Below are 72,089 nucleotides of genomic sequence, written 5' to 3'. Positions count from 1 at the left end.
TACAGAGAATAGGATTTGTTTCAAAAATTATTTAGCATACTCTAAGTAAATTATATCTATAATTTATAAGCATGTATATTTCAGCAAATACTAGCATGAAAGTTCAAGCAAAGTAATTTGAGAAATCTTATTCACTTTACTTATAGTTAGCAGTAGGAAAATCAAATGGCTATGTTTCTGATGAAAATAACTGCTTTACATTTTCAATAAAATAAAAACTATGACAGAATCAACAAAACTATTATTTTTGAAATAGTAAGTTGTAAAAAATAAAACTTGTCATTCCTTGTTTTTCTTTAAAAAAAAAAAAAGAACAGTTGATATTATCTGGATATGCTATTTTTGATTCTCTGGCCCCTACCAACATGAAATGTTCCTCATTTTTAATGCTGTCCTGGGCTTGGCAAGCTTTTGTTAGCCTGTATCTGTGTGGCTTTAGGTAAGTGCCTGGTCTCTCTGACCCTCAGAGTTTGTCTTAACTGGATTGAGAATACTATAATTCACCTTCACCCTGTGGCCCTCGTGCCCTCTCAGAACAAGGACAACCATGTGCAAAAGTCCATGCTGGACTTATTATCGTTTCTATTCAGTGGAGAGGCCAACTTGCTTTACAGGGGTGTCAAATGACATAATGAATATGAAAACTTTATGGGAAAAAAGAAAGATAAGGACTGCACAAATGTAGGACATTATTAATATTAATTACTTGCAAGCGATATGCATAATGCCTAGAATCAGTGTATTTTAGAGCTGGGAAGGAACTTTCTATAATCACTCAGTCTAATCCATCATCTCTCTGCCAGAGCCTAAAGATTTCAGCCTGCAAAGAGAGCTCCTTAAACTGGATCAAAGAGAAAGTGACATTTCTTCACCTAATCCCCCCAAAATGACCACTGTTTTCTGAGGCTGATTCAGATAACAGAGACCTTTCATTTATTTATGTGTTTTTACTTCAGAATACTGTGAGCTGATAAGTGTTTAAAAACTGGCTTTCCCCTCCTCCCACTCCATTAAAAACCCTGATTTACATGGTTTGCCTATTTTTGTGGTGTAAATACGCCACTGTGGCCTAATTTCAAATTATCAACATGAAGCTACTAAATGTGAACTAGGGAAGACAGACACACAAGTGGCTCTTGTAATCAGATATGAGCCAGCTCCAGCAACCCACACTGCCTTTGATGAATTTAAAATTACTGAGTCCCTGACCTCAAGGGATTTCATGAGCAGCTACAGAGATAGATTTGTGAACAGATTACTTAACACGTAAGGTGATCAGAGCAGTAGTAGAGAAAGTGAATTGAAGATGCTGTTGGAGACCAGAGAACAGAGCAATTAATTACAGAGCAGCTACCAGAAGGAGGGGGTTTTTGAGATGGGGTTTAAAGAATGAATAGGAATGTGCCAGGTGAGTAAGGTGATAATACAGGTAATAAGAAAGAACTCCAGAGAGAGAACATGGCACAAGCCAAGGCAGAGAGGTATAGATGATTGTTTTGGGAACATGATAAGCAGTTCGATGTAGTTGAAAGTTTTATACTAAAGCAGCCTAGTCCAGAAGTTGATGACATGCTGAAGAAGGCTCCCTCCAAACGTCTTTCTCTATTTCATAAAATATGTCCTTTCTACTGAAAAAAGGCAAACACTCTAACTAAGCACTGATAGAAATATAATGCAACCACATATGGGCTTCTATATTTTCCAGCAGCCACATCAAAACAAGCAAAAATAAAGCTGTAAAATTATTTTTAAATATTTAATTTCTCTTAATATGTTAAATATATTATCATTTTACTATGTGGCATTAGCCATGTTTCAAGTGCTGGGTAGACACGTGGCTAAAGACTCCTGTATCGGACAACACAGCTCTGAGATGGCATAATCCCTCTGCGAGGACCCCTCCCTCCCCAGGGCATGCTTGCCAGAGGAGCTATCTGTTTAGAAGAACTCGGCTTTGTCTGATCTCATTGGCATTGCTTCTGATAACACTCGATTACAACCCACAACAAGCAGCATCAGTCAGTAAAAAAAGAACAAAAGTTTTCCACTCAATAACCCCATTAAATTTACCCTGGGACATGAGTGTTCCAACTTTTATTCCTTCATATGAGCAGAGAAACTCCTGGAGAAATAGAGACTGCATCAATAACCTGCCTGTCTACTCCCTTCCTCCATTCTCTCCAGGCAGAATACAGCAGAATACCCACCTTTAGGTTGGATGTGAACGTTGAAACGAGTTAGTTCATCTGAAAAAAAGCACTTAGAAGTGTGCCAGGCTAACAGTAGGTAGAAATAATTCTTTGCTATCTTTATTGTTATGCATAGCATGCATTCTACCTGACACAACACATGCTCAATGAGTGTTTGTTGCCCTTGTGGTTATACAGATGGTGATGCTGAGTAAACTCAACTTCACCTTTATCCCACCCCTCAGCCAGATGGTCTTTCTCCACAGGAAGTCCCTGAAATTGCTCTTACTCAGACCACCTGGTTTTTCCAGCCCCAGACGACCCTTGGCCCTATTTATAGAGGATCAAGTCATACCCATCTGACCCCTTCCTCTGCTATGAACCCCTATCAAGTTTACAGAGGCCCTCACTTCTCTATATTTGAATTCATATAAGATACTATCCTGTTCTGTAAAATCTGACCCTTGGTCATGTTCAGTGGGCACTGACTATCTAAATTTTCTATGTGGACACCTTGCCTGTCAGTCCTGATGCGTTGAATTACAGGGTATTAGTGGATATGTACACTGTGTATCAGATATTCTTAGGGCCCCTGAGGGTGCAGAAGTGATCAGGACTTGTTCCTTTCCTTTGAGAGCATCCCAGTATAAAAGTTCCTTCAGAACAGGAAATATATCCCCACTTTTCAAATCATCTATAAAAGCACCACACAAAAGCTGCTCTAATACCTTCTGATGGGTGGGCGTCGGGGAGCAAGTGCTCATGTCTCCCAAAAGACGCATACATCACACACCATCCTAGACCAAATCACAGAAAACCATAGCCCCTCATCCTATCCCTCCATGAAAACCCTTATGCCCCAGAATCAGAAAACCGCTCATTGTATGGACACTGCAATGTTTAAAACTTTGATTTAATATTTTCTCTTACTTCTGAAATTCTCCCAGGTTTGAGGATGCTAGAGGATTTCTAGTCAGTGATAGCATTACCATATGATTCCCTTTAATCCCTAAATACTGGAAATAGCACAGTATTTAGCAGAAGTCTGGCTTCTTAATACGGTAGGTATTAGGATAGGCATTAGGTGTATCAGATAGCAGGAAAATCTTATATCCTTTTCCTACCCTACACATTTTTTTTCTTTAACAAAAGTTTCTTCTCAAAGTTTCACTTTATATATAAAATATGTCCTTGTGGAAGCTGTTACAAATGTCACCACTTTAACCAGCCCAAATTTATGGTGGCATTGAATTTTAATGGAGCCATAAATGTCTGATGTAATGGTGATATATGCATTGCAATAAATTGTTATAGAGAAATATAAAAATAAGTGTAAGATAAAAGATTGTGTATAAAATATGTTTTTACATCTCCTTTAATGATTAAAAATCATACAAACTTGATATTCTAAATCACTCGGAATTGCCATTGTAGCTCAGAGAACATTTTCTCCCCTGAAAGTCTTTCCCAGGCTGAGTTGATGATTCTGTGGTCAGAAATTACATCCGCTTTAATGAGGACATTTAAGATGATTTTTATGTTGACGTGGGAAAAAAAGTAATTAGCATTAAAGAAGATGGAGATGATGATATTAGTGACCCTTTGCCTTGGGAATGGTTCTCTGAAACTGACAGGATTGATGGGCCTGTGGCCTCGTGACAACTCCTGCTGTCTTCAGGTCAACCCTAATGCTTGCCCGGGTGTCTTGGAGTGACTTGGCAGCTCCAAGGACGGATCAGGAAAGAGGGAGGGGACAGGAGCATGCAGCAGGAGGTGAGGTGCTGGCTGTGGGGAGAGAGGGACTGAGAATGGCCACAGATGAGGCTAACTACTATTGCAGCTCCACCACTGACTTGCTTGGACAAGTGCCTCTACCTCTCCAAGCCTCAGTTTCCCCACCTATAAAACACAGGTGATGATAGCACCGAGATATGGACATTTTCATTTTTTACCTCCTGTCACCATTTGTCTATTTTCAGCACCATCCCTAATGCTCATTTGAGCATCCAGTCCAATTCATTATGATACAGTGTCCACCCCTCACTTCTGAGTTGAAGGTGCATGCAGACATGTCCCTTCAACCACAGTAATGTTTTCGAGGACGGGCTCGTGATCCCCAGCTGGGTCAATGAGAAGCCATGAGACTTTCCAGATCTTCAGGGATGGGAAAAAATACTTTAATTCCTTCTGGACTTCATCTTGAAAGACTGTGGGCTTGAGTAGATGCAGCCTGTTTGCACCATGACAACCTGTCTGAGGATGGTACCAAGACATAGGAAGCAGTGTCAAGAGAGTAGGAGAAAGACTGGAACATATAACACTGTTTAAGTCCCTGGATCCAGTGGTGCCTGAGGCCAGATACTCCTGGATTTTTCACTGTGTGAGTTGACATATTCCCTTTCTGCTTCTCATCATTTCAGGTTTGTTTTTGATCACCTGTTGCCAAATGAGTCATAATTCACAGAATGATTCATGGTTTTGCTATGATGATGAGTAAAATAATCCACGTGGTTTTTTTTGTTTGTTTGTTTTGTTTTTCTTTCTTTTTTTTTTTTTGTTTGTGTGTGTGCAGTATCCAACAAGCAAGTCCTCAATAAGTGCTGGCTAATGCTGTTATCATTGTGATAATGATCATCTGTGGCCAGCTGCTGTGTCTTAGGGACTGTGCTGTGCGTATGTTTGGCAGAGCCCCCTTCTGGATCTCCAGGAACCGTGCCACTTCGGTGACCTGTTCTGCTCTTCTCTCACTTCCCATGATTGATTACCGGAGCACCTGGTGAATATTAACACTGGCCCTGGCTCTCCTGGGAGCCCTCAGACTGTGAAGCCCTGAAAATCTGCCTCCTCCTCATGTGTTTGCTTCCTCCCAGCCTGGCTCCCCACAGCCAGACACTCTGCCCTCTCTACCCCCGGGATATGTCTCCACTGCCAACAAGCTTTGGGCTTCTGTTTGCTGTGGAAAAATACCAAGTTCAAAGAGAGCAGCTGGGCAGGAGCAACCCCTCCCACGGCTGGCCACAAGGTCTCTCGCCTTCCCAGAACATGATCAGCTCAGCCTCATCCTGCCTCCTCTGTCTCTAGCTGTGGTTTGTACCCATTCTTTTTTATCCTCACCTGGGGACTTTTTTTAATTGGTTACTTTAGAGAGAGAGGAAGGGTGAGAGAAAGAAACATAATGTGAGAGAGAAGCATTGATCTGTTGCCTCCCGTATGCACCCTGACCAGGGATTGAACCCACAACCCAGGTATGTATTCTGACCAGAAATCAAACCCACTACCTTTTGGGGTATGGGATGACACTCCAACCAACTGAGCAACCTGGTCAGGGCCGCACCCACTTGTTTTTCTTACCCTTTTTCCCTTTTTAATATGCCAAGGCTTATGCCTTCAGAACTGAAATGGAGTGCTAAAATGGGCTCCAACTTAGACCCTAGTTACCCATCTCAGATTCTCTGTTCCTACAGCAAGAAGGCAGTTTGTCCAGTCCCACCCATCTCCCTTTTTGCTCCTGGAATTCCCTGCTTAAAGTAAGGTTGCATGGAAAACACCAAAACATGACAATTACATCTGTCTCTTTCCTGTGCAAAGCTCTCCAGTTTTCTCTCCCTCTACATTAAGCTTCCATTTCCCTACAGATGTGTCCAATAAAGACCAAGGAACAGTATTTAACAAATGATCACACACTCCTCACCAGCACTCCCCCCACCCACTTCTTTCTCCATACCATTTGTCACTTTCTAACAAACCACACGGTTTACTGACTTATTTTGATCATTTGCTTCTTTCCCCTGCTAGAATGCAAGCCCCATGATGCCATGGATTCTTGTCTGTTTTGTCACTGCTGGATCCCCAGTGCCTGGAACAGTGAACACATATAACATTGTACACATGTGTGCAACAAACTGTCTTGGATGTTGAATGTTTGATTGGGATCAGCTGGATCAGTTTAATGTCCAGATTGGACACTGAGTCTTCCTTATCCATTTATTTATTCATCTCTTCTTTCCCTCCTTTCTTTTACCTCCCTTTCCCTAAACAATTATTTCCTACCTACTATATGCAAAACAGACCTAATTCCCATATCTGAGAAGCATACAGTCCAATGGAGAAGACATAAACTTAAACCAAGAAGGACAAAGCAGCATGACAAATGTTAGGAAAATTTCAGGGCATGTGGGGAGCACAGCAAAAAAGGATTTTTCTCTAAACTTGGGGTTCAGGCAAAGTCTTCAGGAGGGAAGCCCTGGGGGAAAGTTGGAATTAGCCTGTCTTCATCAAAGAGAAGAAATCCCACAGAGAGCAGAACCTACTATGAGTTCATCCATCTTCCCTTGTTTTCTGCTTTAGCACTGACATTCATGAGACCCCTCTAGCCAAGTTTTAGATTAGCTGACTGATTTCAGCTGAAGTTAATGCTTGGTATTTCACTGTGATGCATTTATACAGAGTCATAAATAAATTCTTGTTCATGTGCCATGTGTCTTCCCACCTCCCAAATTCAGATGTCCCAATGGAAAAAAAAATCTAAAGCTGAGCTGAAAACAATGGAACGTGTTTTATACCTTCTTTAGGCTCATGTTTTTAAAAAGCTTTATTGAAATATAATTCACATACCGTAACTGTCACCCAAAGTATACAAGTCAATGGTTTTTAGTTTATTCACAGAGCTCTACAGCCATCATCACAAACTTGAGCTCATATAACAGAAAATTTTGATAGAAAGGAAAACCTCAAGTGCCCTTTGCTTAGTGAGAAACATAGATTTACTGACATACTAGAAATAGGATAACGAGTTCGCCAACTAGGGGTGGGATAATGTGGAAATTGTAGAGCATGGGTGGGACTCAGCAATGTGAAGCCAAAATGTTTCTTCCAGAGTCATTCTTTTTAAAGATACAGATCTCTTATGATGATGCTGCTTACTGAAAAGAGGGCCAATTTTGGAGCTCAGGTAAATGCAAGGATCCCACAGCTGTGAGCCCTGTTTTACCAGGGAAGTGCATAAGAAAGGGAGAGAAGGAGACTAAAACAGAGTCTGAGAGAGAAATATGGGGAGAAAGAGAAATTGAGGAGGAGACAGAAGACAGTAGGGTGGGACTGGGGAGAAAGAGGAAGACATATTCACAGACACACAAACAGATGGAGAGAAAAGCAGAGATACAAAGAGACAGACACATGCAGATGGAGAGAGGGGAGGAGGCAGAAAGAGGCAGAAAGAGACGGAGACAGACTGTCAGAGAAACACTGCTACAGGAAAATGCAGAGAGATACATAGTGTTTAAAAATAAATTGAGAAAATATTTTTCTTCAGTCTCTACTGCCTTTATCCTGAACTTTTCACAGAGGGTTCAAATGCTCCCTCCAGGGCATCTAGGAAACAGGGTGCCAGAGTCCTCTCACTGAGAAGCAGGGAGGGGTGTGGGAAAGGAGATAGCAGAAGCTGAGACAAGAAGCGGCCCCATATGGCCATGGGTGGCTGAATCACACTTCCCCCCGTTGCTACTCTGGTGCACTTTCAGGAAAGTGGAAAGGATTGCAGAAAGTGTCACTATAAATAGTGATGTGTCTTATCCTGAAACAAAAGAGATAGCTGAGAATTTCAAAGCCACATAGCCCTAACTTCCCCAAACATAGGTCCCAGCATCTCTCCAGGATACTAAGTTCACTTCCTCCCTGAATGACATGCATGGCAGGGAACTAGGTGACCAGTTTGCAGCAATGGGGTGAAGAGCCACTCCACTGAATAATAGGTACCCACATGGCCCATCCTTATCATCATAGCTGGTAATTAAGGGAAATGGATGAGATCGCAATGTCAGAATCCCTCTGCAGACAATAAGGCTGAGCACACTGTTGTCATTGTACCCTCCGCACACAGAAACATCACCATAACATCCCAGCTTTAGAGAGCACACACACGAACACCCATACTTTCATCCACCAGGTGCACATGTATGACACAAATGTGAACATAGTTTCCTGAACAAGGTTCATGCATATTCCCATTGAGCTCACAACTAAGTCCTCCTTGACTCAAGTAGCAGACACTAATGTGCTTAGTAATCAGAGCTGGAGAGGAATTAAAGCTGAGAAGAGAGAAGAAAATCATGAAAGGGCAGGCAGAAAATATGTCCTTGGGTAGTCCAGGAGGGAGAAAGATGCTTAAGGAGAAAACAGATGCTTCTCTAATACCAAGGCCAAAAGGCACCTCTGCTCTGGAGAGAGTTGAGATGTGACTGAGAGGAATGGAGCTAGGGAATAGTCTTGCTTTGCTCTGCAGAGTTTCAGGACTAACTTTGTCTGGGTTTGCACAACAGCTATAGGAACCATGAAATGTAGAGAGGTTTGAAGGCATCTCCTTGATACCCGTGGACTGTCCTTACCCTTTTCTTTGGTTAAAGTGAGATAGAGATGCGAGTAAAAGATGACCCCTTAATATTTTCTCTGGCAAAGATAAGGCAAAGCCAATATCTCTTTGACTACAGAAGTGTCAGACTTGAAACCAAAGAACTAAGGACAACTGGGCAAACCCTACTATAGCAAGGAATGGCCACCACCATTTCTACCACTGTGGACTGCTTGCTTCTAATGGTCTATCTTCTTTAGAGATGTCTTCTTTCTCTTTCCTCATTCTTTGCTGTTGGTTTGGTTTCCCCAAGTTCAATTTCACATTTATTACATACCAAATGCTATCCTAAGACCTGGGGCTGCAGGAGTAGTGCATTGTCCTTGCCTTGCACAAGGTCACTGTCCTAGGGGCAACTACAATATAAAATCATCCCATCACTGTCACATGTGAGTTTGGACACTGGGCCCCAAAGAGGAAAATGTTAGCACGTGCATGGTGGGTCTCATTTACCTGGTTCTGAGCTCAATGGACTTAAGCAAGATCATCAATTCAGCTGAAAAACAAAAGCTTGATGCTACCTCATTTCCTCATCAAGGGTTTCTTTTGTAGTGGCAAGACTCCATGCAGCTCAGTGGAAGTCAGGCTTCAGTGGGGACTAAAGCAGATGCTCTTTGACTTGAGAAGTCACCAACCAGACAAGGAGGACATTAAATCAGGCAGGGGTTGAGGAAGCAGGAGTTCCTCCCAGCTATAAACAGCTTCCCAGAGGAAGTGCCAGGAGGAGATTAGTGCAGATAGAGTTGGGAAGGAAGAGTAATACTGGGAAAGAGGGGAAAGGAGGTGATTAAAGACTGAAAAGGAGGATGGGAAGGGGGAAGAAGAAAACAGGAAGAAGGGCATCTGAGAGAAGTCTGTGCTGGATGACAAGGCTAACATCATGAGAGATGACCTCGGCATTAAGGGACCTGCTGAGTTCAAACACCTTCTGGTCATTGAAGCCTGAGATCTTTAACCTGGCCATGGGGAGGCAGATGAACTAGGCAAGACCACTGCCACCTGGCTGCAGCTATTCCAGGGCTGCTGCTTCTGTTTGGAAAGATATTTTAGAGCTGAGGACATTCATGCATTGGGGTTGATTTCTGGATTAGATGAAGATGTGAGTAATTATGACAAATGGCTCCCCCAGTGGCCTTTCTTATCCCCCGATGGCCAACAGACCAGGGCCAGGCCATTCCCACTGGAAACATAGAGTTTCTGAGCTCTCTCAGTGACAGTGGAAGAGTTTGCATATTTTCACATGCCAAAGCGCGAGGTTAGAAACCCTATGTTAGTCCTGATCATCTGTTTCAAATTCTGAATTCCTGTTTAGTGAAATCTATATGTCTAGCAACTACTACAGTAGGTCACACTGCCTGTTTAAATCCTAAAGGGAGCATTTTTTGCTTGTTTGTTTTAAAAGTCAGGTTTATCGAGCTGTAACTTATGTGCAGTACAATGTAGTCCTTTTTAAGCATATGGTTTAATGAGTTTTGACAAACGCATATGGTCATATATATCATCAAAATCAAAACATGGAATATCATCATCACCCCAAAAAGTTCCCCCAGTTCAACTTGGTAGGTAGTAATTGCAGGCAGGCATTCCCCTCACACAGGGAGAATGGTTCAATTTGTTTCTTCTCCTTTCTGGGCTTTTACATTCATTCAGCATCAGTAACGACATCATTGAAGACCTCAAACCCCATCTTTTGTGAATAATATCCATGAGGTCAGAAAATAAGCCTGGCTTTGCTCCCCACTGTACACCCCAAATCCAAACCCAGTGTCTGCCACAAAGGTGACTTGCAGTAAACTGTTAAATGAATGTATGAGTGATATATAGATTTGATCTTAGATTAATATAAAGATTAAATATAAAGTAGTTATTTGTTGCTAAAAAGGACATCGTTTTGTTTTTCAATTTACCAGCACAAAAATAAAGGTTCAGAGTAGCCATGATCTGTCTGACCCCAAAGCCTGTGACTTTTACTCTGTGACTTGCTGCCATCTCCCATTTCTGCAAATTTTGACAAGCACCCCACAGCCAGTTAACTCCTGTTCTGCAGGATTAAGTCTCCTAGAAAATCACATTACCAAGAAGCTTTCTAGCTCCTGAGTTGCTCTGAGCCCTCCTAGGCCGAAAGCATTCGGTCCACATCCATTGTAATTTCTATAATCTTAATGAAGGAGGGCCGCTTCCCCTTGGCTCCAGGTCTTTAAACTCCTGAATTTTAATAACCAACTCCACTGATGATTTACACATTTCAAGGCAGGAATTAGCAGAAAATTCCATATTTCATAGATACTGAATTGGGCTATTATCTCCAGGCACCAGGTGCCAATTTCCTATCAAATGGTGAAATGCTGTAATTATCAGTAGAATTCTATTCAAATTCTAAAAGTAGATAAATAACCAATGGGAATATCATTTATTTATTAGAATATGAAGAAAGGGGAAAATATTACCCTGTTCACGGCTGCAACGAAGCTGCCTTGCAATGCAATACCCAGCTCACTGATGCAGACTGCAGGATTCCAGGTTCACTGAGCTCCCAGGTCAGCAAGAGGGAGAAGCTTCCACTAAACACATGAACAGATGAGATAATGGGCCACTGATCAAGAGGCTAATATGTAAGATGTGGTGATGCCTTCTTATTCTTCTTGTGATGAATAGAAAGACACATACAGGCATACCTTGGAGATATTGCAGATTCAGTTCCAGACCACTGCAATAAAGAGAATATTGCAATAGCATGTCATAATCTTTTTGCTGGGGGATAGGCCTGCCTTCACCTTGTAAAAAATGCAACATCTGTGAAACACAGTAAAATGAGGCCTGTCTATATTAGAAATCACTGAGAAATTGCCAAAGACTTACTACTTCCTATTCTATATGCATCTCCAAAGAAGGTACTAGTATTCCTAACAAACTGAAGCTCAGAAGGCCTAAGCCACTTGTTCAAGGACACACAGCTTGCAAGTGACAGATTTAGGTCGGCCAGTCTCCAAAGTCTATGTTCATTTAATTACAGTTCTCAGTCACAGTGCACTTTGTTTTAAAATTTCAGCTTTAGAGAGTCAAGATGGCGGAGCAGTGAGTGGAAGTCACATTGACCTCCTCCCAGGACCAACCTGGAATTTACAACTAAATTAGGGAGAAATCACCTGGAACAAACAACTGAACAATAGTGAGAGAGGAGCCTTGTAACTTTGGCTTTAGCGCAATCTAACTGGTAAGGAGTGCGGTAGAGACTTGAGAAGGTGGGCGGGGAGCCCACGGGTGGCAGCACCAGAAGGATATTGAAAGGGCCAGTTGGATCCCCCTGAGAAGAATGAGGTCTAAACAAAAAGTGGGAATCTCTAGCCCACAGCACCAGAGCCCAAAAAGTACACAGAAAACAGCCAGCTGCGAAAAGCAGCAGGGTTGCTCTCTGCCAGAGACAGGTGGCTGGAGACACAAAGAACTGTTTAAAGGGCCAACACATACATTTTTATTTGTAGCCACTGACCCTGGTCTCTGGCAAAGGCAGGGCAGAGTGGGCTAGAGACACCTGAGGAGACACTGGGGAAGGAGGCTTTGGGGAGAGAACTGAGAGAGCAACCAGTGGGATCTCAGTGCTGACTCATCCCCCATCTACCAGCAGTCATTTTGGTCAAGCAAAGACCACTCCCCTTGAGTGGCACCAGTGTCAAAGGACCCAGTAACCCCGCTCCCAGGTTGGATTCCACCCCACCCTGTGCTAAGCTGCCTGCTGAGTGCAGAATGGCAACGACAGACAGTAGATCCCTGACTAAAGGGGGCACAGAGAGGTCTGTCGACCTTTGAGGAGAGACTCAGGATGGAGGGTTTGGGGAGAGAACTGAGAGAGTAGCTGGCGGGATCCCAGTGTGGACTCTTCTCCCATACGCAGCAGCCTGAGAGGACCCAATAACCCTGCCCCGAGTAGGGACTCTGCCCCGCCCTGAGATGTCTAAGGCACCCTGCTGAGTGCAGAGTGACTAGATTAACAACTGAAGGAGACAGCCACAAACAGTAGATTACTGGAAATCTCGAACAGACTGCCGAAGATCAGACAGGGATGACATCTGACATCACCAGGGGCAGATCCAGAAAGTAAATACAGTGGTCTCCAACCATAGAAGTTCACACCACAGAGCCAGGAAATCAAGACAAATCAACTTAAAAAAGAAACAAAAGAGAAGAGTCTCACAAATAATGGGAAGACAAAGAAATACACCCCACTCGAAGGGAAAGGAGGAATCCCCACAAAGACAACTAAATGAAATAGAGGCAAGTAAACTATCAGATACTGAGTTCCAAACAATAATTCTAAGGAAGCTCAATAAACTCAGTGAGCTCAGAGAGAATTACAAAAAACTACAGAGAAGCTACAGGAACTTACCACAAACTATATTACCATGAAAAAAGACATAGAAGCTATCGATAAGAGCCAAGACAAAATGAAGAATGCAATTTCTGAATTGAAGAACACAGTACAAGGAATCAAAAGCAGGCTAGATGAAGCTGAGGACTAAATCAGCAAGCTGGAGGACAAGGTAGAAAAAAGCTCCCAGAAAGAGCAAGAAAATGAAAAAAGACTCAAAGAGAATGAAGAAACATTGAAGGAAATGCAGGACAACCTGAAATATAATAATATCCGTATAATAGGGATATCAGGAGGAGAAGAGGATGAGGAAGAGATAGAGAACATTTTTGAAAAAGGTTTGAAAAAGTCATGATGGAAAACTTCCCTAATTTGAGGAGAGAAAAAGTCACACAAGTCCAGGAAGCACAGAGGGCCCCATTCAAGAGGAACCCATTGAGGCCCATGAGAAGACACATCATCAGTAAAATGGTAAATATCGAAGACAAAGAGAAGATCCTAAAGCAAGCAAGGGAGAGAGTGGTAGTAACATATAAGGAAGCCCCAATACAACTAGCATCTGACTTCTCAACAGAAACACTGCAAGCCAGAGGGGAATGGGAAGAAATATTCTAAGTAATGAAAAGCAAAGGCCTGCAACCAAGACTGTTCTACCCAGCAAGGCTCTCAATTAAAATGGAAGGTGAAATAAGGAGTTTCCCAGACAAAAGCAGGCTAAAGGAATACACCTCCACCAAACCAGCACTGCAAAATATGCTAAAGGGACTGCTTTAAGATTCAGAAAAAGTTTCTATGAATACCCAGTTCCTTTCAGAGTTGCCAATACTTGATATTACCAATATTTTTAATACTCATTAATCTGATTGTGACAATGATGTTATTTTAATTGTTTCTTTACTATTTGTTGAAGCTAAATCTGTTTTAGTATATTTCTTGCCTATTTCTATTACTTTAAAAAAAAGTTTAAAATGACTTTTTGGTATTCTTTACCCATTTATTGATTAAATGTTTGTAGAACTTTCTTCTCTAAAAAACAGACAAACAAAAACAACCTATTAACCATGTTTTAAATGTGTTGCAAATACTTTTCTATTCTATTCCTTGTCTTTTAACTCTTTTTATATGTATATTACTATATAGTTAAATGTTTAATATAGTCATATTGTCAATATTTACTTTATAGCTTCTGGGGTTGAATATTTTACTTCAGGTCATGAAAAATAATAGTTCTATTTTCTTCTAACATTCCTTAGATTCTACACATTGATTTTTAACTCACCTGAATATTTCTTGTATAATGTGTGAAATAGGGTTCTGTATTTATTTCAAGTAATAGTGATCCATGCACCTTATTTGTTGAATAAGCCTTATTTTACCCATTGATTTGAAATATCAACTTAATCATATATTACATTGTTAGACAGATATATACATTTGTCTCTAGAATGCCCATTATATTTCATTGATATAATTGATTATTTCCGTGCTGGTGTCATGTTGGTTTAATTGCTGAGACTTTATAATGGTTTTAAATTTTTTTAATATTTTATAATTAAGTTTGACATTTAGAAAAATAAATAAAATCAATCTTCATTTAAGAAATAAAGAACAAAAGAAAAAAAAGAGAGGAATGGAACTCCTACCTTTTGCAAAAACATGGATGGAACTGGAGAAAATTAAGCTAAGTGAAATAAGCCAGTTGATGAAAGACAAATACTGTATGATCTCACCTATAAGTGGACCCTATTCAACAAAATAAACTAATGAACAAAATAAACCACAGGCATGGAGACATGGAGCAAACTGAAAGTGACCAGAGGGGATGGGGAAAGAAGACAATGGTGGAAAAAAGGAGAAGGGACTAGACAAAGAACATATATGAATGACCCATGGACATGGATGACAAGGAGGGAATTGACTCTGGGAGTTGGGGGTGGGGGTGGAGTGGGTGGAGGGGAGTGATGGGGTAAAAACTTAAAAAACTAATAAAATAAACATGATCTATAAGTTAAAAAAAGATAAAGAAATTACAAAGGGCACAAAGGAACTCTGAGGGTGATGGATATTTAAGCTATCTTGATTGTGGTAATGATTTCATGGGTATATACATGTGTCAAAACATCAAAATTGTACACTTCAATCACCTGTTATTATTGTAAATCAAATAAAAATTAAAATTAAAAAATATTTCAGCTTTATTGAGCTGTAACTTACTTATGGTATAATGTACCCTTCTTTAAGCACATGATTTGATGAATTTTGACAAACATATAAAGTCATAAAAATCATCCTCACAATCAAAACATGGAATATTTCCATCTCCCCGAAAAGTTCCCCCAATTCAACTTTGTAGGTGCTAATTGCAGGCAGGCATTCCCCTCACAGAGGAAGAATGGTTCAATTTGGGTTTTTTTTCCATTCTAGGCCTTTATGTCATTTCCTTCTGTTCCTTTGCCCTCCAGCTGGATCCTGAAAGTCCTGGGATGATCTCAGGGTTCTCACCCTTCAGTTTAAGGGGAAAGATGGTTTTGTGTTCTGCCAGGAAGGGGTACATCAGGTACAGACTTTTGGCTGGGATGGACAGACTGAAGGTGATCTTGGAATTCCACCCAGCACGAAGGCCTTCCCTTGGGCTAAGGTGCCAATGAACCCCTTCAAATATGCAGATATCCCCATGGAGGTTCCATCAGGATCACAGAAGTTTCCACTTTGGAACCTCAAAAGTAAGATCTCCTCAGCTGTATAAGTAAAGAACCAAAATCAGTTTTCATGTCTAGGTTTGAATTCAAAGCCAGGTATGAATTCCCACTCATGTGCCCTTGGGAAAGTTATAAAACCTTTCTGAAAAAGGAAAAGAACTCACGGACATGGACAATAATGTGGTGATAGCAGGGGGGAAGAGGTAGGTGGAGGTGGAAGAGGGTATAAGGGGGATAAATGGTAATGGAAAGAATACAATAAAAGTAAACTATTAAAAAAAAAAACCTTTCTGAGCCTCAGGTTCCTTACCATATCAACAATAAAAATAGTAGTGGGTTACTGGCAGAAGTAAGTGACTTGGTGCCTGGATTATTGGGAAAAGTAAGTAAAACCTGCATGTTTAGCAGGTGCCTAGAACACATAAAAGGATGAACTATCTCTTGTCTTCATGACTATTGTTTGCTATTGTTGCTACTGTTGTTACAGATGTACCTGAGTCACAAAGGTGATGGGGTTTGAAAGAGTCAGTACATAAAAGGACATAGCATATTGGCATAGCACGTGCTATTGTTACTATTGCTGGTAATATTTAAATATTTGTAATAATTGTGTGTCACAATATGAGCATTGATCATATTATTATGATCATATATTATTGATCGTAATATCTATAGTTAATAGTATTGTTAATAATATACTATAGTTATAAGCTTTCTTATAATATGGTAATGCTAGTGTGCAGGTCAAGAGCAAAGCAGACAGGGAGGTATGACATGGCAGAGTACTTGCTCTGGACCTCTATTCTCTGGGCTTCAGGGTGTGGAAGAGGATTTACCCTTGGCTGACCTCAAGGCATGGGGCTGGCCTGACAAGCAGGGCCACTTGCAGAGTGGAGGACAGTGAGTAAAAGCCAGTCAAGATCCTTGCATGCTGGTGGCTTCCTTAGCAACAGAAAGGTTGTTGTCTAAGGCAGGAGGGAGGACGATATCCAAGGCCCCATTTGGGGAGAGGCTCCTCAGCAGTATTTAATTTAGAAAGGGCCAGTCATAGCATAGTTCATGAAAAGAAGGTCAGGCCTGACAAATCTGTTTGAATTCTCTGAATACATCCAAGTATTGAGAGACAATGGTTCCATAATGGGCAATTTATCTGCATTTCAGGGAGGCATCTGATCGGGTATGACAAAACTGATTGATTCGCAAAGGCCAATACGGCATGTTAGGGAAGGAAAATTAAACTGGGACAGAAGGAGTTTAAATCAGAAAAATTTATCCCACCTGAAAAAAAGAGGGGTTTCTTTAAAAAAAAAAAACAAAAACAAGGTGACAAAAATAAAAAGGAGATTGGAAAAAGCAGGATTCAGGTTTAAACAGAAGACAATGGAACTAAATGCCCCACTTTTTATGGAGAGGCCCTTTGGTGACCAACCTCAGGAATGTGATTTTGTATATGGTTAGATGCCTCAAAGCTGGTGCTGAGAATCAACTGCTACATGAAGTTAACTTGCTAAATCCGTGAGCCTCATCAGGCCAGGTGCCAGCCAAGAGGCTGAGAACCTCGAGACTTGGCATCCAGACCAGCCCTGAGGGGAGAGAAGGCAGCTGGTGTTCTGTCCTTAGAAAGCACAGGCTCTGTGCCAGGTGGCAATGGCAGCTGGTCTCTTTGCTGGTTCTGACAAGTGAGCATGCCACCAGGTGCCCTCATGGTTCTGCCATGTGCCAGTTGTATGACTGTGGGCCTCAAATTGACTGTCCAAGCACTCTACATGGAAAATGGAGATCATATTGTCATTTCTGTGGTTCAAGGGAGAGACCCAAAGAGAGCTCCTTGGTGATGAGAATTTAGTTTTTTTAAAAAAATTTAAATCATTTTTAATTTTTCAATTACAGTTAGCATACAATTTTATATTAGTTCCTGGTGTACACCCCAGTGATTAGACATTACATAACTTATTAAGTGATCATTCTGATAAATCTTACACCCCTCTGATACCTTACATAGTTATTAGAATATTATTATTTTATCTGTGGTCATCCTGTAACAACCATTTTTGCTTCTTAATCCCATCATTTTTTCACCCATTCCCCTCACCCCCTCTCATCTGGCAACTGTCAAAATGTTCTCTATGAGCCTGTTTCTGTTCTGCTTGTTCACTTATTTTGTTTTTTAGATTCAATTATTGATAGATACATATTTATTGCTATTTTGTTGTTCATTTTTCTTCTTCTTAAAGGAGACCCTTTCACATTTCTTGTAATACTGGTTTTGCAGTCATAAATTCCTTTAGCTTTTTCTTGTCTAGGGAGTTCTTTATCTGTCCTTTGATTCCAAATGATAGCTTTGTGGGGTAGGGTAGTAATGGTTGTAGGTCCTTGGTTTTCATCACTTTAAATATTTCATGCCAATCCCTCCTGGCCTTAAGTGTTTCTGTTGATAAATCAGCTGGAAGTCCTATGGGAGCTCTCTTGTAGGTAACTACTTTTCCCTTGCTGCTTTTAAGATTCTCTCTTTGTCTTTACCTTTTGCATTTTAATTATGATGTGTCTCAGTGTGAGCTTTGTGGGGTTCATCTTGTTTAGGACTCTGCTTCCTGGACTTACATGTCTATTTCCTTCACCAGGTTAGGGAAACTTTCTGTCATTATTTTTTCAAACAAGTTTTCAGTTTCTTTCTCTCTTCTCTTTCCAGCACCCCTGTGATGTGAATGTTGGTGTGTTTGACATTGTCCCAAAGGCTCTCTATACTATTCTCAGTTTTTTTGGATTCTTTTTCCTTTTTGTTGTTTCAGTTGGGTGTTTTTCATGCCTTATATTCCAAATTGCTGATTTGATTCTCGGCTTCATCTACTTTATTTTTGATACCTTGTAAGTTATTCTCCATTTTGGTTAGTGTACCTTTCATTTCTGACTGGTTCTTTCTTATGGTTTCTATTTCTTTCTTTCTTTCTTTCTTTCTTTCTTTCTTTCTTTCTTTCTTTCTTTCTTTCTTTCTTTCTTTCTTTCCTTCCTTCCTTCCTTCCTTCCTTCCTTCCTTCCTTCCTTCCTTCTTTCTTTCTTTCTTTCTTTCTTTCTTTCTTTCTTTCTTCTTTCTGTTGATGTTCTCCCTAAGTTCACTGAGAATCCTTATAACCAGTGTTTTGAACTCTGCATCTAGTAGATTGCTTGTCTCTGTTTAATTCTTTTTGTAGAGTTTTGTTCTGTTCTTCCATTTGGGACATGTTTCTTTGTCTCCTCATTTTGGCACCCTCCCTGTGTTTATTTGTATGTATTGAGTAGAGCTTCTATGTCTCCTGGGCTTGATGGAGTGGCCTAATATAATATGCGTCCTGTAGGGTCCAGTAGCACAGCCTCCCTGATCACCTGAGCTGGGCATTCCAGGTGTACTTCCCCACCACGTGGACTGTGTACACCCTCCTGCTGTATCTGAGACTTGGTTAATGGGAGGAATTAACCCCCAGGCCAATTGGCTTCAAGAACTGGCTGTAACCACCCACCACTGTGGAGAATTGGCTCTGCAGGGGTCCACTCCACAGAGCAGGATTTACTTCAGCAGGAATCTGGTGCCCACTGAGACTGCCTCTTGAGTGTGTCATTTGTGGAGGTGGTTGGGTGGTGCTCCGACATGACCTGAGGTGGGCCACTGGGTGCTCTGGCTCTGAGGTCTCCTGGGAGGTGCAGACCAAGACCACCAAGGCCAGTCACTGCCTGTGTTCTGCCCAGGGCCACCAGAATGAGCTACAAAAGCTATCTTCAGATGGCTGCTACTTGTGCTTGGCTTGGAGGTGTCCAGGAGAGGCCAAGCTATGAAACAAGGCTGGCTTTTGCTACTGCCAGACCTGGGGCCACTTATCATGATGTATGAGGCACCCTGAGGCCAGATGCTGCCTATTTGAGAGAGTTTAGGGAAACCTGAAGCATAAACCAAGATAGGCCATTTGTATGGAAAAGCCACTGGAAACAGCTTGAGTGGGCCTGTAAGTTGCATGTGGCAGGGTCCCAGGGAATCAACAGGCCTGAGAAAACAGTATGAGGCTGGTTGATGGAGACTCAGGTTTGGTACCCTTCTGTCAGCTCTGTGTGATGGGGAGTCTTAGAAAAGGAACAATGGCTTCTGCCAGCCCTTCTGTCTGGGAGAAAGCTGTCCCCTGGCTCTAAACCAGATGTCAGACAATTCAGTTCTTCCCTCAGTGCCTTTTGAGCTGTTGCTTCAGAGCTGGAACTCAGAGGGGTGAGTCCAAGAAAGTCTGTACATGGGCACATTTAGAGGAATGCCTGGGACTTTAGGATCCCTACATTTCACTCAACCATAACCCCTTTTGGTTTTTACAGACACAAGTTATACTGACTTCTCTTCCTGACACTGAAACTCTGAGTTGGAGGGCCAGGTATGGGGCCAGAACCTGTTGTTCATAGCGGGGGTCTCCACAGCCAAAATATCACTCCCAATTTTGTCATACTGCCCTTCCTCTTAGTCTTGACATGACTTCTTTATATCCTTAGCTGTAGGACTTCTATTCAACTAGATTTCAGGTATTTTTGAATGATGGTTTTATAGTTTAGTTGTATTTTTGATGCGGTTATGAGAGGATGTGAGTACCTTATGACAGAGATTTATCTTAAGACATCTCAGGCGAGGGAGTTAACAGTACAAGGAACTGTTCTGGCCTGCTTACTAACCAACACACTACTATCCTCCTCCGCAATGTGTATCAGGCCTTGAGGAGGATGGCCCAGATATCTCATTAGTATCAGGGATGGGGCTGGAGCTCTCTACCCTAACTCCACACTGGCACTTCCCAAGGGGAAGTGCTGATCAGATTGGGTTTTTCCATCCAATGTGGAACATACTTATTGGGCAGAGGAAACCTGCCATGTGTTGCCCTTTCCCAAACCCACATGTTTCATTTCCAATGCCATGTTAACAATGCTGATTTTACTTCATGTACATGGTGCATATCATGGAGACTCCATGTGGAATGTGATGGGAGCTGATTTTCCCAGAGAGAATCATAGGCCAGATAAGCTCTTGACAACTTTTATGTCCTCCAGGAAGGGGATGATCTCACCTACCTCAGTGGGCTGAATATTCAACATGGTAAAGAACATAAAGCATCCAGTATGGATGCATGCACTTGGTGCTCACAACTTGTCAGACTCATTTTTCACCCCTTTCTTTCTCTCATTCCACCCAATGCTCTGTGTGATGGCAGAGGGGAAGAACAACTCCATTAGATTTGTTCTTGAGGGAACTGAAGCTCAGAGAAGTCAAATACCTTCCCCATCTTTTATAGCTAGAAGGTGGATCCAAGATTAAAACTCCTGGGGTTGGTTCCAGAGTTCCTGCTTTAACCACCAGGCAATCCTGCCTCCCTGAAGATGAAGGTATGAAGACAGGGAAAGTCAAATTTGGCCCTTGCAATGATGCTCTACACCTGCACCCCAGTGTCACCTCCCCAAAACAGCAGCAACACCCAGCTTTGGGCCATAACCTCACTGGGTCCTTTGGATAAGCAAGGGCCCTATTCCACCCTCTCTGACAACTACCCCAGACAAAGACCTTGTTTTCAGACCTTTTCCTGTCTCTTGGGATTTTGCTTAGGTCACTGGTCCAAAGAATGGCTTTTATCCAAATTATCCCAACCCCTTCGGGAAATGACTTCATATGCCTAGAAATGCAATGAAAAGCACGCATTTCTGTCCTTCCACAACAGAGTGTTGGAGAGAAATTAATTCACATGGCAGGCAGTCTACATGCATGCACACACACCACATGCACACGCACACAAAAGGTCTTACTTACCTTGGGATCAACCAACATGCTTCTCTAAATCTGGCCATCCCAAAAACACATTTGCAAGCAGCAATAATTTTTAAAAATGGAAGCTATTGTGAAATATCTTACTTGCCTTTAATTCTTTAAAGAGGTGCCCCTGGAAGACCTGCTTCACCTTGGAAAAATCAATGGAGCAAGGCCCAGCCTGGCACCAAACTTCTGACTTGGGTGGTCCACGGCTGCCAACTCCACCATGTCTTCCATAGCTTCCTGCAGGCTACCTGTTCAATCTCATATTAAGGATCTTAGAAGTCAGACCTTGGATACCGTCCAGGCCAAGTCATCTCATCTTACAGAAAAATGAGAAAATGGCCCTAGGTAGATATCTGCTTTGTTGTGGTCATTGTGCCATCTCAGGACATCCCCTGTGAGGAAGATCCTGTGTGCTTCCCCATGTGGCAGATGAGTGAACTGAGGCAGGAAGAAGGGTGAGATGAGGATGAATATCCAGACACTCAGCATGGATGGAACTAGAGTGCAAAGTAGATGTGCAAAGCTGAGGCTGGCTCACTTGCCAGTTAGGAGCTTAGTAAGCCAGTCATCAATGTGTTCATTCAGCCACCACACCTTAGAGTTTTCTATGTGTGCCATGCACTTTTGAAGAGGTAATTTAGCAAACAGAATCTCTACCTTATGAAGAGGTAAACATTAAACAGATAACCAAACAAAGATGCTCAATTACACAGGGTGATAAGTTCCACACAGGAAAACACAGGGCAAAATAAGAGCTGATAACAGGAAGAGCTGATAGAGGTTGGAAGGCAATGGTAGATCCTGTGAGAAGTAATATTTAAGCTAATACCTGATGAATGACCAGAACTAAGCCAGGTAAGGGATAATCTAAGCATGAAATGCTATCCTTGAACTGAAAGGTGGGAAAGAGCTAGGTGTCTTTGAGAATAGGTGCCTTTGAGAAAGTCCACAGCCAGAGTCAGGCCACCTACAAGTCCACTGTAGATGCTCACCCACAGACCTAATGCCATGGGTGGGGACTTTCCCCAAAGATTCCACCAACAAATATTCCTAGCTGAAAGCATACTGAGGCTCAAATCAGGTCACATTGTACCATCTGTCAGTGATTCCCCCTCAGTGCCCTGGGGGCACCTAGGCATGGGGATAGATGACCATAATGGGTCTAATTGTATGTAGATTTCTCCATGGCAAGTGTGTGCAGAACAGCCCAGCAGAGCCCTTGACTAATGACTTTCAAATATAATTAAAAACATATTTCAATAGATACTGCATTGCCAAGTCTATACTAGCAAAGTGAAATTAACCTTCAAACGATACTGGAACAACAGTGAATTGCAAGGGTTTGTAAGAGATTAGATACACTGTAGCCTAATTATGTTACAATAACTCACCTCATTAATCTCCAAGGAAACAATAACGACAACAGCTAAATACTGTAATTAACAAACCCTATTTCAATCTTGATTTTTTAATTTTATAGGACTTGGTTATATTATCCAGTGTAACTGTGGAAAAAACAGAATGTCAGTAGAGCAACCTGGTTCTGTAAGGGCTCTTGGCTAACAGAGCCCAATACCCTCAGGTTTGTGATTCTGCAAAGCTCAGCCTTCACTTAGAACCCAACCCATGCAGGAAAAATGTGAATATATATTCTGTCAAGAACTCCTAGGCGTCCCCACCCCACAAAAAAGCATGAAATCATATCTGCACTTGTCATTCTGTATTTGAAAGCAGTGAACCTTGCACTTGATGTTCTGTTAGGTACTTGTCTAGTGTTGGGATGTTCCAGCTGCAGGCCATTTACAAAGGTCTCATGGGCAGAGTTGGGACAGGTTAGACAATCAAGGGCAAAACAATTAAGAGTGGGCGGAAAACAGAACAAAAATGTCATGATCATCTCAATAGATGCAGAAAAACATTTGACAAAACTCAACAACTTTTTGCCCTGGCTGGTGTGGCTTGGTAGGAACATCATCCTGTAAACCAGAAGGCTGCGGGTTTGGTTCACATTCAGGGTGCATGCCTAGGTTGTGGGTTCAGTCCCTGGTCGGGGACATGTGCAAGGGGCAACCAATCGATGTTTCTCTTTCACATGGAAGTCTCTCTGCCTTTCTCTCTCCCTCCCTTCCCCTCTCTCTAAAAATCAATGAGCATGTCCTTAGGTGAGGATTGAAAAGAAAAACAAAAACCTTTTCGTTATAAAAACTCTCAAGAACATAGGAAAAGAAGGGATATTGATCACACCGGTAAAACGTATCTATGAAAAACCCACAGCTAACATCACATTCAAGGATGAAACACTGAATGCCTTCTCCCTAAGATCAGGAATAAGATAAGATGTCCGCTCTGGTTGCTTCTTTTCAACACATACTGTAGATTCTAGTCAGAACCATTAGGCAAGAAAAAGAAATAAGGGCATTCAGATTGGAAAGGAAGAAGCAGAACTATCTCTATTTGCAAATAACAAGTTCTTGTATATAGAAAAGCCTGAGGAATTAAAAAAAACAACTATTAGAACTAATAGCAAGTTCAGCAAGGTTGCATGCATATTTCTTTACACTAGCAATGAACAACCTGAAATAACAAATTGTATTGGATTTTCATCAGCAATAGCGGCAAAGTTTAATGAAATCATGTTTAAGTTTTCTAAATGTAATTATAGGCTTAATTTCATGTTTGATCAATAATTATACGGGAATTTTTAAATAAATATTTGGTTTGTTTCTTGCTTCAAAAAAATAAAATAAAATAAAATTAAGAAATACTTCTATTTACAATAGTATCAAAAAAGAATAAAATACATAGAAATAAACTTAAGAGAAGTCCAAAATGTTTACCCTGAAAGGTACAGAACACTGTTGACATTCCACATTTACAGACTGGAAGACTTAGGACTGTTGACACAAAAATACTTTCCACATTGATCTACAGATTCAACACAATCCCAAGCTTCCAGGTGCCTTTTTCTTTTGAAAAATGGACAAGCTGATTCTAAAATTCATAGTTTTTTTTTAATTTATTTATTTTTTAAATACATTTGTCTCTGCCTCCCCACCACCACTTAAAATTCATAGTTAAATAAAGGGGCCCAGAATAACTAAAACAACCTTGAAAATAAATAAGAAATACCCCCAATTTCAAATTGTCTAACAAAGCTTTAGTAATTAACAGTGTGATACTGGCATAAGGGTCAACATATAGAGATCAACAGAATATAATTGAGAATCCATAAATGAAAATGAACCGTTATGTTTATAAGCAGTTAATTTCCACAAGAGTGTCAACAGCCTTCATTCGGGAAAACATAGTCTTTTCAACAAATGATATTAAAACAACTGGTTTTTCAAATGCAAAAAAATGAATCTGGATCTCCTTGCACAATACATAAAAAGTAACTCAAAATGGATAACTGATATAAATATAAGAGCCAAAATGACACAAGTCTCCTAGAGAAAACTGCAGGAGTAAATCTTCATGATCTTGGGTTAGGCAAAGCCTTGTTAGATGTGATAGTAAAAGCACAAGCTACCAAAGAAAAATAGATAAACTAAAATTCATAGAAATTTAAAACTTTGTGCTGGAAATCATACCATCATTAAAGTTAAAATACACCGCACAGAATGGATGAATATTTGAAAATCATAAACTGATAAAAGGGCTGGTATCTAAAACATATAAAAAACTCTCACAACTAATATTCAGAATATAAATAACCCAGTTTAAAAACTCACAAAAGAACTAATAGACATTTCTTCAAAGAAGATATACAGATGAGGAATAAGCAAATCAAAAGATGTTAAAAATCATTAGTCATTCAGAAATGCAAATCCAAACCTTAGCAAGATACTACTTCATACCCACTAGAATAGAGAGAAAGATGATAGATGATAGATAGATAGATTATATGTACACACACACACACACACACACACATTCAAGGAAGTTTGAGTGACTTGTCTAAAATCACACTACTATTAAGTGACAGATCTTGGATTCAAACCTGAGGCTTTCTGCCTCCCCAGAAGTCCATGTCCTTAATCACTGAGCGGCCCGCCTCTCAGCACTGCCGCTTGGATTTGCTGTCTTTGATATGGCTCTTCCCTTGACAACAGAATGCTCTCAGAGATTCATCTTGGGTATAAGGAGCTGAATTAGCAGCAGAAAACTCTTAGCTTTTTAGATTTCACCTCTAATTTCTTGTTTGGCCATTAGAAATTAGAAATTCATAGAGGTACTATTCTCTCCAAACAGGTCACAGAGTCCAGTAAAAGAACCCAATTTTCTGGGACTTCTGTGAGTCTAGCAGAAAAGCAGAAATTTAAAAGAAATAATAATTTAAAATATCTCTCAATTGCTCAATATGGTTGTTTTCAAAAGGGATTTGGACAAATCAGACTCTGGTTATTCTATTACATGTTTATCTATACACATCCACTTTTGCTTGAATAGCTCCACAAGATAATCTTTCCAATAATTGGAGGCCTTTGGTAACTACTCATAATAATCCTTCATGTTTGCAAAGAGAATTACCACTTAAAGAACCTCCTACAATCAGTATTTATTTGAACCTCCCAACCATTATGTTCAGTGATAGAATAGACATTTTTACCTATTTAAAGTGTACAATTCAATAGTTTTTAGTATATCCACATGGTTGGACAACCAACACCTTAATTCTAGAAACTTGTTATCACCCTCAAAAGAAACTCCATACACAGTAAAGAGTCAGTCCCCATTTGACTTCCTCCCAGCCCTGAGAATCACTAATCTACTTTCTGACTCTACAGAGTTGCCTATTCTGGATATATCATGTGAATTAAATTATATAATAATAATCTTTAATAACTGGCTTGTTTCACTTAGCTTGTTTTCAAGACTCTTCCATGTTGCAGCATATGTTAGCACTTCATTCCTTTTTATTGTTGACAAATATTCCATTGCATGGATATACCACATTTCATTCACTTATCACTTGATATACATTTATATTGTCTCCACGTTTTGGCTCTTATGAATTTTGCTGCTGTAAACATTTGTGTCTCAATTTTTACAAACACATGCTTGCATTTCTCTTGGGTATATATTTAGGAGTGAAATTGATAGGTCATAAGGATATATATTTAACAACTTCAGAAATTGCCGAACAATTTGCTGAAGTGGCTGCATGCACCATTATACAGGGGTGGACAAAAGTAGGTCAACAGTTGTTCATATGGAAAAAGACATGCAGATTATAATTACACAAGAATAAACTATGTTTCACATACTCACAACTGTAAACCTACTTTTGCCCACCCCTGAGCATTCCCATTCCCTCTAAAAATGAGTGAGGGTTCCAGTTTTCCCACACTTTTGCCAACAACAGATAGAATTTTTAAAAATTCCATTTACTCCAGTGGATGTGAAGTAGTATCCTGCTGAGGTTTGGATTTGCATTTCTGAATGACTAATGATTTTTAACATCTTTTGATTTGCTTATTCCTCATCTGTATATCTTCTTTGAAGAAATGTCTATTAGTTCTTTTGTGAGTTTTTAAACTGGGTTATTTATATTCTGAATATTAGTTGTGAGAGTTTTTTATATGTTTTAGATACCAGCCCTTTTATCAGTTTATGATTTTCAAATATTCATCCATTCTGTGCGGTGTATTTTAACTTTAATGATGGTATGATTTCCAGCACAAAGTTTTAAATTTCTATGAATTTTAGTTTATCTATTTTTCTTTGGTAGCTTGTGCTTTTACTATCACATCTAACAAGGCTCTGCCTAACCCAAGATCATGAAGATTTACTCCTGCAGTTTTCTCTAGGAGACTTGTGTCATTTTGGCTCTTATATTTATAAACATTTTGAGTTAATGTTTATAGATTTATATATATATATTATATAAAATTAAAATATATTTATATAATATATATCATATCAGCACCCATGTCAAAGGATTCAGTTGTGAAGTGCATAATGTAATTCCTGGTATATAACAATTGCTATATTTATGCCCAACATTATCACCAGAAATTCAAAATTACCACGATTATTCTCGCCCTGCCTTCTTCATAAGATTTTTATGAAGAGCAAATGAGAGAATTATTCAAAAGATGCTTTATAAGCTGAGAAGAACTAGACAAATACAGCTATGTTGTTACACTTCTTAAGTGGTCTAGGCACATTGCACCACTCAATAAATATTCGTTAAAGAAACAATAAGTCAGTGAATGAAATCAAACCCCCTTCCTCTGATGTTTGCTTTGGGCCAGTGAAAAGAAGCCCTGGTAACTAGCTTTCCTACTCTCAGCTGAAATTTCTAATGTAGGCACAGGCCTCTCAAAGACTCAACCTCAGCACCTTGTCTGCTTTCCTGAGAAACTCATCAGAGAGAAGGCAATGCCTTTAGCCTTCATGCCCTGACCTAGAAGAGACAGTACAGAGATTATTTTTGTGGAAAACAAGAAAGGTCACATTTCATAATTCTGTGTTCCAATACCTGAGCACTGGCAAGAGGAAAAGAGAGATCCATCAAGTGGGCTTTTCCACTTAGAGAAGCATAATAAGTCTTGGGAGTTTGCATGATGCATTGGTATCCCCTTGAAGAAGATATTCCGAGTCTGAGATGAACCATAAATATCCTTCAATGTGGTGCATGTCAGCTGGAATGCTCCCATCCTTGAGTAGGCATAGACAATATACAATAGGGACAGAGGTGACTTATGGCAGGGAACATGTTTAGTAATCTAATCACCCAGAAGACACCCACAATTTACAGTTTAATCGCCCACAAGGTATGGTTTCTCTGTAATTGAATTAGATTTTGAAATAAGGCAAACCTGAATTATAGTGCTGTTTAAAAAACACACAGACAACAGGGTATGTTTTCTTGTTTGTAACAGTAATCCAATGGTTAGTGTTAATGTATTATCAAGGAATGAAGCAAAATGGATAAATGTGAGGTATTTAGGGTTCACTGCACAAAGAGGCTACATAAGCTAAAGATTGAAGAAGCAGGAAAAGTTATCCTTCTCATTTATGTTCACTTAAGGCAGATGTACTATTTTACTTTAATCTGCTTTAGGCTTATTCAACTAATCACAATTTGAAGTATAGTTACTCATCCAGCCAGCCAATGTTTGAGCATTGACTCTGTGCTTAAGGCTATGTTTGGTGCTCAAGGCACTGAAATGTGTACCAGTTATGTGACCTTGGGATCACTTCTTATCAATCTAAGCCTCAGTTCCCATGTCTGTAGAGACAATAACAGTTTCCATCTTGTGGGCTTGCTGTGATGATTGTGTATAATATATCATTACCATCACCATCATCATCACTATCCTCATCACCATCATCAAAACCATATTCATCATCATTAACATCATTATCATAATCAATTTTTTTATCCCCAAGCCTTCAAAGAGTTATAGTTTTACAGAAGTAACACACTAAAACTGTTTCCAAACAATGTGAGAAACATTGACATACTTGGTGTTTGTTCTTTATTGACCCAGTAACATTATGCAATAAACACCAAAACCTCAGTGACTTTCAACAATAAGGGTTTATTGCTGACACATCTGAGGGCCAATAGGGGTTAACCAGATGGCTTTGACTTCTCCCATGGGTTGATTCACATGTCTGAGGTTGGTCAATTTTTGGCTGGTCTGTGCTGGCCTTTGCTGGTTGTGTCCCTATTTCATATCCTTTGTATCTACTTCTTGTAATCAGTCACTGGTCCAGGCATTTTTTTAATGGTAATGGCAGCTTCAAAATGGCAGTTTCACTTCAAAGAGAGCAAGTGAAACATGAAGGACCTCTTGAGGTCTAGGCTCAGAATTGGGACATCATTGTTTTTGCCTTGTGCCATTGCCCAAAGCAAGTCAAGTTACATGGCAGAAGGCATGGATGTAGAGAAGGGTGATGAACTGTGTTTATCAGTGCAACAGATCCCACATATGTCTCTGCAGAGATACTGTGAATATAAAAGACAGTTCCTATTGCTGTTACACAGAAAGAGCTCAAGGAAGGCTCCTGGCTGAGTCTCAAAGCAAGAGTAAGAGTTCTCCAGACCACCTGCATCAAATTGGGGGCCCATAAACAGGTATTTTGTTGTCTTTCTTTACTTCCTATATTGTTAAAGAGCTCAGAGAGAAAGTTGCCTCATACTTTGAGAATATCAGCAATCTGAGCTCTGTCAGCACATCTCCCATATGCCCCAGAAAAAGGACCTGTGTCACTGAGGGACACAGATAATCCATCACCACTGGACACTTTGGGCTTCCTCCTGACTTCCAACAAGGAGGTTAGCACAGATCGAGCTTTTGGTACCTCATCTAAAACAGATACATATCACCCTAGATCACTGTCCAAATAGTTGAGCCCTCAGAGTTGCAGCTCTTGACAAGTTGGGCAAAACTGAGCCATTTTTCTGGATGGCAGGTTCAGAATGCATGGTGAGTCTCTCTGTGATGCTGTCTGCACCTTGTGTCTTCAGTGACCACAAGGAAATACAGTGAGAGTTAACCTATAAATTCTTAAACTGCTGGGTGTAAAGCATTCCATACAGCTCCTTATAGAATGTGCCTTTTAAAAGAATCAAAGATCTGAAATTTCCAGATCTAGTGTCAATGTTTAGACCCTTAAAAGATTCATCCTTTAGAGAGACAGGCATCCTTCCTAGGAACACAGAGGGAGCAAGCTGAGGAATTTAGGAGACCAAAGGTCAGATTATCACAGGCAGGGAAAGCACCATTATACTTCAAAAATAGCAGGAGTGAAAAGAGGGTAAGTTCCACCAATTTCTACAACACAAAGGGCAAGGAGAATGGTTAAATCCCCTTCATCTCACCTGTTCCTAAGTCCTTGGTTCACTTCTTCCCTTCCTCATCTTGCTCCTTCTTTCTCCTCCCTCCCTCAAAAGTTACTGAAGATTGATCCAAAAGAAAGTATATCACTTAGGATGCTTTTCACTTCCAGTAACAATAGAATTAATTCCAAATTGCTTAAGCATATAAAAGACATCAAAAAACTATGGTACATTTACACAATGGAATACTATGCAGCAGAAAGAAAAGAAGAACTACTACACTTCACGACACCATGGATGGAACTAGAGAGCATTACGCTAAGTGAAATAAGCCAGGGGGCGAAAGACAAATACTGTATGATCTCACCTATAAGTGGAACCTAACCAACAAAACAAATAAGCAAGAAAAATATAACCAGCAACATTGAAAGAAAAAAGAAACCAACAAAGTCAAGAGGGAAGGAGGGAGGGGTGGGCAGGGAAAGGGAAGGGAAGGGTCAAGTCAAGGAACATGTATAAAGGATGCATGAACAATGCCAAAGTAAGGAAGGATTGAGGGAGGGAGGTGGGGGAGGGGGCAGGGGAAAGTGGTGGCGGGAAGGTGAAGACAAATGTATTTAAACAAAAAATAAAATTTTAATAAATAAATAAATAAATAAATCCTACTGTGTGCAATTTCCAAGTAGGCAGTTGATAACAATCTCTGGCCCTCTTCTTATCTCTTTCATTTTTTTCTTTCAGTATAAATTCTACAATAAAAATGTGTTCTTTTGGAAAACTATAAAAAAATATGTAACAAGAAATCCAGAGGCAAGTTGGTTCAGGGTTGGTTAATTCAACTAGAGAGAAGCTTTTAGTTCTTCCCTAAAACTAGGAAAAACTTTTCCCACACCCTCCATACAGAAGACTTTTCCTAACTTCTCATTGGCCAAAATGAAGTCACACCCACTATTCTTGATAATTAATACCTGCGTGTATTACAAGGATTACCCTCGAGACTAATCAGTATAAATCAAGATACAGCCTATGGGATGGGGCAAAGTCCTGCCTCCACTAAAAAATATGACTGCTCAATACTTTCAAATAACTAGAATTCTGCAACATGGACAAGGTGGGGGGATAGCAGTTGAGTAGACAGCAAAATGCATCTGCCAAAGAGAGTAGCATTAAAGTCTGGGAATTCAGACCACAGGGATTCAGGGTAATTTCTTTAGGTAAGTAACCACTGGTTTTCCTGAAGCCAGATGACGGAGGCTAAAGTCCAGACTCTGAATTGTGTGACCTTGGGCAATTTATTTCAGCTTGTGTTTCTTAATCTATGAAATGGAACCAACAATGCCTAGCTCACCTGGCTGTTATGAGAATTAAATGAGATATTATGTGATGAAAAGCTCTTAGGATGCTAGTATCTAACTAATGATCATTAGCTGAGATGTCCAACATACCCCCTTCCACCTCTCTTCTCTCAGGACAAGAAGTCACCATCATAGGGAAAAGCCAACATGTGGAATCAGACAGATCTGGTTACAATACCTGGTCCTGCCATATACCAGCCACATAATGCCAATCAACTGCTGAATTTCTCTAAGCTTCAGAGCACCCATCTGTAAAATGGGTGTAATACTATTCCTAATCTCATAGAAGGTGATTATGAGAACTGAATGATATATTGCTAATAAAGAATGTAGCAGGTGCCTAATCTTAGATAAGCATGAAATAAATATAACAATTGTTACTATTACTACTGTTGTCATCACTATTGTTACAGTCAGTCATCATTGTCTCCTACCTGCCAGGTGTTAGGACTTCCAGATTCACAGCAACATTTTTCAAGAAGCAAGTATGATTGTTTACCACCTTTTGAAGCATTCCCATTTTCCTGAGGGTGAAGACCAAAAATATCCTGCATACAGCCTTCAGGGCCTACAGGGTAGAACATGTGGTTCTAACTTACCTCCTGGCCTCATCTCACAGCAAGTTTCACTAGGCATCTCCCAATCTAATCTGCCATTCTTCATCTAGCCACAGGGACATTGCCCATTCTGGTTCTTCCCCTTGAAATGTTCTTTCCCCTTTTGTTAGTTAACATGTCCTCTTCCTCCTTCAAATTTAACCTCAAGTGTCACTTTGCAAGAAACCTCAGACAGAAACTGATGCCTTTGGAATATATTCTCAGCAGTGTTGGTATCGTGAGTGGTTAAGAGCATGAACTCTGAATCAAGACTGCACAGGTACGTACCTCAGCTTCACCACTTACCAGCTGTTCAACCTTGGGCAACTTAACCTCTCTGTGCCTCAGGTTCCTCATGTGTACAAAATAATAACAATAATAATTATATCTACCTCTTAGGTGTATCTTTAAGATTAAAAGTTATTATTATTATTAAAGTATTTAAAATAATGTCAAGCACAGAGCAAATGCTATGTGTTTATTACATCAAATTAATAAACTGTCCCATGCCTCCAGAGAATCTCTCTAAGTCTGCAATTATTCACTCATTACCATGGTAATTTGATTACTCATTGTTTCCCCTTCCAGATCAAAAGCCCCAGGAGTCCAGAAGCATACTCCTCACTGTAGCCCAGTTCCAGGCACAAGACCTGGTACAGCATGGGTTCATAATAAACATGCATTCGATTAACAAAAGAAAACTTAACACATAGCATAAGTCAAGATTTTCCCTGCTTCTGCCAAGGTAGAGAGGCCTCTCCAACCCCTTCTGACCCTGTTAGGCCTTGTAAGCAGCAGCATTACAAGCAACCATTGTCAACAGTCAAGAAAATGTCGGGGTTCCCAAGGGACTCAGAGCTGGTAAGGGGCTCCATATTGTTTCAGGTGTTCTGGACCACAAAGTGATCATGTCTGAGATAATGTCAGCATGGTTAACCCCAAATTGCTGCACTCATTCCATCACATGGAACTCTTTAAAATATCCTGCACACCAACATTTCAACCACAACAGATGCAGTATGCGAGCCTTAATCAGAGAAGAGACTAATTGGAGAGCTGCCTTGAGAGGCCCTGTGTGCCACGTCTGCCGTATTTGTAATACAGGCAATTATGGTAGTATTGTGACTTGTGTTATCACAGTGGCAGCAGCACCAGCACAGTCTCTTTGCCCCTCTTTGAGGCCTGCACCCTTGGAAGGATAGAAAGCACACAGATGAAAAGGACCTATCAAGGACACTAGCAAAAGAAGGTGGTCATCCTCAGATACAACAGCAAAACACATGATACCAAGCCTTAAGAGCTCCAACTGTTAAACAATGTGTGGCATTAGGCTACCTGATCCAAAATTTGGCACCTCAGTTTCCTCATCTGTAAAGTGGCAAAGTAGGACCATATTAGCTATGACATAACCTTTAACTCTAAATACATGTGTCTCAGACATTTCCTGGGAGTTTATAATCTTTCATATGCATTTTCAGATACCTGGAGGTTCCATCCATCTAGGACATGATATCAAAAGCCAACAATGTGCTAGGAACTGTCCCAGGTCCTGAAGAATTCATTGTTGGCCATTCAAGATCACTGCATTCTAGCTCATGGGTTGTGGATTCAAACAGCCTTGACTCAGATACTTAAAACTTCTTGGACAAGTACCTCAACCAAATCTTAGGTGTTCATCTGCAACCAAAGACAATAACACCTATTTTGCAAGGTCATCGTAAAAAATAAAGTAGGTGATGTATATTATATAAGGATACAGATATAGAACCTAATATATTGTAGGGGCTTGGTAAATAGGAGCTATTTGTTTAAGGGTCTCATTACATGGATATTATACATGTGCAGTGGGATATTGGGTGTCAGAAGGATTTCAATTCCTGAATGAAAGAGACAACATTTTCCTTTGGGAGAAGGCAGCAGGAAAGATGCCTGACACAACTAGCTAATGAGGCCTGCTGTTAAACAGGAAGTGTCAGGAGGAAGCCTGCAGGATGGGAGATGGATTAATGCTGAGATCAACATACACAAGCCAGGAGCTGCCATTTGTCTTACTGAAGACACACCCTAGGATATCTTGGGAGGTGAAAGGAAGTGAATAATAAAACCTTTCACTATGAGAATCTGTTTTAAATTCCCATTACTCTGCCAGTTGACTAAGCCAGGTTAGTTCATCTCCATTAGGCCATACACATGCACACTCTCACTCATCAAAGAACAATAGTACCAGTCCTGAGTCTTCCTGGAAGGACACAGCAGAGCCACTCTTCATGGAATTCCTGAGTAAGTGCCCATTCTTTATGCTGCCATAGCATCCTGTACATTCTTCAATCATGACTCTAATTCCACTAAGCCATAAAAATCACATTTTCTAATCTGTCTCTCCCTTGAGCCCAGAGACTGGTCCACATGTGCTATATTCATCAAGTTTGTATAGGTTGCAAGTGACAGAAACTCTACTGGAGCAAGGTTATGCAAAAGTAGAATGCGATGTTTTGTGGAATCCACTATAAGGTTCAATGCCCAAATTCTGGGTAGTGGAAGAATGCATCTGGGTCACAGGAATAAATTAAATAAGAGGCTCAAAGACTACCATGGTACATATATGCATATATTCTCCCCCTATTCATTCTCTCTCTCTCCCCGCTTTCCTGGAAAAGTTGGGTTCATTATCAATAATGACATCCTTGTTTCTTACAAATGTTGGAATCACTCAAACTTGTCATCTCACATACTGGTCTTCTTTCAGAGACCGATTCTCTCTCAGGCTCAGTCTGAATGTACCCAAAATAGATTCTTATTGTTCAAGCCTGTATCATATACACCAGTGGGCCAAGCAATCATGGGCGGTCTGTTTGTGTGTTTAGTGGTCTGTTGGTGGGGTGTTCCAGTTCCTGGAATCTGGAAAACATACAGTTGCAGTGGGGGTGAGGTAGGGTCAGCTCCTTAAATAAATGGAATCCTATTTCCATAAGAATGTCAGATACAAGGAAATCAACAAGATGCAAGGTATAGGTCAAGCTGGATGCAGGTGGATCTATTAATGGCTTAAGATTATAAACTATATGTCTGTGGAGAGTCTTCTCTCCTGCGCAACTTCTTGAGAGAAAATCCCTGTCTTTTATTAGACTCTCAAAAACATTTCTATATACATAAGCTTAAGACTTTGTTCTAGACTATATATTTCTGTCTTTCACCTCCAATACCTGGGACAGTGCCTGATACTCCATCTGCTCAATTCATATCTGTGAATGAATGAAACTATAAGGAATATATAAATAAAGCCAGTTGAATAAATGAAGACAGACAAGTTCACATTCAAGAGAGAATGTGTTTACCTCTCTACACATCCAGTTCCAATCTGACTTCTTTAAATTTTTAGAAAAGAAACGATTCCAAGAGAAGCCCAATGCACAGGAAACAAATGGTTTAAACACAGACACAACCAACCTCCTTTATCTATTCTCCCTTCGAGCAACAAAAACAATAATTTGTCATGTGGCACTTTGGATATGTGGCCAAATTTAGTCCTTAAAAACTCCTCTGAGGTGGGTATTAGTATCTCTACCACAAGACTGTGAAACTAAGGCTTAGAACTAGCATTCCTAAGGTTACAAATGGCATTAAGTAGCCAAGCTGAAGTTTGGACTCAAGTCTGTCTGGTTCCAATAGTGTTAAATGCTATTACCCTTCCTTTCTAAGAAATCTTCATTGAATCTCTTCTTGCTATCAAGTATTGTGCCATGTCCTTTACATAGGTTGTCTTGACCCTCACAGGAATCCAGTGAGGTACTAGTATTATCCCTATTTTACAGGTGAGGCTGCTGATGCTCACTGAAATTAAGGTTTCCACAAAGCTGTGCTGAGTGTCAGTTGTATCTTCCCTGTAGTGTTTTAACACTATGCTGTAAAACACTGTGCTTGTAGCCAGAGTGTTGGAGAAAGGCATGATATTTGCCCTTCTCAATTACTGTCTTGTGTCCTTGCAGATGGTAGGCAGAGATGCTACCTATCCAGGTAGGACCTGGCAACTTCCATGGTTCCTAACCCACATCCAGGTTCGCTGTCTTTATGAGCAGAGCACTCATGCTCCCCATCAGAGGTGGATATGCCTCAGCCTTGTGAGAATACACTCCTTGCCCCAAGGTCAGTAAATAACACCTGACTTGTAGAGCCAAACACATCCAAAGCAGCAATTACAGAAGCTGTCCTTCCCCTGAAACAGCTGCAGCAGAGCCAAGAAGTTCAACTGCACATAGCAGAGGCGCTTGGTTCCCCCATTCCTCTCTCAGCTTAAGAAGGGATTGGCTAACATTGAGACAGTTACAGGTGCAGGTCCCACTGGTGGGGGCTTGGAAGAAAGTACCCCAGGATGAGGTTTGTGATTCCTGGGAAGGGGAGAATGTTAAAAATCCAAATCCTGACTCAGTATGCTGAATATTTTTCACATTTCTCACGTCTGGACACCCCCTTATGGGCTGGCTGGTAGAGGTAGGAAGGAAAGGTTCCCTAAAGCAAATAATTCAGGCAAATAATTGCCTTTGTACTGGATCCTGGGCCCCTGCTCACTGCTGAAATGGCCTGGGTGTGAAGTGGAGTGAGATGAAGGGAAGATGCCAGCAGGCTGCAGGGTTGGATTGGGTTGGGGGTGTGGGGCCAGACTCTCAATCAAGAACCTCCTAAACCAAGAATACCCACACCTTTGCCCGTGCTCCAGTGATTCCTCCCCACTCTCATGGAACATTAAACTTTTCCTACAAATTCAAAAGGGAGCCCTCTGGAGACAAATCAAGCATCAAGGAAAAAAAAATAGCAAAACTCATTTCATTTGGCAACCAGTGCTTTAGGAAAGACATAAATATTGGATTTGCAACTTTATTTTCCTCCAGAGAGACACTCTGAAGAAAATTAAAACAATGCAAGATTTAATTATTAAAAGCCAAACATTCCTATACATATTTCCTGGCCCAAAGTTTTAAAAACAAACTCCCAAAGAAAATACATTTTTAATGACTAACTCCCTCCCACTCAGGCTATATTTTAAATTATCTCCCCATCATGACTCACCCAGCACAAATGAAGGAAGAACACCAGGGGAATCAGAGGGCAGGCTTCTGCTAAAAAGAGACAGAGATATGGGGGAATGGGCAACTTGAAATCATCTTGGCTTGGGGTGTAGTTCTACCCTCATTTTCATAAACATATAGTATGTCAGCATAATTAACATAAATGTGTTTAAACTAACTACATTTCTCACCTATATGCACTTCCTTCTTTTGTGGAAAATTCCAAAAGGGATATGAACATAGAGAAAAGAGGCAAGATGATTAGTTCTTTACTCAAGAAACATTTGTTGGGTGTCTACTAAGTTCTCAGTAAACTATTCCAGGCACTTTGAATATGTTGGTTAGTAAAGAAAGCGGTGCTACTCATTGTGCTCCAGGGGAACATGAAAATGATTCTGTCTGCCCATAAAGACCCCCACCTGCTTGGGTTTCTCCATCCCCTTGTTGAGATTTCTAGGGACCATACAAGCCAAGCTTCATCACCTTCTGTCCTCATTGCTCAGTCACTTAATGACCCCACATTGATGACCTCTTCCTCTCCATTTGTCTTTTCTCTCTAGTAAAAAAAAAATGTACACACTCATGTCAAGTGTTTACTAGTCACAGAAGTACTTAAGAGCTGAGATACCCACTAAACTGTAGATTTACTGGTTTAGGTGATTATGTAAAAGGTACAAGGTAGTATGGAAGATGGGCTTCCAGAACAAAGCTCTATGGTTGCAGGAGCAAGTTATTTATTCTGTCCTATCTCTGCTGATGAAATTTCACCAGCGCCTTAATCATGTACAATGTGGGTGGTGACATCCTTGGGTTTGCAAAGTGGATATATAAGGGAAAAATACGAGCTGGGAAAGAGATCCCTGGAGGGAAAGAAGTGGTCCAAATATGTTCTTTTGGAGACAAGAGCAAGTGTCCCACTGCCTCATTCCCATGACTTTTTAGTGGAAGGAGGAAATACGATTCATCAAGGAATAAGAAGCTAAATCAGTCTCTGTCCTGATTCAAAGCACCCCAGAAGTCAAAAGTTCCCATCAACTTTTAGTTGTTTAGGGGGTCCTGGCACTGACCCAGCTCACTTTGCCATTGCACATGCTTCCACAATCACACATTATAATCAAGCCAAGATGATGAAGGAAGGGAGGGTGCTAGGGCTGGCAGAGGCCCTCAGAAATATGATGGAACCAAATGGAAGCCTCTCCACCTATGAATGTCTTAAAAACTAAAGTAGTCGATACTTCCACTTAACTTGAGATGTGATGCATTACAGGCAAGTTAAAATAACTTGAGGGATGAAGGGTAAATAAACCAGGGATGATTTATCTCCAAGGAATAACAGTGTGACTGCTGAATAATTACATGCACCAATCTTTATTAGTATGCAAAGTAGCTGGGCTTGGTTGGCTCCCGGCACTGCTCAAAGGACAAAAAGCCAAGAGAGCTGTGCGCATGCTAATAAATCACACCCTGCCCCTCCCTGTGTGTTGTGGTGACCCCCAGACCCCAGGGGCTGCTTCGTGGGCCACTCTCCTCAGAGAGATAAGCAGCAAGTGTTTCATTCCTACCTACTTGGGATGGATTAGCCTCTAGAGTTTGTCGAGAGGAGCACGGAAATGACTTGGACTTCTCTTTGCACAAGTGTGATCCAAATTATTACTGCTCTGTCCAGCAGCATTTGCAACTAACGGTGGTTCTTGCCTTCCTCTGGCTGGAAAAGTAAACACCTTTGCCAGAATCCAGACTTAGCCACCTCTCAAAGTGGGTCCTACCAGATGACTTCAGGGGACAGACCCAGTTCTTCTCTATGGACCCAAATGGCTGCTCACCAATGGCTCATGAGAAAGAACCTGGAAGGCTAGCATCCCCCCTTTTGAAAAAATCTGTCCTCGTAAACCCAAGAGCACAACTTGGCAGCTTATAGACTTGAACTTCTACATAAGGATTTCAAAGGGTTTAATCTAGGCAAAACAATAATAATAATAATAGTAAGAGTTTAAATAGTGATTTTTAAAATTTCTGTAGAATTTTAACTATGCCAGGTACATAAGCCATACACACACACACACACACACACACACACACACACACACACACTTACCATGCACAAAATAGAAATGATTATTGTCCTTTTATTGTACTGGCATTGTACTAAATGAGTACATATATGTAATATATACAGTTGACTCTTCGATGTGGGTTTGAACCGTGTGGGTCCAGTGACGTGCAGATTTTTTTTCAATAATACAGTCAGCCCTTTATATCTGCAGGTTTCACATCAGCAGATTCAACCAACCACAGATCAAAAACTATTTTCACATTCCCAATGGTGATTTCCCCAATATGTTTCCCAATTTTAGATAGAAAATACTGTTTTGGATCCACAGTTGGCTTAATCTGCTGGTGCAAAGGACCAGCTGTATAGTCAAAAGTCATATGTGGTTTTTTTACTCCAGGGTGGAGTGAGTGCTCAGATCAGTGCCCCTAAATTCCCATTATTCAAGGATCAACCTACATTTTCAAGGAACATACACATATGTGTATGTATGTATGTGCATATGTATGTATGTGTAATATATATATAGATGCATTACTATACCTATTGTATGTATATGTATACATTTATTTGATACAACCCTATGATATAAGGACTTTTATTATATGATTATATAGATGAGAATATTTGGACTCAGAGAGTTAAATAACCCAGTAGCTAAGATGGAATTCAAATTCAAGCATTTTGGTTTTAGAGTCTATGTTCTAAATAACAGTACTAAAATGCCTGTATTGTTATTTCACTTAAAATATGCAGATAGCTTTCCAGGACTAGCAGGATAAAGGCCAAAATTCTCACAAGGATGTACAAGGGTAGCCTGAGGGATCTGGCCCCTGGCTTCACCTCATGGACTCCCCTCCTTACTCTCTGGGCTCCAGCTGTCTTGTCCTGCTACTAACTCTCCAATAAAACAAACTCTGTCCTGGTCAGGGGCTGTGAGCCTCTCCCCGGGCAGCTCTTCACTAATTTCTTTGCTTGGCTAACTCCTATACATCTTTCAAAAAGTTTTGGCTGAATATCACATTTTTCTAGAAAGCCTTTTCCAGGTGTCCCCCTGCCCCTTCCTCAGCTAGGTTCTCCATCTGTTCTCATAGTATCCTGCACTCTTCTTTCATAACATGCAGCACAGTTGTAATTAAGTAATTATAGGTCTGATTATTTGTTCCCTCTCTCTTTCACATCCCAGGCTGTAAATGTCATGAGGACAAGGACTGAGTGTATCTTTTTCATCACTGTCTCCCTAGTACCTAGCATTGGCCCTGGCACACAGGGAACATAAAATAACTATTTCTTGAATGATCTAATAGAAGGTCACCTTTAAGATACATCATGATGCATGCTGAAGCACTCCAGAGTTTGTCAAACTATAATAGACACGAGAATGAAAATATCCTTCCTCTCTCCCCATCTTTGCAACCACTGAGGCCATTGATTTTAAAACAAGAGCATTTATGAAGCTTAGCTGGCTCCACAATGCAACTATAAAGTTCACCACATGCTCGGCCTCATGCAGCACTTTCATGTGTCATCTATTCCTATCCTCCAAGTCTCAGTGAGGTCACCATCATTACTACCCCCATTTTAGAGATGTATTGACTGATACTCATAGTTTCACTGTTAACATTTATTGAGGTTACAGATGCTTATTGTTAAAATAGACCTTAATAAAGTACAACAGCTATCAAGGAGTTTTAAAACCCTCTCTTGAGCCCTGTTCCCTTCCAGGAATATTAGGGCAAAATGGTTTAAATATCAGATACCTACACACCAATTATCCTTTTATTTCCTCACTAGTTAAGTGCTTAGAACTTTTCTGCTAATTCACCACATCCTTCTCACAATGGGTACCCATGACCTTGCCAGAACTTAGATTTCTGTTTACTGAGTCATTTATAGCTATTAAACTCCTGCTCTTTGCCAGGCATTGTTCTAGATACTGAAAGAAGAGCATCAAACAAGACAGAGGTTTTTGCTCTCCTTTAGTTTATGTTGATTGAAGGACCTTACAGATCAGTCTGGTACAAAAAAAATTAGAAAGTTGAAACTATTCAAAATTGATATTCAAGCCCAAGCTCCAGGAAGACCGAAATGGTCCAAGAAGCCTCCATATAACATATTTTTCAAGGATGTCACAGATAACAGGTGTCTCTGGAAGGATGATCATCAAAAGATTATCCACCCACTGTCCATGTAGGAAGGCAGATTCTGTGCTCTCTACAACCCGGCTACAGAGTAGTCTTTTGTGGCAAGCTTGAACATCCTGATGTTTCCCCCACAAAGTCCCTTGCTTGCATTGGTATGAATTACTTTGGAGTCCAAGTTCTTTCTACATCCTATTTCAGCTCTAAGTGTGGAAAGACCTAGTATTTGATGCTGACAGTACATGGTCTGGCAGAGGAGACAGGCAATTAGCCAATAATGCAGTGCAAGAGACAGATCACACGGAGCCAAGATTGATTCATTAGGATCTTCTACAAGAAGCAGAGTTTACTGGGCTCAGTATGAGAAATGGAGATGCGACACATATTTCCAGTGAACATCTGCTTTTCCTACCCAGCATCATTCTTTGTTTTACAGTTAGTAGCATTATTTTATTCTCCTTTGAAGAATTATATTTCCCTTGCCCTCTCTCAGCCTCTATGGGTTGGAGTGGACAATGTGATCTATGTCTGGCCAGGCCATGATTGGTTCATGCATGGGAATGGGAGCCAAATTTGGATCATAGGAAGGATAATGCTGAAGAACTCATCCAGGATGCACTAAAGAGAGACAAGGAAATAACAAGGAAAGTAAGCAAGAGATAGGAATGACTGATTGAAAAACTCCAACATGCATCCAATAGGAGACCCAGAAGTGAATGAATACAATAGTTGAGAAGTAGCAATTGAAGAAATCATCATGCAGAATTCTCCAAAGTTGAAGCAACATAGATCCCCTGATAATTGTAATTAGAATAAATAAAATATACACTTAGACACATCACACAGACATTGCATAACATAAGGAATAAAGAAAAGTTTGAAAAGATGACACAGAAAAAGATTATTGCCTACAAAGAAATGACACTTAGAATTGACAAAAGACTTTCATGAAGAGCACAAGCCAATGGGAATAACAGGATAAATTGCTCTGAATCTAATATATTAGATCTACCTGACTATAACTCAGGAGTGAAAGCACTGTGTTTTCAGATATAAATAGGCTGAGTGAGTTTACCATCCACCAACCCTCACCCAAAGAACTGTCAAAGTGGGCTTCAAAAAAGAGATAAATATAGAGGAACATACTAAACAAAGTTGATCCCACAAATGGGTGAAATATGTTGGCAATTTATTTTAAATGTTAATTATAAATAACTATTACTGGAAAAATTAATATCATTAAAATGTTCATAACACCCAAAGCAATCTATAGATTCAATGCAATCCCTATGAAAATACCAATGATATATTTCACAGATATAGACCAAATACTTCAAAAATTCATATGGATCCATAAATGACCCTGAAAAGCCTCATCAATTTTGAGAAAGAGGAACAAAGTGGAAGGGATCACAATACCTGATATCAAATTATATTACAAGGCCACTGTATTCAAAACAGTCTGGTAATGGCATAAGAACAGACACATGGATCAATGGAATGGAATAGAGAGCCCAGAAATAAACCCATTTCTCTCTGGTTAATTAATATTCAACAAAGGGTGCAGGAGCATAAAATGGAGTAAAAATAGCCTCTTCAACAAATGGTGCTGGGAGATCTGGACAGGTACATGCCAAAAAAAAAAATGTAAAAGAAAAGAAACTAGGCCACAAACTCCTACCATTCACCAAAATGAACCCAAGATGGATAAAAGACTTAAATATAAATCATGACACCATAAAAGTCCTAGAGGAAAACACAGACTGTAAAATGTCAGATGTCCCATGTAGCAATATCTTCACTGATATATTTTTTAGGCCAAGAAATATAAAAGAAAGAATAAACAAATTAGACTACATCAAATTAAATAACTTCTGCATAGCTAAATAAAACATCAGCAAAATGAAAAGGGAACCAACTGTATGGGAAAACATTTGCCAATGATACCTTAGGCAAGGGTTTGATCTCCAAAACATATAAAGAACTCATATGACTCAACACCAGGAAAACAAAAAATCCAATTAAAAAATGGACCAATGACCTGAACAGGTACTTCTCTGAGGAGGACATACAGAGGGCCCATAGACATATGAAGAGATGTTCAACATCACTAGCCATGGGGGAGATGCAAATTAAAACCACAGTGAGATACCACTTCACACCAGTTGCAATGGCCATCATTAACAAATCAACAAACAACAAGTGCTGGCAAGGATGTGGAAAAAGGGGAACCCTAGTGCACTGTTGGTGGGAATGCAAACTGCTGGAGCCACTGTGGAAAACAGTATGGCATTTCCTCAAAAAACTAAAGATGTAACTGCCATTTTAGCTAGTGATCCCACTGTTGGGATTATACCCTAAGAATCCTGAAACAATAATTCAAAAGAACCTATGCACCCTTATGTTCATAGCAGCATTGTTTACAATAGCCAAGTGCTGGAGACAGCCTAAGTGCCCATCAGTAAATAAGTAGATCAAAAAACCGTGGTACATTTACACAATGGAATACTATGCAGCAAGAAGGAAGAAGGAGCCCCTGCCCTTCACAATAGCACGGATGGAGCTGGACAGCATTATGCTAAGTGAAATGAGACAGGTGGCAAAAGACAAATACCATATGATCTCACCTATAAGTGGAACCTAATGAACAAAACAAACAAATGAGCAAAACAGAATGAGTGACATGGAAATAAGGAACAAACTGACAGTGACCAGAGAGGGGCAGAAGGAGGGATAGTGGGGAAAAGAGTTTAGTCAAGAAACATGTATAAAGGACCCATGGTAATGGACCACAGGGTGGGGACTGACTGTGGGAGTGGGGGTGGGCAGGGCAGAAGAGAGCAATGGGTGGGGGGGGGACAGAAATTGGGATAACTGTAATTGACCAATAATAAAAATAAAAATATTTAACTAAAATTTCAATTAATAAAAACAGAATGAAAAGACAATGCCTGCTAGCATCAATGTCATGGTAACACTAAGGTTTTCTCATCTTTGGCACTACTGATATTTGGATTGGATAATTCTGTTGGTAGAGGACTCTCCTGTCCCCTGAAGGATGCTAGCAGCATACTTGTTCTCTACCCACTAGAGGCCAGGAGAACACTCTACCCCTTACTTGACAACTAAAATATCTCCAAACATTGCCAAATGTATCCTTGGAAGCAAACTTGCCCCCAGTTGAGAATAACTACATTAAGAAGTGATACAATCTGTTGTTTCTAAACCAATGTAGAGGAAATAAAATAAACTTGATTGATCCAAGAGAAAGAAGTAAAAGAGAAGTAAAGGAAGAATATGGTCAAAAAATAATAAAATGAGATGGTTTATAAAAATCTGAATGTATCTCTGTCACAATTATACAAGGTCTGGCAGAAGTAATGCCTACTTGAGTATGGTAGGTAGGATAATAAGATGGGTGTAATAATTTATAGTTTTAATTTGAACATTTCACCTAAAATATCACATGTTGTGCTTCAGTGTGATATTATTATGTTACAGAACTACATGTTTATGATTTTGTAATAAAGGATTTTGTAATAAAAAAGGAGGCATTATTTGTGTCGGACCCTGTATGTAACTAGATCAATCCACCTTTTAAAAGAAAGCAGTGTGTTTCTGGATTGGAAGGCTTAATATTGTTAAAATGTCCCAATCACCCAAGTGATCTACAGATTCAGCATAATCCCTATCAAAATCCTAATGACATCTCTTGTTTTCTGTCTCTGTAGATTTGCCTATTTTGGATATTGTATGTAAATGGAACCATATGTTATGTGACCTTTTGTGTCTAGCTTCTTTCACTTAGCTTCATCCATGTCATATCCTATAACAGCACTTCATTCCTTTTTATGAGGAAATAATTTTCTATTGTATGGATATGTTATACTTTATTTATCTTTTATTGGTTCATGACTATTTGGGTTGTTTCCACCATTTGACTATTGTCAACAGAACTTCTTTGAATATTTGTGTACAAGTATCAATTTTAACACCAGTTTTCAAAAATTTCTGGATCATATGGTATTTCTGTGAGATATAGTTTTAAAACCAAAAGAGTGAACTATACGCAGCTATAAAGTAAAAACCAGAAAAATACATTACATGTATAGTTTTCTAGACAAACATAAATTATTCAGTTAACTCAAGAAAAAATAGAGAAACCACAATAAACCAATAAACATAGAAAAGAAACAGAACTGGTGAACAAAGTTGCTTGTCCTGTCCAATACATTCACTCTAAAGGCAAAAATAAAGGGAAAAAAATAAAGGCAAACTTATCAAATTTTCAAGAAACAGATAATTCTCCTCCTTATATAATTTTTTTCAGAAAATATAAAAAGAAAGTCATGACTCACTTGATGAGGGTAGTATTACCTTAGTAACAAAATCAAACAAGGACAGTATAAGAAGAGAAAATTATAAACTATTCTCACTTATCAAGACAGATGTAAAAATATCAAATACAGCTTATAAAATTGGATTCATCAAAGTCTATAAATAATAATACATTATGATCAAATAGGGTTTATTCCAAGAATGCACTAACAGTTCAAAATCAGAACTCCTATTAAGGTAATGCACTACATTAAAAGATTAAAGAGAAAGCATATAATCATAACAATTCATGCAGAACAGGCATTTTGTAATATTTAATAAAAACTCTTAGAAATCAAAGTATAGTAGGGAAGTTTTTTAACCCAATAAGGTTATTTATCAAAACCTACTTCAAAGACCATGTTTAAAGGTGAAACTATAGAAGGATTCCTACTAATGTCAGGAATGGGAAAAGAAACCCTACATTCCTGCTTTTATTCACCATTGCCCCCTTGGTCTTCTAGCTAATGCAATAGACAATAAATGTAGTGTCAATAAGTAAATGTAAATAATAATATAACATATTAATTGATATAATTATATAATATGTAGTTAATTTATTATATATTAATAAATATAATTAAGACATGATATATGATTGTATTATGTTATATCCCTTCAGAGACATACATTTTTTTTGTTTACTTAGACTGGAAAGATACAGACAAAACAGTCTTGACAAATGATATGAATAGAGCTACAGCTAAGTTATTGGCATTATTATGAATGTAGCAATTACTGAATAAAAATCTACATATAAAATTCAATAGCTCTATCATATTCAGGGATAAACAATTCAAAATTATATGAAAAAAATCCTATTTACATAGTGCAAAGACCTATAAGGTACCAAGAAGTAAATTTTAATAACACTTAAATTAAATATAACTATATATTTTATATAAATATATGTAGAGAGAGATCACTTGTATATACATCACTTAAATGTATAAGTAAATTATATAAATCATATATGTAATATATGTAATTGACAGATGAAAAGGAAGTGCTCAAAATTTGTGAGACGTATACCATATTCATAGATAGGAAAACAATATGCCAAAATTTGCTATGCACAGTGTGCACTTTTTTGCCTAAATTTTTGAGGGAAAAATAAGGATGCACATTATACATAGGTAGTACTAATTAAAATTTCTTGTACCTTGTATATGTTCTTGTGTTTTGTAATTATTTGTTACTTAAAATTTCTTATACCATAACATGTTCAAAAATTAATGCTAAAATTCCTTTATAATACAAAAAAACAAGTATCTAAGTAAAAATAAATAAATAATTGAATTAAAAAATTAAAACAAAAGATTTTTTTCCTGAAAGTTTGGGCTGAAAATATGGGTGTCCATTATACATGGCAAAAATAGGGTTATAAACATGTAAGCTCTTCTCAGATAAATCTTTATATTTAATGCAATTCATATCAAAACTATAATAATTTTCATCAGACTTTAACACACTGTCCTTTAAATTCACATGGAGGTGGGAAAAACCAAAAATATTGAAGACTTTGGAGCACTTGGAGATGGTTTTAGAATATCCAGTAAACCTGTGGATGCACATAGCCTCTGACCATACAATTTCACACCTGCATACTTAATCTAAGCACAAGGATGTACATTCACAAATCTTCATCAGACCATTGTTTTAAAAAGTACAAAATAGCCTGAATATTCATCAGTATGAAAATGGATGAAAAAACGTGGTATAGTCATGCAGGAAATATTACACAGAAGATAAATTGAATAAATTAGAGTTACATGTGAAAATGTATATTGCTTTTAAACTTTGATGAGTAAAAAAGATGCATAGGATACCAGATTTTGTCTGTGGACTAAAAAAAAATATTTAGAAAGTATCTATGGGAATAAAAATTCAGGAATCAAAGGAAGACAATAGGAATGGAGACAGATTAGGGTGAGAGTTCTATCACACTTTTTAAAAAAATCTTTACAAATTCTGAAGCAAATAGAGAATAATGTTAAGATGTGAGAAAGCTAGAAGGTAGAGAGAGGAGGTCCATTATATTATTTTCTAATTTTCTGCTAGGATATTTCACTTTCTGGACTTTACTGTTTTTATACAAATCTAAAATCATATTTAGCATCTTCCTCTAACCCTCATATTTCCTCTAACTGTTAATTAGAGCTAAATGCTTCATTGAATTCAGGTGTGATTTATTTTCTTTTTAGCAAGATCACATCATGAGTGGTGCTGGGCATTTCCTATTGCATCTTATAAGAAGGTACATAACATCTGATTTTCCCACTTTGGGAAAATTCTAAGATTGAACATTGGTTTCAGGAGCTGTCATCCTGATCCATCCATCATCAAATTCCTCATCATCCTGTCACCTAATGGTTTTAGCAGTTATTGATCATTATTGCCTACCTTTATTATTTCATTAGGAGCTGAAAAATGGTGATTTTCTAGTGATTGCTAGGGATTTCTAGGTGATTTACCATCCTGCTTGCTGTTATTGCTGCGGCTTTTCTTCCTGATTCACTATTTGCCCTGATATATGGAAACTTAATGATTGTTGGATGGGTGATGGGTGCATGAGAACTTTTTATACTTTCCTCTGTACTTTCCAGTGTTTGAAAATTTATATCACAAACTTAAAAATAAAATAAAAACCAGGTAAAAAAAATTATAAAAATTTAAATGGATGGGAAAAACACTGAAAGAACACCTCAAATATATCACCTTCATTAATGCCAAGATAGTAGGATTATTACAGGTGACTTTTATACATTACTGTATTTCCAAATTTATTAATAAAAACATGCATTACATTTATAATTAGAAAATTAAACAGAAGATCAGATTGGTGTGATAATAATGGTGGGGGTCAGCAGGGAAGATGAGTGGTCTAATTTAAGTCGGAAGTCAGAAACAGTATCTCTAACAGCTATCATTTGAAAGAATTGGTTTGGCAAAGCTCTTGGGAAAGAGTGCATCAGGCAGAGAAAACCCGAATCTCAGGATAGTAATGATGTTAGAGTGTTTGCAGAAGAGGAAAAGCAGGAGTGCGGTGAGGCAATGGATGAGTATCATTAAGCTCTCAGTAAAAATGGAGCCCAGCTGATGCTCCAAATCACCCCCAAAATGCCTGCTGATTTCACACAGAAGTCTGTGTTCATGAAGTTGTAGAACCCAAATCTCGAAGGAAATCTCAGCTTCTGCCCCCACTGATTAGGTGAAAGGCAGAAAACCTGAAAACCCTAAATAATGGATCACAGTGGCTCCATTATGACAAGGCAAAATAGTGATAATTAAATGATTTTAATAGTGTGTCAAGATGAAGGATAATGGTCTTGGAAAATGAGGTTGGTAAATCATTACCCCTCGGGCTGGCATGCACACCCCAGTTAGGGAGTGAAAAATGCAGAATGCAAAAATCCCTGGCCACACATTTTAGTTCAGCACAATGTTCACTCCCACCCTTTTAGGGTTACTTCTGAGCCAAGAACAGCTGGGCTCCATTTTCAACTCAGGCAAAATGAGAGCTAAGCTCAAATTTATCTCACTTACTGAGCACTTTACTCTGTGCCCCCAAGCTCTATGCTAGATACTGGCAATAGATACTAAAGATATCTACGCTAACTGGGGAAAACAGGCAATCCTGGGGCCATTACAACCTCTAATGGAGTGGTGAGTTCAGGCAGCACTGGGGAGGGTCCCCTTACTGGAACACCTAGCCTCCTCTGGATGAGATTTTTCACAAAAAAGTGACACTTGGACTTCTGGTCAAGATGGCAGCGTAGGCAGACATGGCTCGCCTCTTTGCATAACCACATCAAAATTACAACTGAAATATAGAAAAACCATCACTCAGAACCATCAGAAAATGAATCGAATGGAAATCTGACAACTACAGAGTTAAAGAAACCACATCCATCCAGACTGGTAGGAGGGGCACAAACATGGAGCAGTCTGGTTCCACACCACATGTGGTGAATAAAAATTCAGGAGGGGTATCTCGGGAGCAAGGAGTCCCAGCCCCACACCAGGCCCCCCAGCCCAGGTTCCAGTGCGAGGAAAATTAAGTCTCGACAACTGCTGGCTGCAAAAATGAGGGGGGATTGAGTCAGCGGAAGAAGCTTTTGGAGCCCCAAGCAGTTCCTCTTAAAGAACCCACATGGACTCACCTACTCAGACTCACTGCCTCTGAGCTCCAGCACCGAGGTAGGAGCTTGAAAGGCACCAGTGGTATACAGGGAGAGACTGAAGTGTCTGTCATCAAGGTGGGCCAGGGCCATTGCCCCTTTTTAAAACCCTCCCCACAGAGAGCCCGCAAGCTGGGGCCATATAGGATGCTCCATCAACCTAGCTAACACTGTTTGACCCACCTTGAAGATCCCCAGAAGCCCTGCCCCACCCGATTTATGGGCCCATGCAAGCTGCTTGTCAATATGAATGGCTGGCCTTGGCTCATGCTTCACAACTTTCTAAATCCTATCAAACAAACAAAGCTGGCCTGAGTGAGCCCCAGGCCTGGCATTAGCAGCAGCCAGCCTAGATTCACAGCTTGGCTTTGCTTGTGAATCTTTAAGCCCAGCACAAGTAGCAACCATCTCAGATTGCTTTATAGCTCAGGCAGCGTGGCCCTAGGCAAAACATAGGTGGGGGCTGACCTTGACCTGCACTACCCAGGGAACTCCATGGCCAGCCCACCCAGTGGACAGCTACAGACCACGCTGGAGCACCACCACCCCACCCCTGCACAGCTGATCCTCCACAGAGGGGAGGGGTTAGCACTAAGTGATCATAGCTAATCACTGTAGCTGACTGGCCTGGATAATTCCCTCCCACTGATCTGCCATCAGCAACAAAGGCTCAACTACAAGAGGAAGGTGTACTCAGCACACACAAAAGGCACACCGCAAATACCCAGCATGTGTGATAGGAGAGGCTGTGCCACTGGACCCAAAAGGGCACCTACTACATTAGGCCACACTACTAAGACACAGAATCAAAGTAGCTCTACCTAATACATAGAAACAAACACAGGGATGCAGCCAAAACAAGGAGACAAAGAAACATGGCCCAAATTCAAGAACAGATCAAAACTCCAGAGAAAGGGCTAACCAAAATGGAGATAAGCAATTTACCAGATGAAGAGTTCAAAACACTGGTTATAAGGATGCCCAAGGAACTTAATGAAGACCTCAGCAGCATAAAAAAGATCCAGTCAGAAATGAAGGATTCACTAACTGAAATAAAGAACAATTTTCAGGGAAACAACAGAGTGGGTGAAGCTGAGAATCAAATAAAAGATTTGGAGCATAAGGAAGCAAAAAACAACCAATGAAAACAAGAAGGAATCCAAAAAAAATGATGACAGTATAAGCAGCCTCTGGGACAACTTCAAGGGATCCAATATATGCATCATAGGGGTGCCAAAAGGAGAAGAGAAAGAGCAAGAAATTGGAAATCTATTAGAAAAAAAATAATGAAAGAAAACTTCCCTAATTTGGTGAAGGAAATAGACACGCAGGTCCAGGAGGCACAAAGAGTCCCAAACAAGGTAGATGCAAAGAGGCCCACTCCAAAGCACATTATAATTAAAATGCCAATGGTTAAAGATAAAGAAAGAATCTTAAAAGCAGCAATAGAAAAGCAGTTTGTTAATTACAGGGGCACTCCCATGAGACTGTCAGCTGATTTCTCAAAAGAAACTTTTCAGGCTAGGAGGGATTGGCAAGAAATATTCAAAGTCGTGAAAAAGCAGGGACCTACAGCCAAGATTGCTCTAGTCAGTAAAGCTATCATTTAGAATCTAAGGGCAGATAAAGAGCTTTCCAGGGAAGAAAAAACTAAAGGTGTTCATCCTCACCAAACGACTATTATACGAAATATAAAAGGGGCTTATTTAAGAAAAATAAGATCAAAACTATGAACAATAAAATGGTAAAAGATACAAATCTATCAACAATTGAATCTAAAAAACAAACTAAGTAAACAAGAAGAACAGAAAGAGAATCATGTATACAGAGAGCATTTTGATGGTTGCCAAATGGGAGATGGTGTGGGGTAATAAGTGAAGAAGTGAAGGGATTAAGAAGTATAAATAGGTAGTTACAGAATAGCCATGGGGATGTAAAGTACAGTATAAGAAATGAAGTAGCCAAAGAACTTATACTTATGACCCATGGACATGAACAATGGTGGGGGATTGCCTTAGGGAGTGAGGGGTGCTGGGTGGAGGGGAAGCAAAGTTGTAAAATCAGTACAACTGTAATAGCATAATCAATAAAATATAATTTAAAAAAAGAAGTGACACCTGAGCTGGGTTTGTGGCATAAGAAGTTCCTACTCATATGAAGGGAAAGAGGGCATTCTAGGCAAAGGGAATCAAATCCTTAGGTTTTAGCATGGATAGAGCAGACAAAAGGGAGTTCCTAAAGGTGATATTTAAGATTACTTAATTTCACAATAGGTATGTATTACCTTTTGGGATAGCATGGATGGACCTGGAGAGCATTATGCTATGTGAAATAAGCCAGCTGGAGAAAGAAAAATACCATATGTTTTCACTTATATGTGCAACCTAATGAACAAAACAAACATAGAAAATAAAAACAGACTCATAGATGCACAAAACAGACTGACAGCTGTCAGAGGGGAGGGGAGATTGGAGGGCTGAGTGAAAAAGTTGAAGGGATTAAGCAACAACAACAAAACCCAGACACAGACAAGAGTATGGTGACAGCAAGAAGGAAAGCAGGGTGGGGGGAGGTGGACGAGGGGTAAGGGGAATAAATGGTGATGGAAGGAAACTTGACTTCAGTGGCGAGGGCAAAAAGCAGTGTACAAATGATGGGTTAATAGAGTTGTACAATTGAAACCTGCATGGTTTGATTAACCACTGTCACCCCAATAAATTCAATTTAAAAAGATTATTTAATTTCACTGGCACCAAAAGTTCTGAAACCAGAATGCATGTTGCATCCTTTGCAAACACCCACACTAAATCCATTGCCACCCACTGTCCATGGCAGCAAGATTGAAAGACAAGCCTGACCTCTCTGAAAGAATTTTCTCTTTTCCCCAACACATAATGAGTTTTTTAACCTTTTGTTGTTCCACAAGTAGTGTGTGCAGGACAAAAAGGAATAAGGAAAAAGAAAAAAGTAAATAGAATTCATCCCAATGTCTCCCACATAGTCATATCTATTGTAATGTTTTAATGCAGTTTCAGATTTTGTTTTTGCTCCATGTGTATAATATATGTATATTTTTAAAATAAATTAGGAAGAATCACACTAATTGTAAACTGAAAATCATTTTCTCTTAATGCAAAAGTCTGCAGTTTGGCTGGTTTCCAAGCCTCATTACCCACAGCTGTCATCTCCTACTTATGAAATTAGTGTCAGGAAAGAGTTAACATGTCCATTAACAGGCGGGAGAAGATTTATCATCTAAGGGGAGTGCTGGTGAGAGAGGGTTGATGTGCTTAACAGTTCACACCAGGATGCATTACACCCACGTCTGTCCACTCAGCTCTCTTCCATGGCAACCAGAATACTGCCTTCTCAGGGATCTAAAAACTTGCCGACACTTAAAACACCCTAGCATGACATCCCAGGGTTGGAGTGGCTGGGAAAAGAGTGAATTATGTAGTGAATATAGACATTTGCAAAACTGAATAAATGCTTTAATCTTAGAACCTCCCTCCTTCTGTCCTCTCAGCTGATAGATTGCTTGTGCTCTGTCTTTAGCTTTGGCATCTCTATAGTTTAGCCGGTCTTCCAGGTATGGTCTCACTTCTTTGTTTCTCAGCTGCCAGATGACCACATCCCTCTGGCCTGGCCTCAGTACTCTCTTGCATTTGGTGGGCCATGTCCTGATGACCCTATCATCCCTGCTTGGTTTGGATCCTCAGCAACCAGGTATCCTACCAGAATCACTAGAAAAAGAGCTAAGCTCCTCAGCCAGGGATTCCCTGGCTTTCATTTAGGAATATGTAAGGACTCTCTCCTGCATTATTTTTCTACAAACTGTCACAGACTCAGAACCTTAAAAAAGCACCCACTAATTATTTTATATTATCTCTGGATTAGGAGTCCAGGCATAGCCTAGCTGGATCCTAGGCTTAGGGTCTTCACCAGGTGACAATCCAGGTGTTGGCTGGAGCTATGATTCATCAGAGGCTCCACTGGGGAAAGATCCACTCCGAGTTCCCTCAGGTCATTAGCAGAATTCACCTCCTTAAACCTGTAGAACTGAGGTCCCTTTATCATGCTGGCTGTTGGTCAGAGACTGCTCTCAGCTCCTAGACACAGCCTATAGTTCCTGACCAAGTGACCCTTTGCAAATGCAGCTTTCTTCTTCAAAACCTGGAAGGAGTTTCTCTATGCATTTACTAGTAGTAACACAGATTCCCCACCACCACTGAGTTAATCATCATCATTTGTGAGTTCTATATTTGTGAATTAGCCTACTTGTTAAAGTGTATTTGGAACCCCCAAGTCAATACCTGAAGTGCTTTTAGTGACATTTGTGTAAAAATGTGCATAGCAGGAAAAATTTGAGTTGCCAGCTGAGGTGGAACAAGGTGATGTTCTTTGTCTTCTCTCAGCTGTCCTACAGAGGTGACCAGAGGTGACCAGAGGCTGGAGATGGTAGGGGAAAGTTCAGGGCAGTGCAAAAATCTCTGGCTCTGATGCCAATTGGGTAAGACTTAAATCCCAACTCAAGCACCTATTAATGGGGCAGCCTCAGGCAAGTCACTTAGCACCTCTGAACCCCATTCTCTGTTTTGTAAAATAGGGAAAGCAAAATCTACTGTGATGAGTTGTTTTTAGGCTTTAAGATTATAATCTGTGTGAGACCAATATATTTTATACATATATATTTTTTCATTGGGAACACAGAATTATTGACTATTGAATGATTGTTTCATTGTTCCCAGGAGACATGTGTACATATGCATATATAGGTATATATTATGTATGTATGTACATATATATATGTATGTAAATATAGACCATATTTTGCCACATATGATGCATACCCACTTTTTTGTGCACATTATACATGGGATTTTATGCCCATGGCATGTGATTATTATACTCATCCAGGTATAATGTGCATCCTTATTTTTCCCTCAAAAATTTGGGCAAAAAAGTATGCATTACACATGGCAAAAGATGGTATCTATAAAGTGTGGAAACTGTATAGAACAAAACTATCATAAATAATGAGAATCAAATATGCATACATCTATATGTATACATACATACATATGCATCTATATTATACATATTATATATTATATAATAGTATATATGTATAAGTATATATAATATATAAGTATAATAGCATACATAAGTACTATATGATACATACTTGAGGTATATATATACATTTATAAGTATATATAATATACATATGTAATAACATATATAAATATAATCGAGGGAGTGACATCTCATCCTATTACTTTCATCATAATCTATTAGTTAGAATGAAGTCACCGGTCCTACCCAAACTCAAAAGGAGGGTAATATGCAAAGGCATGAATAATTGCGGTCATTTTAGAATCTTTTTATCACATCTCTTATTCTGCCAAAGTCTTTCCACATCTTCACAGTGACTAGCATAGAGAACACACCATAAATGGTTGAATTTAAAGAAATTCTGTCCGAAAACAGATGTGTCCAGTAAGGATCACCCAGATCCCAGTGTTGAAACTTCAATCCAAGGAGACCCCAGCAGGTCAGAGCACCTATTCTATCTAAATACCTTCCTAGGTGAAGCCAGCCACTCGCAGGCCTATGTGGCCAATGTGTCACAATGCACACACAAACACACACACTCCTGTTGAAAAAGATGTGTAATGATACAAATGCTGTTCCATTTCACCAGTTACAAAGAACTGGACTTAACATGGTCATTGGTGAGCATTACATAACATTCTGCCATCTACTGCCTATTTTAAAATTCACTGAAGTGTGTTTTCTGCTTTCCAGAGACAAATTAATGTTCCTATGATCACAGTCTGCTTGGCTGGCCTCTGACTTTGGAAGAACCATTCAAATCATCATGTCCCATAGGCAAGAACTGGTCTACCAACCTCATGGCCCAGAGCCTACATGTTGCAGGAGGGGCTTCTCTTTAATGACTTACATCCAATCTGCTTTCATTGCTCAAAGTTCTTTAGTTGTAGACAGCAGAAACTAACTCTGGAGATTATGAAGAACAGGTAATTTATTAGAGGAATATTGGGAAGCTCAGAGAATTGAAAGAGAAGTTTCAGTGCTAGTTCTGGGCATCCAAGTAGTTGGTACTACCAGGATGGCCTCCTCTGAGAGCCACAGCCAGGGTGAATAAGCTCACACTATCTTCCACTCAAGATCTGACTCAGGGAGTCATTTGTTGGGTCATTTCTTTCCTTGCTTGGAAGTATGGGGCTCAGGGTGCCCAAAAGCAAAATCAGGGTTTAATGCCATAAAGGGAAATGAATCCTAGCCATCCAAAAGCAACAGAAGTGTACTATGTACTCTACTAGGAAACCTCAGCCTAAACGTTACCAGGGTCTGCTGTCAATTCAAGGGAACATGACTCCTTAGAGAAAGAGATGACTTCTTAAAAACCAGTTTCCTTTATCCATTTATTCATTCAAAACACATTTATTTAATGCCAAGCATTTACTAGTCATTTTCCTAAGCTTCAGGATGAAAAGAGAAGTTAAATCAAGTAACTGCCCTCAAGTTCTTCAAAGTCTAATGGGAGAGGTTAAAAAAAACAAAATGAGAAACAAACTCATAGATACAGAGAATAGACTGACAGCTGTCAGAGGGGAGGGATTTTGGGGGGGATAGGTGAAAAAGGTGAAGTGACTAAACAAAAAAAAACCAAAAAAACAAACTCATAGACACAGACAACAAACAGTATGGTAATCACCAGAGGGAAAGGAGGGTGGGGGAAGATAGAAGAGAGTAAAGGGGAGGATAAATGGTGATGGAAGGAGACTTGACTTGGGGTGGTGAATGCACAATACAATATGCAGATGATATACTAAAGAACTGTATCCATGAAACCTATGTAATTGTATTAACCAATGTCACCCCAATACATTCAATTAAAAAATGGAAAAAAGCAATTTGGTAATGGTAATAGCAGTGATAGTTGTATATACTAAGTGTATTCTTCATGTTAGGTACTGTGCCTAGGGGCTTATTTTTATTATGTTATCCAATTCTCACAGCATTTTGTAACCTCCTGACCTACTGACAAGTGTGTGGAGAGCTGTGCAAGATTTCCTTGAGCCCCAGGAGATGGGCAAATAGTGCTTCCAGCCCTTCTTAAGGACATTACTGGCTGTCTCTCCTGGGTGAGTATTCCCTCTTCAATATAGAAGAATTTACTGATGATGCTGTGATTGCAAAAACTTGCATTTTGGTAGGATTAATGCATGGCTGTGTTCAACAGGTGTATTTTCATTGGTTAAACATGAGACCAATGCCTGAAAACTAAGACTGCTTTTCAGAAACAATCCAACCAGGGAGTCCCAACTGGGCTGACCTCACTGACCACTCAGGCCAGGGTCCTGTTTCCTCACTACTGTCTGTCTCTCCATCAGCCTCCTCAAGCACACTGAGGTCTTTTCCTCTTCAAAGCTATCTCTGTCCCCGAGCAGGAACAGTCTCCCACGGGCTCTCTGCAGGGTTGCTCCTTCTGACATGCCGAGTGACACTGCCAATTCTTCAGACAGACCTCCCTTGGCCCATTGTTCCCACATCATCCAGCTTATTTCTTCCTTGTGGTTATAATAATACACAATTGATGGACTGATTTCCTCCTTCAGTTTTCTGTCTGTAACTTCTGTCCCCAGTCATTGCTGCAAAATGAACCAAACCTTATCTGCGTTGTTGTTCTTCATTGTATATCCTGTGGTGAAAAATTTCCCAGTACATAACACAGGAAAGCCACAAGAACACTTCTTCCTGATAGGTCTCTGGTTTTTGCAGAGGACAAAGAGAAATGTTCTAAGGCCCAAAGGAGACTTTCCTAAGGTGCCAAATAAGACCTTCTATTCATGCAACAGTTACTATATGTCAGATAGTCTTTAAGATTCCACAGAAATTTGAGCAGGCAGCTAACACTACCTTCCACTTTCATGATCCCCGTCACCAAATTCACCACTATCACAATCCCAGTTACCACTAAACAGCTGCCCCCTGAATACCAGGCACTATACTATGCCCCGAACATACAGGGTGCAGCAAAAGTAACACCTACTTGAGTGTGGTCAGCAGGGTAATAATATGGGTGTAATAACTTACAATTTTAATTTGAACATTTTACCTAAAATATCATATGGTGTGCTTGAGTGTGATATTGTTATGTTACAGAATTACATGATTGTGATTTTGTAATAAAAAGGGGCATTATTTGTGCCAGACCCTGTATATTACTTAACTATGTATAACAACCCTGTAAGGTAGGTGTTATGATACTCACATTTCAAGTAGGTAACTGGTAAATGATTTGCTCAAAGCCTCACACCTGTGCTGGGACTGAGCTGAATGACTCTGAGAGCACCATAGTTAACACCACTAGGAATGGCTACCCTCCCCACAATTCCAGTTATCTGGGCATGACCCCATACCCAGAGCAGGATCCCCAGATTTATGTTACATAACCAAGCCTTCCAGACCTTAAAGTATTGATACAAAGTTGCACTCTTGAACCAAGATATCCCCCCAAAATCCTGCCTTTGTGTGTTTTCAGTGGTGGTCAAAGGAAGAGATTGGGTCCATCTTTGGTAGGTGGAACCGTAAGGTTTGAGTCTCTAGAGTCAGAGGCCACACTCCATAGCTGGTCTCTGGGAAGAAATACTGAAACTCATGAGAGGAAGAAAACAAAGGGGACCCTGGCAACTGTTTAATCTCTAGTTTCAGTTTTCTTTGAAACCCAGTCACTCTACTCCACTTCCTTAGGTTACTTAGGATGCCCTAACATTTCTCCAATAAATTTTAAATTTTGCATTAGTAATCTTTAATTTAGTCTTTGTCATTTTATAGCCCAACATGTCTCATTGATTATGTGTGAGGCATTGGGGTAGGTTATAAATTTCTCTTTAATGTAACCCAAGGAGACCAGTTCAGGCTACTAACCACTCAGTTCATATTCAGGCGAGTCCAACCACAATATCTCCAAGTAGAAGAAAGGATATCCTTGGGCATTTTGAATATGCAGGAATCACCTCTTTGTATTTCCACACATGAGAAATACATGTTTCAAGAGGCCAAAATGTGTTCAAGGATTCTGCCTGGCAAAGCAAGAGCTACCACATTTCCACCAAATATAAACTATCCCTTGCTATGGAAAAGGAGCAGCCTTTAATCAAAATGGCCCTTGCTGATATGAAATTCTTGTTTCAATTCATACAGCTTTTTCCCCTTAAGTAGTCATTTCTGACAAATAAAACAAATTTTCATGCCAAACACATATAAAGATTGCAGGGATGCACCCCCATTAAATTCTACTTAGCAGCAAAATGACTCAGGTGTTACCTAAATTTAGCCTCTGAGCTCCCTTTCTTTTATACCTAAACACTATTTATTGAAGTTTTTGCTTAGACTTACAAGAGTTTGATAAATAGAAATACTTTACACAATGCATTAAGATTAGGTCAGCAGGAGAGCTTGACCTGGTTGGATCAAATCTTGTATTGATTTCTCGAAGTATATTTTCTACTAAAACTTGGACCCTTGCAGAGAAATACTGCTCCAAGTGTCAAATAAGGCAGGGGAGTCACTGGTTCCAAGGCAAAGAGAGAACAGAAAACGATTGGAACCATAGATTGTTCTCTCAGAAACCTCCTGCATTCTTAGTCCATAGCACTGGAAAAAATACAAAAGACAGCAGCCAGGCCCACCCTGCTCTGCAGTCTGAATACCAATACTGGCTTCAACACCCCCTCATTTCCATGCTTCTGACTGAAGTCACAATCACATCATGCCTAGACCAAATGCTGAGTAAATGTCCAGGTGCCAAAAACATACTGGTTAGAATTCCTGACACTGGAGACTCAAATCTTTATGTCATCTCATCAGAAGGAATATCCTCTGCCTTCTCTTTCTTGGCCCAATTTGGGGAATCAAGACATCCATCCTAGATGACTGTGAGCCAGTGGCAGAAGAGGAAGCATGTAGGGAAGTCCAGGGAATTTATCAAACAGTAATGGGGACCTTACCTTTGATTGACATATACTCTTTTTTCCTTATTGTCACAGGTATTGTTTTCATTAAAATCAATTAATCTTCTTATGTTGATGTGCCAAGTAGTTGGAATGGGGTGCTTTTGGCAAATCCATATATGAAGAAAAGTCAAATTATATGGCTGCCAGGGAAAGCAATAGGTTAAATACTAAGACCAAATTCCTTAGTGAATAATCAGAAGTCAAGAAAGGAGACCCACGGTTGAGGAGAAATCCCTCCATAGCTTCCTGAATAGGCACAGCTGGACTCTTCCCTGGAGCTGGAGGTAGCCACTCATCATGGCAGACTCCAGGTTTGCCTCTGACTACACATCCCTTTCCTCGCTGACAGCCTTCCTTCTATCCTCCTTTGCAAACTTTAAATAGTAATAAAAAGTGTAAAATTTAATGGAGTAAACATTCATATTCTTGCCACCTCAAAATACAAATATTCATATTTTGCAATAATTGTTTCCAGTCTTTAAATCAAACAGAACCTTACATATATGTAAGAAATGTGCACAGTCCCATTTCCCCCACCTATCCATCACTCCCTTCCCATGCAGCCACTGACAAGAGTTTGATATACACCCTTCAGCTGATACACTACAATATCCAGTATTGTTTTGTATGTGGAGCCAAAAACTCATACAAGTAGCTCCTTCCTCTTACATTGTTTACTCAGTGCTGTGTTTGAGCATGTCCACGTTAATACAAAGTATCAAAGTGCAGCATCACATTAATAAAAGAACTACCTATATTCCTAACTAAAACATTTAATCTATCACATAAAAGCACTGCATGTTCCTTATCCGTGCCTCCATTGATGGGCATTTAGGTTATTTACCAATATCTGCAATTACAAACACTGCTGCAATAACACCCTATACACATCTCATTACACAATTGTAAAACAGTTTGCCTAAGGCACATGATTACTGGTGGAATTCCTAGGTCCTAGGAATGAGTATTTTCAAATGGTAGATTCTGCCAATTTCTTCCTCAAAGAGGCCATGCCAATATGCAGTCCCATCAGCCCTTTAAGAAGATACCATCTCCCCAGCCCCACCAGGGATATCTTTAGATTTAGACTGAGATGGCCTCAGCTTGGGCCAAGAGCTCCCCCTTTCACAAAAGAGAATGGATTAATTAACATGAAAAAAAATCCTGAAGTTTAATTTAATTCTCTTTAATCACCAGTTGCATCATTTTAAAAGCTAATAATGTATCTGCATTCTCCCACCTTGTGATAACTTAATGAATTAGCCACTTGCCCATATTACCCCTTGGGATAATATGTCAAAATTGAGTAACACACTCAAGCTAGTATTGAGTTGATGGATTTAAGGCAAGACTTCAGGCAATAGTAATGTTGTTTAGAAGATGAATCTACTCATAAGAGCCCCTCCATGACAAATGACTTACTTGGAGGCTAACTATTTATGAGGTCCAGGTGGGAGAGGTATAAACTTAATTAAAGTTCGAAAACATAATAGAACCAAAGGCAGTGCATCAATTTCTCGGTGTCCAATCAAAAAGCCAATGATGTCCTTAATAGGCTGGCAATATCTGCCTTTTGGAGCTGCAATATATAGTTATCCAACTTACATGGTTCCAATTGCTGAGATTGCTGAAGCCACACCACCCCCCACACATACTCCTTTTCTCCTCTCTCCATGTCTGCTTATGAGACCAATTCATCTCAGCTGGGGAGAGAATCGTGACTGCTTCTATCACACACACTTTACACCAGATCCTAATAAAACCAAGCATAGCCCAGCTGCCCACCCCCACTCTTTAATGACTTGATCTATCCATATCTGGAAAATCACATAAATTGTCACTGCCCTATGCTCTGGAGCTCCCTGATGCCTGGAATGCAAGTGCAGCATCACATAAAATATTTTAAAGGCTCATTTGAATCACAATCCAGGGAACCAAATACTCCTGAGCAACCTTAAAATATAAATAAATATAAACAACTCAGGACAGGACCCAGATACACCAGCCAAGCATTCATTTTGATGTACTTCATTATAGTGTGGGGTGATATATCTGAAATATAATTTGATGGCTTCGATGGCTCCCTGCTGAGGAAAAAGCTGATTGAAAAGACTGAATCACTCCCAACTTTGTGTCTCATATAAAACACATTTAGAAGCCACTTCACTAAGCAAAGGGGTCCTTGGAAGGCTTCAGAAAACCAAGAGAAATTTACATGACGCTATCCCTAGAATGAATATGTGCATGCGCGCGCACATAAACACACACACATATGCACACACAACAATCAGTGGCAACAAAACAGAGAGTTGTTGTCATGTAAGAGGTATAGACCACTGTGCTACCATCCATCTGTTCCAACAAGATCAAGTCTGGTGAAGCAGAGGGATGCATCCCATGATCTTTGGACTCCACTGGATGCGTAAAAGATGTCAGTGCCCAGGCTCCAGCCTAGTGCAATTGAGTCAGAACCTCCAGGTAGGGGCCATAGTATTTTTCAAAACCTCCCCAAGGGATTCAACTTTGCATCCAAGGCTGAGAAACTTAGCGTCAAAGAATCTGAGACTTCAGTAATATTTTCTAGGCTTTAGCAAAATCAAAACAATCATTGCCTTGCCTCTTTGTCCAATGAAATGGTGGCTGTTAACATTGCAGTTACAACTACATATTTTACTTCCTCCATATTACATTCTTCAGATCTCTCTGGGAAGAGAAAAATAATAGGTAACTTCTAGTAAGAGCTTATTATACACTAGGCATGGTGCTAAGCAATCTCCATGCTTCATCTCAGTAAATTCTTACAATAGCCTAAGAGGGAGGCACTCTTATTACCCCCACTTTCTAAATGAATGAGCAGAGCCCCAAAGAGGTTAAATAATTCATAACTTAAGCATGAAGCTGTGCCAGGACTCACACCCACCTCTGTGTGTTGCAAGGCTCTGCGTTTCACCAGTTGTTTGATTCACACAGAGACTGAACCAGCTTTTGAAATGAGAAGTTCTTGCTTTTGAAGAAAGAGCAGCAATATATGTATTTCACTTATGTGGTTGTCAGTCCTGGCAAGGAAAACTCAAGTACCTCTCAACTCAATGTGTGGCTGCCGAGGATTTAGACACCTCTCTTTCAAAGTAGCATTGTAAGAGTCAGACAACCTTAGATAAAAACTTGAGCTCTTCCTGTTCCCAGCTGTGAGACTCGGGGCCAATTTTTTATCTATTATAAAGCTTAGCTGCATGATCTGTAAAATGGGGGTAATACCTACCTCCCAGATTTATCCGGATTGAAAGTAATTACATTTATGAAAGCTCCTGGCAGAAGTCAGGGTAATCTCTTCCACCACACGTGCCAGAGTTACCTAGAATGTGATTGCTGAATCACATCATTCTTATCTTTAGCACCACCTGATTATCTCATTTTAACCAGGTTCTATCAAATACTGGTTTCAACAGCTGTGTGATGTTATTTTTTTTTATTTTTAAACCCCCAAAGGGGATCACTGATGCCCCCACAATCATTTTTAAAAGATGCAAATTTGAAAGGCACAATGCATTGATTAATCCCTCATTGGAGTAAACAGTAACAATCAGCAGGAGCAATCATCAATTTACATTAATAGCTTTCAGTATCACATATACCAATGCCTGACATAAAACAGTAATCTGAAACCAAACTATGACTGTGTCCTACATGAGTTAATGTATCACAGCCCTCTAGACCCAGTGCTCATGCATTTCAACGAGGGGAAGATGTGTTCATGCTTTCCAATCACATAGGAAAATATTCATACTGTTTACCATGGCCTTCAAGGTCCTATCTCTTCCAGACTCATCTCAGACCACTCATACTATACTCTTCTGAAGCCAAATTAGCCTTGCTATGGTATATTCCTCAGACACCTAGGCTTATTGCTATCTCAGGGCCTTTGTGCATGCTGATAACACTACATGGAACATTCCCAACCCCACTTTTTGCATGACTGGATATTTTTAATACTACAGGTCTCAGATCAAATTTTATCTAGGAGACCCTCCCTAGAAACTCAGCATCATTTTACCCTATTTATTTCCTTCACAGAACTTATAACACTTCAAATTTGTTTTGTTTATTGCTGTTAATTTTATAGTCTGAGTCCCCCACAAATGCAATCCCTAGGTGGCAGGACCTTGTATGTTTTGTTTATTATTCTCTCTCTAACATTTAGAACTATGCCTGCAGCATAAAAGGTTCTCAGTAAATGTCTGTTGAATGTGAGAATGAATGGTAAACCACCTTAAGATAGCATCTTCTCTTATAGCCCAAAAATGTTTTTCACAAGAGCCCAATGCTTTTTATAAAAAAAAAATTCTTGATTGATATTTAGAGAGAGGAGGGAGGGGTAGAGAGAGAGAGAGAGAGAAATATCAATTGGCTGCCTCCCAAAAGTGCCCCAACCAGGAGACCAGGGATCATACCCACAACCCCCTGGTGCACAGAAGGATGCTCCAACCAACTGAGCCACTCAGCCAGGGCAAGAGCTCCATGCTTTTGATGCCATTGAAGGTTGTCATTCTTCAAGGTTATATCCTCAGACTTCTTTTCTTCTTTCTCAACACTTCCTCATTGATTCCTATGACTCCTACAACCTTTACTCATGATTGCCAGTCCATGTTTCCAACAGTCCTGCTAAGAGGTAATAGAGGTGTATTTGCAAGGGAATCAAAAACCTGTAGCTTGACTCAGTTAAGAAAGGCTTAGTCATGGAAGGGAAAGGTCAATTCCAGTATATGGTGGAGTTCCTCACTCAAATTTGTGCCTAGCTGAGCACCCCCCCACAATGGTTCAATGTCTGGGTCTGAGGACAGAAAGAGGAGGCTATGAAATTAAATAAGAGGAAAAAGTTCACTAGGATATTAAAATATAATGTTGGCTGCAAAATGAAGATTTTTTTTTCCATGTGGAGCTTCTTCCTTCATCAAGCAAAACAAATAGATCTGCAGTCCATTCAGGTCCTATTTTCATCAAGCAGCCCCTCCCCCTAGTAAAAAATGTTTCTTGATGACGTCCTGCATTCATGCCTCCCATGCAAAGCTTGTGTCCCTTACAACTTCCTTTGTTCCTAGCCAGGCTCAGGAAGTCCCTTTACTTTTTTGAAGTCTTTGTGGATGCACTTCTCTCTGTTAAATCAATCATCTTCTTACTCTAATTTCTCCTTCAGTTCTTGTCTCTGATTCAATAAACATACAGAAGAGATATTTCCTTATTCTTCCTTTTCTTAAACAACAATAAAAAAAGAGTTCTAGGTGAAAAACAATAGTAAGAGCTAGCATTGATTGAATACACAACTATATACTGGGCACTTTACTAGAAAATTAGTTCTCGTTATAAAATGTACTCTATTATAAAATGTGCTCTCATTATGAAATGTAATCCTTATTACACATCCTTGAGGTAGGTACAACTGAAACAGAAATTCAGAGGGGGGATTATTTTGACCCATGTCACAGAGGGAGTCTGTGGTGAAATCCCATCTCCAGTTTGGAATGCACGGCTGCCAGAACTCATTATCTTTATCACCATTCTAAAAAGTTCATTACCACTTAGTAATTGGACAGAGGACTTCATGAAACAGAATTGATGGTTCGAAGTACTCTTTGGGATGTATGGGCATCACTTCACCATGTTCTTTAGTGCCTACCTGAGAACATGAAGTCCAGGCTAACAGGCAACTCTTGGCTAGATTGAATGGAAATGTGCACTCAGAGAAAATATCACAGTATATTCAATAGCCTTGCCCTTTCTGGGGTACACTGCCTGGCTCCTGTTTACCAATTAGCTGAACGGCTGTATTACAACAAGGCATAAATGGAGTAATGAATTGAGATGCAGGTTTCATAAAAGTGATTAACTGCTAAATTCCAGTTCAGCTAACAGTTCAATTATCCCATTTTGCATCTCAGCTCTCTATCCAATTCTGCATTCAGAGTCCCAATCACCAAGGTACCTACATACTTCACATGATCATTAATTAAGTAATTGCTCTTTCCCAGGAATCTGTCCACCCTTACTTGTGAGCTGGGTTTGCAAATAAAAATGGGAAGAGAGTTTTGAGATGAAGATGAAGATATATCCATGTAGGAATGGGGGGCTGACCCAAATTGGATTTTAATAACCACCACCCTACATGTATCGCTACCATCTTCATCTGAGAACACAAAAGGAGACAAACTCCATGTAGTATTTCTGCAGAGAACATGGGCAATAGGAAGCACTGGAGGTAGAGCTGAGATCTCAGCTGAGGTTTTCACCTGTGTATGGTGGCTAATAGGCTCCTGGGGATGGATTCAAGCATCCAGAAGGAAGCAATGATTAACCAGGAAACCATTCAGAACCACAGACAGGACTCCCTATTTGAGCTTCTTTGATTATTGAGCACTATCTGACTTAAATGTCAAAGAGATAATCATGATGCCCTCATCACCATCACCCCGCTCCTGGCCCCAGCATACCCGTAGACCCATTTAGGTCCTGTATTGATCAGGGCTCTTGGTTACAAATGATAAGACACTGTCAGGGATTGGCTTACTCAGAAAAGGAGTTCTTAGGAAGGATGTTGGATTTCTCACCAAATTGCTATGAAGGCTGAAGAATGAGACCAGCCACCATAGCCAGGGTGACACCACAGAACAGTTCTGCCATCTTCACAGGAAACTGGCTGGCTGGTGATGTCATGAGAATAGTGAGTGGGTAGAAAAGTTTCCAAGCTCTCCCTCCAGAGCCAACATCCCAGGAGAAAGCTCCAGATTTTCCCACACCCACATGCCCACACTAAGTTTTTGGGAGAGGGGAGGGAATGAGTCACCTGCTGTTTTTATCTTTCTGACTCCCACCGACACCCACCAACAATGATTCCCTAAATGAAGGAAGGAATTTCAGATGCCAAGCAGCCAAAACGCACGTATGCATATACACCTCCACCACACATGCCCTTCCTATCATTCACTTCACAAATGGTTCTTAGGACACTTTTCTTGAGGACCTTGGTCTTGAAGACCCACTTCCCTTACTGCATCTCTCATTTCATGCTCCTCACATCTATAGGGCACCTTCACAAGTCCTTTCTACAGTCCTCCAGAACACAGTGTTTCCTTTACCGTCAGGCCTTGGCATATGATTTTCCTCTGTCTAGAACACTCTTTCCCTAGTTAGCTGCTACACAGCTCTGAGAAGTGCCTGCTCCAGACTTGACTGAGAGCCTGTGTTACAAGTTCTCTTTGCATTGCATGTTCATTCCACAAATGCAGGGAAGACATATGCATGATTCTCTGCTGAATCCACAGCAGCAATATAGTGGCTGGCTGATAGCAGATGCTCAACACAATTCATTTCTCTCAACCATGACTTCAAATAAAAATAACATGGAGGATGCAGATGAGTAGTAGGTAAATTCTGATCATCACACCTTAGCCCATTTATCCATGTAGCCCAATGATGCCATCTTCTCCCTGGACTCAGTGACCTGGTGTGTCCACTGTAAACATGGACCCTTGGAAAGTCAGTTTTTCCCCAATATTTCTTTGGCTGCCTCTTCCTAGCCCTTACTGCTCAAAAGCAAAAGTCACTTTTACTAAAATCTGAATGTGCAGGTGGTTTTCACAGCAGAACCTTGGCTTACTATGTAAGAATATTCTGTATGCAACTGTCTTCTTTTGGTGATGCCCATTCAACAGCCTAGAGGAAAGTGGAACTTCTGTCCTTTCTGAATGAGAGAAGAACCAAATCCTTGGCTGTTAACTTATCCAGGAGAATCTACCCTAATGGGCAAAATGAGAGATCTGGGTTCAACATCTGACTATTCCCCCTACTAACCATTGACCTTGCTTTCAAGAGTCCCCTTCACTCTTAATAAATCCCTAAATTATATGTGCAATATATAATATTTTTTAACAAATGTAATTGTAATCAATAAGCGATGGATGGATGGATGGATGGATGGATGGATGGATGGATGAATAGATGGATGGATGGACGGACGGATGGATGACCAGGAGGATAGGTGACTGGGTGGATAAATAAGTGAGTGGGTAGAAAAGTGTAATGCCTTTATCCTTTAAGAGATCCCCATCAAGGCCTGCTTTGTAGACAAGGCTTAGCCCATGGAGGCTTCATGTACAGAAGATCATGCTGCCAGAAACAGGAGTTTTTCTCTTAAAACAGCATCCAGCAGCAGGTGTTTACCCGACGCTCTTTTCTACCTAGCAATGTTAGCAATTGCCAGGAGCTCCTAGAGAAGTGAAGAGGGGACAGAGTGTTTCCACACACACCACCTCCTAAGAGAGAGGATGCCTGGAACAGATGCCATTAATCATCCGTCTCTCCCAGACAGGTGTGCTGAAGCATAGCTTAGAATCCATAGGCTGAGCCCAGCAGCCACCCAGACTGTGAGATGGCACACGGGTGTCATCCAAGAAGGCTCAGTGTTGAGGTTCGATTGCCATGTTTAATCATAAACAGCTTATTTTTCCATGCCTTGTTTTCTGTATTTCCATTATCTGGCCAAGTTGGGTCCCATTGAGAAGGAGCAGCAGCTGTGTTTGGGGAGCGATTGTCTTCTTCCCAATGGGCACGTGAGCTGAGTTCTCTACTGTCCACATCTGTGGCTGCCTGGCTTAAAACCCAAGAGAGGTTTCTTTCTCTTCCAGCAAAAACATGTTTAGCACAAAGTCCAGAAATGATTCTGTTGTAAATGGTCTCATACAAACAGGAAAACCTGCTGAGCTGTTCATACACTCTCCTCTTTCCTGAAACCCAAAGATGTTCTAATTTAAAATGCCTCCCATTGCCCTGGCCCAGCCATGTTATATCTTTGCATAACAAATTTTGACCATAGGGGTGGAGAAATGGCTTATCTGAAATTACAGATTTATAAAAGTCGCCATACAGGATGTGAATCCGAACTTTAACGTTTATGTTTTTGTCATTATATTATGTTCTGTGAAAACTATGAGATGCTTCTGGGTCTAAGCCTGAGGACTGCCAGAAAGCCCCCCTTTGTTTTCTAAGTCCATTTGTCAAGACTTTTTGACATGTGATGGAAAAGCCCCAGGAAAAGCCAGATTCTGGTGGAAGAGAGATGGGTTCTAGAGTCTAACAAACCTGAGACTGAATCCTGGATCGACCACTCTCCACATGTATCTGTATATGGTACCACAAAGGAGAAACTTCAGTTCTCCTCCTTGCACAATAAATATGGGTATCATATCCATCTTAGAAGAAACTGGAGATTACACAAGGGAAACACCACATTCAAATATTAGCATAAAAATCAGTTACTCAGAAACACCTTTGCTGACCCCTAAATCAGGTTAAACCCAGTTGCTTTTAGAGATTTTCACAATACCTTGTGCTCCTTCTTGTGTAACACTTGATATGCTTGTAATTTCTTCTTAAAGACATGTTCCCCTTCTGGACTCAAAAGCTATGAAAGCAGAATATATCTGCCTCACCTTCCACTGTACAACCACCTTACCTAGAACAGTGCTAGACCCACAATGGAAAGTCAAGGAATCTTGGGTTGGCCAAAAAGTCCATTTAGTTTTTTTCCATAAAATAAAAGACACATTTTTCATTTTCACCAATGACTTTATTGACTTGGATATTTTGAGTATGTTGGCTATCTCCTGCTATTGGTTTCTAATGGATAGAGGCCAGGAGTGCTGCTAAACATCTTCCAGTGCATAAGAGAGCCCCACAGCAAATAATTATTTGGCTAAAATGTCAATAGTACCAAGAAACTTCGCAAACCACTTTTGACACATTCCATCAGTCACAGCACCTTCTCCATACAATGCACAAATCTTTTTTTGTGTGTTTCATTTGTATTTTTACCTTTCTTGAAATAATAAAGCATAATACACCAAAAAATATTGCATATTTTCTTCCATTTTCAACATTAAAATGGCTGCACAAAAATTCACCAATTTTGATTTTTTTTAAATGTAAGCTGATATGACAGCTGTCACAACACAATCTAACAAGGCTGTTTGAATTAAGTTAAAGACAACTAAGCACTACTAGAGCCATTGTAAAGAAAAAACTGAATGAACTTTTTGGCCAACTCAATAATTACTTAATTGCAAAGGATAGTATTTACAAAGCAACTAGCACAATCCCTTGCACACCACAGATCTTAAAAAATCATTAGTTCTTCTTCCTCTTCCCTTGGATGTATTAACAGCTATGAGGTTTCCTCATTCTCCCTTTCCTTTTGTAAGCAGCATTGGTGGAGAAAAGAAAGGCTGTAGGCTGAAGTAGATAATACAGGCAAAATGCTAACTAGGGCAGTGCTAACAGGTCTCAGGAAACATTGAAAAAGGCTGCAAGCCCTGGAATGTGGCCAGGAATGATTGTGATTCACTTCGTTGTATACACATACATGGTAGAAGAGTAAGCAGATGGAGACAGATGGCTGGCAGGTAGGCACAGCATGTAGATAGGGAGAGAGTAAAGAAATGCAAGTCAAAGATGGGAAAAGCACTGCAGATATGGCCTACCACCCAAAGGTAGACGTGAACTTCACCAAGTTGGGGGTGTTGCCTGTAAGACCCCATTCCATCTGACAGGACAACCAGCAATGGCCTCAGTGACAGCAATGCCAATATTTGAACACCAAGCAGAGGCCTCCTTGGAGCTGGAACATAGAAATTTACTGTGAACTGCCCTTTTTTGGGAGTCAGGGAGAGAAGGTATTTGAAAGAAAGTAGCCTCTGGACCCAGTCTTCAGGCTGGGTTTTACTTAGGGAGAAGGCAACCTCATGCACCTTCTCTTACTGATTCTTGACTTAGATGTTGACCCTGTCGCCCTTCCTGCCTAGTGTCTGAGTGCTAGGCACATGCTTCTTTCTGACCCTGTAATGCGAGCTGTTTCTCGTTGACTGGCTACGTCCTTGCCCCTTCTCTGTGACTCCTGCTTGAGTAATGAGCTCTAAATATATTTTCTTGTTCTAAACCATTTTTCTTTTCTAATGCTAAATTATAAGGCTTGTGTATGTCAGCAGGAAAACGTGCCCTGCTTTTCCAAAGGATGCAGATATGCTGCTAGACATTCTTTCAAACCACTGGGAGGGGGGATGGGGTGTTTCCACCGACAAACCAGCCCAAGAGTGGAGTTTTATCCATAGCCAGCTCATCTCTCAGCAATTACTGGTCCAACCCCAAGCTACCCAATTATTTCTGAAAAAGTTCAGGATAATGAAGGACCTGCTATTAATTATTAAAAACAAAAACCCACAGACACAAACATACTGTGAAGGACCTCTCATCATCTCTCCTTTATTTCTCACATCCAGCCAGGACTATCAGATACCACTGAATTTATCTGGGTTTCTTATAAGTCACACAAATTACAGGCAAACCAAAAACAGCTAGAGTTTTCTCCTCTTGACATCATTATCTCCAACTAATGGAGGTGGTGACTATGAAAAAAGAAATCAGAGATGGATGATTCTGAGTCCCCCACTGCAATGCTCTTTTCTGGAAATTTTGATTTACTTGTTGAGCCCTGTTTTACTATATTTTTAAAGCAGGTAAAATATCATTATTTTAGGGAACATGTCACACTTACCCTCTCCTACAATTTGGATCCTTTCTAAGGGCTAAAGAGGAGGTGCTTTAAGAAAGAACTATGCTGAGAGCCAGACTTAAGAGGTTCAGCACAACAGACACACCACAGCATATGCAAAGGCCCTGGGGCATGTCCAGAAATGGCAGAGAGCTGTAGAGTGAAGTGCAGACAGCACCAGGCATGAAGTTAGGAACCCTCCTGACCCTGAACATCTGAATAACCTTGGGCAAGTTTCTCGATCTCTGCAACTGAATTTCTTCATCAGGTAGGGGCTAGGATCTGCCCAGACAGCCTCAAAGGGCTATTCTAAGGCTCATAAAGTAATATAAGGAATTAGGGTACTAAAAATGGAGCCGTTACTTCCCTTTGGTTCTATCTGGCCCATTCCTTGCCCCTGGGTTGATATGAATACTCCAAAAAC

Source organism: Pteronotus mesoamericanus, unplaced genomic scaffold, assembly GCF_021234165.1.
Source record: "Pteronotus mesoamericanus isolate MK-2021 breed Mesoamerican mustached bat unplaced genomic scaffold, CSHL_Meso_final scaffold_167, whole genome shotgun sequence".
Classification (NCBI taxonomy): Eukaryota; Metazoa; Chordata; class Mammalia; order Chiroptera; family Mormoopidae; genus Pteronotus; species Pteronotus mesoamericanus.
Note: the sequence above shows the minus strand (reverse complement) of the source record.